General features: G+C 42.1%; 1 protein-coding gene across 1 annotated transcript; it reads right to left on the bottom strand.

The window, feature by feature from the left end:
* Positions 1 to 14,462: 14,462 nt before the first annotated feature.
* ARL5A (ARF like GTPase 5A) lies at positions 14,463 to 44,640 on the bottom strand. Its single transcript, XM_073634159.1, has 6 exons — positions 44,445 to 44,640; positions 27,493 to 27,553; positions 25,381 to 25,528; positions 21,568 to 21,651; positions 18,681 to 18,832; positions 14,463 to 14,650 (listed from the first exon to the last, which is right to left on the bottom strand). The coding sequence occupies exons 1-6, from the start codon at positions 44,488 to 44,490 to the stop codon at positions 14,602 to 14,604; spliced, it is 540 nt and encodes a 179-aa protein (XP_073490260.1). The 5' UTR covers positions 44,491 to 44,640; the 3' UTR covers positions 14,463 to 14,601.
* Between the last annotated feature and the right edge of the window lie 27,449 nt (positions 44,641 to 72,089).

Below are 72,089 nucleotides of genomic sequence, written 5' to 3'. Positions count from 1 at the left end.
TTCCCACACGGATGCCACCGGCTCCATCACAATAGCGAACAGTGCCGCAGACAACGGGCAACCTTGTCTTGTACCCCTCCTGACTGGAAAGGGTTCGCCCCCCAGCTTGAACTGGGCTAATGGGCAGGAGTAAAGCAACTGCACCCATTTCAGAAATTCTGGCCCAAACCCCATAGTCTCAAGCACTGAAAGCATATAAGGCCAGGCCACAGAATCAAAGGCCTTCTCAATGTCAAGCGCCGCCAATATTCTAGAACTGGATGCAATCGAGGGTAGCTGTAAATGTGTGAAAACATTGATATACAGGACCTGCTGGTTAAAGGGAGGGGGTATATATACATTGACAAGGGCAAATACCATAGCGTTAATTTCCAATAACAGAATAATATATCTGCCCAGTGTGTCAGTAATGAGATGTAACACTGTATATGCTAGGGATTTGTTCAAAAGGACTGCCACACCCCTAGCATAACCTGAATAGGTAGCATGGAAGGCCTGCTGAACCCATGATCTGTGTAATGCTAAAATCTTATTACCTACCAAGTGGGTTTCTTGTAAAAATAGAATATGGGGTCTGTGATGATTCAGATATTTGAACATTAGTGCCCTCTTGAACTTATCTTTGAGCCCCCTAACATTCCACGATAACAATTTCAACTCCATAACTCTAGCAAGGGGATACATGACCTGAATACATAAAGTACATATAGCAGGAGGTAGAGAGAGTTGACTTCCTGGAGAAACCTGAAAAAAAAGGTGCTATAATGATGCATAGATTGGTGAACTGAACCAAAACAAATCTGGAGCATGATTAGCGGAACAAAAAAACCCTGTAAACTCCCTACTGACCATGAGTCCCCAACAAATAAACAGGTTAGTTCCAATCCCAGAACAGTCCTTAGTTGATTCTACTCTAAGAAACTATGAACTTCCTACTGACCATATAATAACAACTAGGTCAGTTTAAAGTGGAGTTCCACCCAAAAATGGAACTTCCACTTTTTGGATTCCCCCCCCCCCTCCGGTGTCACATTTGGCACCTTTCAGGGGGGGAGGAGGGAGCAGATACCTGTCTAATACAGGTATTTGCTCCCACTTCCTGGCATAGATCACCGCGGCGCTTGCGGTGACCTATGCTACTTCCAACGCCTACACCGTCCTCCCCCGCTGTATTCTGTGAGACACAGAACACAGCAGGGACCTGAGAGGATGCGCAGCGCGACTCGCGCATGCGCAGTAGGGAACCAGGAAGTGAAGTCAGGAAGTCACTTCCTTATTCCCTTACCGAGGATGGCAGCGGCAGCAGCCGAGAGCCGAAGGACGGATCGGCTTCGGCTGCCGACATTGCGGGCTCCCTGGATAGGTAAGTGCCCATTTATTAAAAGTCAGCAGCTGTAGTATTTGTAGCTGCTGGCTTTTAATATTTTTTTTTCAGCGGACCTCCGCTTTAATATCCCAAACAGTTCCAATTGCTTCAATGGTGTATTCCAGCAGGGGTGAAGAGTTACATTCCAGGCACAAGCTTCAGTTACTACCATGAAAAGTCAGTGGGAGAGGGCAGTGAACTTATCTTGTAGAGTCTCGTGTGAACAGCTCCCTGAACATAGGATCTCCTAGACATGAAAGGATGGACGCTCAACACTTGGGAGGGGAGTAGCATGGAAATCTTTTCAGAGACAAGGTCCCAAGCGGGCAATAAAATATATTTTATTGGGATGACTTCTGGGGAGTGAGCCATGGTTAGGCCTGTCCAAAGAACAGGGCCACAGTTGCAGGCCCCACAGAGGAAGATGATGAGGGATAAGGGAGCACAGACTCCAGGCAAAATATAACTGTATAGAATATAGCCATACCTCCATAGTTTAGGAGAAATTACAAGCTACAGAGTGGCCCTCAAGACTCACGTGATAGAGTAGCATCTTGACCTTAACGCAGCTTATAGCGCCGTCATGCTGAACTTGAAGGTGACTAGGATAGAGCATTCCATATTTAATGTTGCAATCCCATAGTCTGCGGTGAACATCATTGAAGGTTTTACGTTCCTTCTGAATTTCTGGAGAGAAATCGGGGAAATAGCATGATATGAGCGTTACCATATTGTAGATTCTGGTGCTTCCTGGCCTCTGAGAGTATACGGTCCCCATTGCGGTAGTTTAGGAAACGTACCAGGAAGGGACGAGGGGGAGTCCATGGGATAGATCGACTCATTGGAACCCGATGAGCACATTCCGCTACATATGTAGGGGAAATATCAGCCAACCCCAGTAAGTCTTTAAAGAAGGCTTCTGCAAAGTCCGCCGGGTGATCGCCCTCCGAGCCCTCCAGAAGGCCCAACGTTGTTACGTCTCATTCGATTTTGCCACCAGAGATTTTATCATGTTTTGCAGATCAGAGAGCTGGACAGTATGTTGTCCCATTTGATCCTCCACCTCTGAGATCCGGGTTTCAGATTCAGAGAGGTGCCCCCGCATTTTATCCAAATCATTCCGGATAATGTTGCACTCTGCCAGATAATCGATCCGCACCAATAGAGATGTTCTACTGCTTTGAATCGCTCCTAAGATTATGTTCGTGCCACCTGTAGGGGACTGGGGTAGAGGAGGTACAGAGATGTCAGCAGAAGAACTTTCCTCCATATCCACCAATACGCTCTGTAGCCTTTTGAGTAAGGTGGAATCCACACTCGTGGTTGGGGTCGCAACCTTAGTCCTGGGCTGTTGTTTAGCTGTGGATCGCTTCTTTGACGGCATCAGATAGTTCCTTATCTGGCAAGCAAGCTTGGTTGCTTTTGAAAGATGAGGCTCAGCAGGAGGGTCAGGGAAGTGTTGCTGTTATTAAGAGGCAGGATGGCCTCTACCTGCGATGCTGGAGCTGAGACCACGGCCGCGGCTTGTCCCCCCGCACCACAGATTGAGGTGAAAACTTGCTGCTATACTATTGTGGGGCAGCAGTGTTAGGTGCTGTGGGGGTGGCCAGTGGCCAGGTAGAGCAAGGTTTGGGCACAGAGAAGGCAGGGAGGGCAAAAGCAATTGCTAGTGAGTAGTAAGATGGCCGCTACTCACGGGGCAGGTGTTGCGAACTGATCCTCAGACGGCTGCGTGAGCAGAGGAGTGCTTCGATGTAAGCTGCAGGCGGCAGAATAACAAGCTGGGTAGCTCCAGTGGCAGGATTTTATCCGGGTGCAGAGGAGTCAGGGAGACCAGGAGTGAGTGCTAACACTGTAGCAGGGTGGAGAAAGATGGCCGCCACACGTGGCTCTGGGCCCAGGGTCACGGCCGCATGACAAACAGAGGTGAATGCCTGCTGCTATCCTAGCCGGGGGCTGCAATCTGACCTGCTAGGATGATCTGGCGGTTAGATGTGACATGAAGCTGGCATTAAGGAGTCGGGGAGGCCGCAAGCAGTTACTGGGGTGTAGAAAGATAGCCTCTAGTCACTCTGCTGGATCCGTGATTTCACCTCCAGGCCACTGTGCAGGCATGTAACATGAGGGATGAAGGCGGCAGTTAGCAGGCTGGATGGCTCCGGTGACCATGTGAGGAGTAAGCTGGGTGCAGGGGAGTCAGGAAGGCCAGGAGTCAGTGCAGGCACTGGAGCCGGGTGTAGCAAGATGGCCGCTGCTCCATGAGAAGGAACCAGAGCTGCGGACCGTCCCTCGGGCCTCTGCATGGGCTAGCTGGATATTGCAACTTAATTAAAATGGTCTGGATGCCACAGATTCTGTATCTGCTGCATAACTCTCCAGTTTTGGATACATAAGCACTGGTTTAACAAAATCGATAGTTTTTCAGAGAGTTAATTTGGAAAAAAGGCTTGGCTAGAATACACCCATGTGCACTACAACTACCAAAAGGGGGGGGGGGGGCTAGCATTGCCAAATCCGAGGAGTTATTTTTTAGCCGCACAATTGCAGCATATGGGGGGGAAGTAATTTATCAGTAGGAGGCAATGCAGGAAGGGGAGTAATACTGTCAAATAGTAGTTGAGGCAGCCTCTTTTCTTTCTAGGTGCCCCACATTGCAATTAATGGAAAAAAGTTGGCAATCAACTAAAGCCCTACTGAGATATTATGGGTTTACGGAATACTCTCCTCTATGGGATAATAAAAATTTAAAAGAGCTTAATGTAATGGGGAAAATTGAGGAGTGGGAACGATGTGGCATTCATTATTTGGCACAAATGTAAAGAGTAGGGAGGTTGAAATCATTTCAAGAACTAAGGGAGGAATATGCTGTCCCGAACCAGTCCTTTTATAGGTATTTACAGGTTAGACATGCTTCTGAATGCGCAGTTCAAGGGGAGGGCATTGGAGTGGAGTGAGATGCCTCTTCTTCAAAAGGTGGTTAACGCAGAGACCTCCAAGGGGCTGATTTCCGATATTTATGTTCATATAAGTAAAGTAGACATAGGGGGAGATGAAGAACTCCCGAGTAAGAAAAAAATGTGAGGAGGATATAGGGAATATAACAGAGGAGCAGTGGAATCGTATTTCGGAATTAGGGCCAGTGGTGTCATTGTCTCCCTCGCAGATAGAATCCCGTTCATTTTTGTTACATAGAACATATCGTACCCCCTTAAAGATGTTTTTGTTTCTATGGAGATTAGATGCTAAATGCCCAAGGTGTGGAGACACAAAGGGAGATCTGATTGATTATATATATATATATATATATATATATATAGTCTAGAGATGCCCAAACCTACATAGATATTGGAAAGAGGTTATTGATGTCCCAAAAACCAAATTTATGACATCTTTAGACCTAGATGCTAAGATGTGTGTGTTGGGACACATGGAGAGGAATGGATTTACTGGTAACATACAGATTGCAATAATTAGATGTTTATTTCAAGCAAGAAAGCGGATTGCACAGAAGTGGCAAGCGATGGCTCCCCTGACATGTGGAAAATGGGTAAATGTTATAAACAACACGATATAGAAGGAAAAATTGACATATAGTAAGTGGGGATGTTTAAAGAAACATGAGAGAATATGGAAATCCTGGCTAGATGTGAAGGGACGCCAGCCATAGAGCTATATGTGTGGAGTGGGGGGGGGGGGGGGAGTGAAAACTGAAGGACATGAAAGTATGTACAATCTATGGGGAATGAACAATGGGGAAAATAAAGGAAGGCTGTGGGTGGGAGAAGGGTTATTGAGGTTGTTTTTTGGCTATGTGTAAGTATGGAAAAAGTTTTTCAATAAAGAATATTTGATTTAAAAAAAAAAGGATATTTTTCCAGGAGATACACCTTGTATTTTATAATTATTATAGGTTTGTAATTATATATATTTATTGTGGCGCATTTGAATCCTACCTGGTTTCTTATGGTTGTTTTTTTCTTTTTTTGTTGATTTCAGGAATATTACCTAGGTGTCTTTGATTGTCTTGTATTGATGTTATGTCCTTTTATATTTAAATATTGAATAAAAAGAATTGAAGCACATAAGGTCCCAATGTGATAAAGTGCTGGTGCTCTTTAAAAATATAACATGGTGCACTATTCCACTGTGCTTGTGGTGCCCCACATGGATTTGCACTCACCAAATGAAATGACCACCTATCACTAGTATGGTCAATAGCGCTTGTGGGGCATTCACCCTTGTTGCTCGACAACACTTGGATTTTGACCAGCTCTGTTCAATTTACTTAGTATTGACCCTCAAAGGGAAGGATGACAGGAAGAATATCTCAGTGTAAAACCACTCCGGTAAGTTTATTATTTAAAAAAAAAAAAAAAAAACACAACAGAAAAACACTCACTTTTTTATGTGCCTTTTAAACCAAGCACCTGGTGCATGCAACATTTGTTTGTATATGGGGGGTAATGGTCATCACTGCGAAACTGGATCCCAGCCCAGAAATGATGTCAGCATACGTTATGTCATGACGATGTGGGCCTAGCTTCAATGCGTTTCCCCTCTGGTCGTCCTCAGGAAACCCAAACAACTGCTGCCCTAAACAATGTATGTTCCTTGATTCCACCCGATCTTACCTTTGCCAGCTGATAAAATATGCTCTTGCCTGACAGTTTAGTACATTGAGTTTGGTTGCTTGTCTGCCACCAGCACTCTGCAATATTCTGGAATCCTGTAGCACTAGTTGAAGAACACACTTGGCACATAGGCACCTGGAGGATGGCAGTGCAAGGGAGTATGGGGTTTTTACCAATTTCCTGGGTAAAGGTTCACTCTACATGACCTTGTGAGGACAGAAGTAGTAGAGTTGCTTTTGCTGACTTGTTTTTAAAACAAAACTGGAATGTAAAAAATGAATGAAAGGGAAACTGGGATAATAATACCATGAGAAAAAGTGGAGGTCAACAGCAACACTCTCAGATCACTAAAGTGAAGTACATGTTTAAACATGAGGATTAGTCCCTACTATGAGATAGATTTACTAAAGACAAATAGGCTGTTTACTTTGCAAGATAATTCCCCCTAGCTTAGGGAATAAGGTAAAGCTCACATTTTTTTTATTCTCTTTGCACACAATTGGGAACATTCCCTTGCAGAGTGAACAGCCTATTTGCCTGTAGTAAATCAGTCCCTTTATCTCTATGTCAAACTGAATGCCAATCAATCACTAGAAATGAATACAGAGCTCTAAATATCCTTTGCCACAAATCTGAAATACTATTGTAATTATACCAAATAATGCTTCAGGAGCACATTTTTATGTATTAAGTTGGGACACGTACTTTAATGAAAACAGCATTAGAGGGCATACTGTAGATCACTAACCTCGTGTTGGGTAAAATGACCCTTTAAAAGTACTATGATAATCTTGCAGACTTTTATTTTGCAACTTGCATGCAATTTAAAACCTGATAGCACTCCCTCTTGTGGTCAGAGCTAGTACATAGAACTATACATAGCACAGTTAAGCAGAAGAAGAAAAAAAATGTTCTGATGATCATTAATAACTATTAAAAATTATGTTTTGCCATCTTCCCTAGATGCCCTTCCTCCTGGCAGCGGCATTTTTCCCGGAAAAAAACACTTGACACCTGTAAACATGTGTACCACATTTAGATGTGTCAAGCACTTGAGCAAGAATTTATTTAATCGGCCAGAATAATAATTACTAATTATATTTCAGCCACTTCATGTCACGATTGCCCTTTATAACTGATTATTAGCATTATATTTTATTAATTTTGATGTTGAGTTCATATACAGTCGACCCCCAAAATTTGCGTTTTTTTTTTTCCCTTTGTGAATTGTGAAAATCTTCATATTATGGATGTGGTTAAAAAAAAGCCTATAAATGGCTATTTTTTTTTTTTATAGATTAACCACTTGCCGACCACCCGCCACAGGTATACTGCGGGAAGGTGGCTCAGTTGTGCGAATCGCAGTACTAGTACGGCGGTTTGTGCACTAGCTTCTGTGAGCACGTGCTGATTAGCCAGCGTTCCCCGCAGAGAGAGAACAGGGATCTTCTGAAGTAAACAAGGTAGATCTCCATTCTGTTGGGGAATTACACCGAGATCCTGTCTTTCTGCTGTGCAGGAAGACAGATCTGTTGTGTTTTCCCAGGCAGCCCATCTCCCATACAGTTAGTAAACACACCCAAGGAACACAGTTGACCCCTTGATCGCCCCTGATGTGAACCCCTTTCCCGCCATGCCATTAGTACGTCAGTGCATATTTTTATCACTGTAATAATGTCACTGGTCCTCAAAAATGTCAGTTAGGTGTCCGATCTGTCCGCCGCAATGTCGCAGTCCCTCTAAAAATCACTGATCACCACCATTACTAGTAAAAAAAATAATAATAAAAATGGCATAAATCTATCCCCTATTTTTTAGACGCTATAACTTGTGCAAACCTATCAATATACGCTTATTGGGTTTTTTTTTTTACTAAAATTATGTAGCAGAATACATATTGGCCTAAACTGATGAAGGAATTAGTTTTTTTTTTTATTATTATTATTATTATTTTTTTATTGGGTGTGTTTTATAACAGAAAATAAAAAAGTGTTTTTTTTTTTTTTTCAAAATTTGAAGGACTTTTTTGTTTATAGCACAAAAAATAAAAACCACAGAGGTGATCAAATACCACCAAAAGAAAGCTCTATTTGTGGGGGGAAAAAAAAAAGGCATCAATTTTATTTGGGTACAATGTAAAACCTTCCGGGGCTGAAGTGGTTAAACCCTAAATATGCTTCCAAAACACTTTCATTTCATTTCAAAGTCAGCTTAATACATTACCGTTAAAAAAAATTGCGGAGGATATTTGCAGTTTCTGAAATTGCGAACAATAATTAGTTTGATTCTAAGGAAAAATCCGCAAACTCTGAACCGCGACTTTGCGAGGGTCGACTGAAGTTAGTTTTTTTTTTGCATAGAAAAACAAGTTTTAGACCATACAATTTACTTCTGTTTTACACATTGCACTTTCATTTTCATGTTTTTACACTTTACATATGTGCACATCCATAAAGGTTTCCTAATAATACATTCAGTAGGAAGACACATTACCACTGCGTAGTGGAGTGAGCTTTGCACTTTTATATCTTGTATATTCATAGACGAGCAAGCACTACACCTTGTTTTATTTTCTCTGATTGGATCTCTAGGGGTTGAACTTCTACGGGCAGCTGCTAGGGACTGTGCAGTTATAAAGACAGAGAACAGGTGTCTATATTGCTCTTTACTAAAAATGGACCTAAAGTCACAATGCTTACTGTTCTCCAATAGTCTATCGCTGCCACCTTCTTCTGGGTGTCAGTCTTCTGCTATCTTAATTGACAGGATCGCATAAATCCTAAATGCAGGAGTTGCTCATCCTGGCACACAGGGACCGCACCAGCTATGTAAACTGAGCTGCGCATAAGCAGCTCAGTGTACATACCACAGAAGACTGCGAGAAGGCAGGTAGGTTTATCTTATTATTAAATAGCCTGCCCAATCATAGGTTTTGTAATGGACTGGTGTTTTTAGTTCCACTTTAAGTCACTAACCAATCAGAGCACAATATATATTACAAGTGCAGCCAAATATATAAAAAAAAAAAATAAAGTTTACCACTTGAAGACCAGGCCTTTTCTGATACTGTTTGTTTACATGTAAAAATCAGCATTTTTTGCCAGAAAATGACATAGAACCCTTTCAAATGATCGGACCGTTCAGGTCCGCCTGTCAGTTTTGACGGTGGACCTGAACGGGCGCTCCATGTTAGCCTATTTAGCGACGGATGTCAGCGGAGACATGTCTGCTGACATCCGACCCTGTCCGATCCGCAAAAAGCAGACGGATGGCCCAACGTCCAGATCCGTCGCTGGCGGATCGGATCGGGTGAGATCTGATGAAAACGGATATGCTGTCTGTTTTCATCCGATCCCTCCATAGGCAGCAGCGGCGCCTGACAAGCCCCTCCCTGTTCAGTGAGCAGAGAGGGACCTGTCATCCGCCGGCTCAGCGGAGATCAACAGAGAGATCTCCCGCTGAGCGGGCGGGCCCCGTGGAAGCAGAGTCCGCCTCGTGTGAATGAGGGCTTAGAACCCCCTTCCTGTCCAGGCCAATTGTCTTGTCTGGAACACTTTGAATTACATTAAATGACAATTGCATGGTCATGCTACACTGTACCCATATGAATTTTTTTTTTTTTTTTGTTTATTTAGCAAAAAAAGAAAGACAGAAAATTAAAAAAAAAAGTGCTGCCTATTGGTGGCAGCACTGATAGTTGACATTGATGAGGAGGTACTGGTGGGCACTGTTGGGACTGCACTGATAATGTGATGTCCCTTTCACACAAGCTGGTTATCGGCTCTCCTTAAATCGGCTTGTGTTTACATTGTGATTGGACACAAATGATCACGTGGTAAAGGGCCACTGTGATTGGCCCTTAACCCAGATCTGTGACCAGCTGTGTCCCAATGACGAAGTGGTCATGGGAGGACATCATATGACACCATCCTGACACTGGCCGGCCATGCTGTAGCCGTCGTTCATTTTCTTTTTAGGCCCCCCCCCCCCTTTATTTTCACCTGGTGCATCTGCCAGTAACAAACTCCCTGTCCTAGGGTGACAATGCTCCCTCTCTGTACTCTATCAATGGAGGAACGACGTTGTGCATAGGAATGTACAAGGACAGTGAATTGCCAGCAAGTTCAATAGGTATTTTCCTGTAAGTGCAGAAAATGTACTTGGCCTTAAAATAAGAAAACTAATGCAGCCACAACATCTAAGAGACTGGTAAGCGGCGATATTACATTTTACTCTTGGGTATTATTATACTTTAAAGACACACTGGGGTTGATTTACTAAAACTGGAAAGTGCAAAATATGGTGCAGCAGGCCATGGTAGCCAATCAGCTTCCAGGTTTTTTCTTTTTACAAAGCTTAATCGAACAAAATTGAAGTTAGAAGCTCATTGGCTATCATGCACAGCTGCACCAGATTTTGCATTCTCCAGTTTCAGTAAATCAACCTGTCACTGTTCTTTCAAGGCCAAGTGACTGTTTCCCTGACACACCGATAGTAAACTTGGTTTAGCTCCCCCACAATTCGGCAACAGGTGCTTTTGGGTATAAGGAAACAAGTAACCTACCCTAGAACATTGCTTGGGTCTAGCAGCTAAAGTCTCTGGACACCTCTCACACATTCAGCTAAATATACTATTGACATTGGCAACATTCTTGTAGGAAATGGATACATGACTGCAAAAAAAAAAAAGAATGCAAAAATGCATAAAAAATACTGCGTCACTTGGTAGCTAGAGCAGGGATCTCCAAACTATTGCCGTGGGCCACAACTGGCCCACTGGTAGGGTGGTCAGTGGCAGATCTTTAATGTGCAGATTCATTTCTTTCTGGCAGCGTTTTGGCAGAAAAAAAAAACACCTGTAAATGTGTATACCACATTTAGGCACGTCAAGCGACTGGAAGTTAATTAATTTTATTGGCCAGAATAATAATTTATATATTTCAGCCATTTCATATCACAATTGCCCTTTATAACTTATTTTAGCATTATATTTTATTTATGAATTTTGATGTTGAGTTCTTTTTTGCCTAGAAAAACAGGTTTCAGATCATACAATTTACATTGCACTTAATTTTCATGTTTTTGCACATTAATAATTATATAATTATAGATAGATATATAGATATATCTATATATCTATCAAAAAATGTATTCTGGCCACTGAAATGAATTAACGCTCAAGCTATAAATGCGCATTTAACGTGCGTTTACAGGCATCAAGCATTTTTTCCGCCAAAAAGGCCGCTGCTCCTGGACACGCCGGCAGGGTTTTTTTTTTTTTTTTTAATGCCTCTAAAACGCTTATGTGTGTATGGACACATAGGCTGGCATGCAGGGGTATTTAGAGGTAGAAAAAGAGGGAAAGAATTAAAAAAAAAAATATGCTAGATGCCCCTAGGAGCAGCATTAAAGACGTGAAACATGCACGAGGCCTCAGAATCCTCCATGAAAATATATTGGGGACCAAGTCACAGAACAGAAGGAAGCCCTCCCTATCGCAGCCCCAGAGAGCAGTAAAGGAAGTTAAAAGGAAAAATTAAGAAATTATACCCAGATCAAAAAAAAAAAAAATTAGTCAAATATATTTTGAGTGGGTGTAGTCTCTGAAGCAAAAACTTACGTAAAACAACAAAGACACTGAAGACTTTCCACCTCTTATTTTTATTGTCACAAAGTCAACTTTCTCTTTGTAAATTGTTGGGATAAGAGTAGAAAAGTCAAAAAACAACACAGAGGTAAAGCAACATGCAATTCAGCATCTGCCAAGGAATGTCCAAAGGAGAAAAAAAAAAAAAAAAAAGCCCCAAAATGGAACAAAAAGTGCCAAAAATATGTTACATATTAGAACATTCAAGGGGAGCCATCAGTTCTGAAATGCCTTCTTCATCAGTTGGATCAGCATTACGACATATGCTTTATTAGCCAAAAGAGCTTGACTCCTTTTGCCTCTTTTTGTAGAAACAATTGGACAATTAGCTGAAAGTCTGGTCGAACCTGTTCATTTCGATATCTCTTGCAGGTCTCTCTTCTTTTCCAGAATGTAGAATAAATTGGTATCAGTCTGATATGAACATGGCTAAGCATTAGCTTAATATGAGGTTGTCAGCTACCCATTCACAGCAGAGTGACAGCACCTCCTAATAGCCCCCCAGCAAGGTGTTCTCACTCATCCATGCTTGGTGTTTCCAGGTACAGGGGAGCAGGTGACCTGCTACATGTGACCATGCTTGGACCCAAGTGGAACACTGTCTAAGTGGGTTCCCGTTGCAAAATGTTGGCAAGGAAGTGTGGATAGATATTTATACCTTGCTAGGGAGGTGGTAGCTATAAGGAGGAATAGTTATTCTCCCCCAATTGGGTAAGTGACAGCGCATCTTTAACCACTTGCCAATCGCCTATCTGGATACATACATCATGGCTTTGAAGTGGAATATTGGAGCTTTGGCTGCAGCTAGATGCCATAACTGGATCACTTTTAAAAGCGGCAGGAGGGGTGCTCAGGCTTACCTGGCTCATCGGGAAGCCTGGGAACCGATCCGACAGTTGCGGTGGCTGGTCATAGAGATTAGCAGAGGAAAGATGGCTTCCGCTCATCTCTATGACCTAGGAGGATGGAACAACGTCATGACGTCACTTCTGGTTCATAGTCAATGTAAGCCTGTCATTGGACAAATAAAGGAGCCATTATTGCAGAATCTCTGACCATGCTAGCTGCCCCCTTGACTAGCTGACCCTTCAGCCTCAATACTTTATCACTGTCCTGGAACAAGTTGACAGAGTTCTGAATTTGAGTTCTCTCTGCTTCTTTTAGGTCAACAACTCAAAGCACTGAAAGCGGAGACAGGCAGCTGGCATTTGAAAAGGATGTCAGTAATAGAGAACCCTGCGTTTCTATTATGACAGATGTGCTTAAAAAGTAATCTGTACTGTGAAGGTATATAGGCTGCCATTGCGGACGTCTTCCGAAGATGCTAGATGCCTGGCTGTGATACTTAGAAAGCAACGAAGGCATGACATATAAGTCACTGATGCAGAAAAGACTTCTGACTTTCCTAAGCCACATGCTTGTTCTGGGTCAGTGATTACAAAGTACTGAAGGTAGAGATGGTCAAAACAATTTTCATTCTTTAGGAGGAAGACAGCAATAGTAGCCCTTTAAAAATTCTCTCAGTGCAGGCTACACATACTAGAGGCCAAAATTCAAGGTTAAATACGGTCAACTGCTACCACTTGTCCAATGAGAGTTCCCTTACTGGCAAGCAATGCACTCCCATTGTAAATAGGGGGGTTGGCAGGTAGTGAGGCTTAAGTCAGGCATCTAGAAAAGTTAAAACTAGTTTTAAAGAGACACACAAAGAAGACTTATCTGGCTAACAAAGGCAATAACAAGAACCTTGTGAAGTCTGTTTCAGCCAGATCTTTTAGGCCCTATTTACATGTGAGGTGGTTTTACCACCCTCCTGAAAAACGATCCGTGGTGGATAACTTATATAAAGGCAGTTGGTGCGGTGGATGTTATACAGCCTCCTGTATAACTGTCGTAACCACTAAAAGCCTGCAGAACCCACCCACACTAAAAGCAGAGGCACAGGAGGTTTTAGCGTGATCCTGTGCAATTTAAATAGGTTACATTTGCCAGCACTTCTACTTAAAAAATTTGACAGGCTGTATAATTTTCACCACGCTGCACTAACCTGTTAATTTAGGGCTCAGCAGTTGGTAAAACCGCGGCTCAATCGCCTGTTTTTACTGCCCTTCAGCCGCCCATGTAAACGAGGCCCTACTATTAAAAACTTTAATTGGTTGGCAGATTACCTTTAGGATGTTCAGTCCTAATATAGACACTACAGGCCAGACTATCAGCCAAGAGTCACGCTAGACCTTTCTATGATGAGGTAGCACTTCAACCAATTTTTGACAAATAAATTATATTAGAAAAAGTTTCATAACTTGCATTCAGCTGATGGATTAAGAAGACATTTCAAAAGTGACAGGTCCTCTAAAATTAGAACTGTGCAATTTTAACTGTTGTCAAGGCAATTCTTCCATACATTGGTACAATAAAAGGAGCATGCGTACACATAGGAAATACAAAGATATGTACAGGATTCTAGTTAGAGAATGTAAAATATGCATCTCTCCAATTTCTGGGAACTACAAGTCCTAGTATGTTGGACAAGGCACGCTGAGACTTGCAGTTCCCCAACAGAGAGCTGCACATTGCTCGGGTTCAGTCTGGATCCTCTCAGTAGTTTAAAAAAAAAAAAAAAAAATACTGCTCAGCCATTATCGATGTTCTTAGTTCATCTGATCAGTGTGTCCATCTCAGGCCACGTTCACTTGTAAAACCGTCATTGTAAAAAGTTTTAAAAATCTCCTGTCTCCTTTGAAGTTTCGTAGAGGAGGGCTGAAAATTACGGCCAGGCCAAACACAGCTTTCAGAAGTAGTCACAGATTTATTATTGTTTTTGCCTTCGGAGAGATTGCTGTCTGAAACCGGTGGAACACTAGGATTATAAATACTTGTTGGAGGTTTGCAGCAGTTCAGGGATTCATAAATACAGTGTTGTTAGCAGTCTAGTGTCTTTGCAGGTCTCTTTGGGGTCATCTAGATTTCAGTCTTGACATCATCCACTCAAGTCCTTGACAGAGGCTAGACCATGAAGAAGAAAAAAAAAAAAAAAAAACAAACAAAACAAAACAAAAAAAAAGACAAAAAGCAAACATAGTAAATACTCTCTATACATGCTCTATTCTATAGCAGCCAATCAAAATGCAACAGAGGGTGGTCAGCTAAGAGAAGTCAAAATATACCCTTTACACATTTTCTGCTTATTTAGAGCCTATTCCTGTAGGCTAGATGCACGCAAGTAATCGAGCGTGTGAACAAGGCCTAACTGTATACAGTAGGGAAAATAATTATTTGATCCCCTTCAGATTTTGTAAGTTTGCCCACTTACAAAGAAATGAAGGATCCACAATTCTTATCATAGGTGTATTTAAAATGATAGAGACAGAATATCAACCATAAAGCCAGAAAAAAAAAAAACACGATACAAATGTTATAAATTGAGTTGCAGTTCAGTGAGTAAAATAAGTATTTGATCCCAAGCAAAATAGGACTTCGTACTTGTTGGCAAGCACAGAGGTAAGACGTTTTTGTAGTTAGTGACCAGTTTTGCACACATCTCAGGAGGGATTTTGGTCCACTCTTCTTTATAGATCTTCTCTAAATCCTTAAAGTGGAGTTCTACCCAAAAGTGAACTTCCGCTTTAAAAGGACTCCTCACCCCCTTACATGCCACACTTAGGCGGGGGCAGAGCAGAGAGCTGCTCACAGAGCTGTGAGAACCGAGCGATCGGTGGTGTTCGATAGGTCAGTTCTCAGTATTGGAGGCTCCAGGGGACAGATGAAGCATCAGACTGATGCTGCATCCACCCAGGTAAGTAAGTATGAATCTAAAAAGAAAATCCCCCATACATCTCTTTTAAGGTGTGGAGACTGCTTCTTGAGCCACTCCTTTGCTGCCTTGGCGGTATGTTTTGGGTCATTGTCATGTTGGAAGACCCCTCTAAATCCCATCATCAGTGTTCCAGAAGGAAGTTCTCATCCAAGATTCTACAATACATGGACCCGTTCATTGGCCCCTCAATGTGGCAAAGTTGGCCCGTACAACCCCAAAGCATAATGTTTCCACCTCCATGCTTGACTGTAGGGATGGTGTCCTTCGGGTCATAGTCAGCATTTTTCTTCCTCCAAACACGGCGAGTTGAGTTGATGCCTAAGAGCTCAATTTTGGTCCCATCTGACCACAGCATCTTCACCCAATCTTTCTCTGAATCATTTATATGATAATTGGCAAACTTCAGACGGGCCTGTACATGTGTCTTCTTGAGGAGGGGGAAAATGCGGGTGCTGCAGGATTTCAATCCATGGCGGCGTATCGTGTTACCAATGATTTGTTTGGTGACTGTGGTCCCAACTGCCTTGAGATCATTCACAAGACCCTCCCGTGTAGTTCAGGGCTGATCCCTCACTTTTCCCATGATCATCCTTACTCCATGAGGTGAAATCTTGCATGGAGCTCCAGATCGAGGGCGACCAATGGTCATTTTGTATTTCTTCCATTTGCGAATCATTACTCCATCAGTTGTCTCCTTCTCACCAAGCTTCTTGCTGATATGCTTGTAGCCCATTCCAGCCTTGTGCAGGTCTACAATCTCATCCCAAACATCCTTTGACAACTCTTTGGTCTTGCCAATGATAGTAAGGTTTGAATGGAAGAAAGATTCTGTGGACAGGTGTCTTTTATACATATAACGAGTTGTCATTAGGAGCACCTTCTCAAATTGACAGGACTAATCTGTGAACCACATGAGCACATACTGTAGGAGCCAGAATTATTGTTGATTGGTACGAGAATAAATACTTATTTTACTCACTGAACTGCAACTCAAATCTAGAACATTTGTATTGTGTTTTTTTCTGGATTTTTTGTTGATATTCCGCCTCTATCATTTTCAATACACCTATGATAAAAATTATAAACACTTAATTTCTTTGTAAGTGTTCAAACATACAAAATCTGGCAGGATCAAATAATCATTTGCCCCACTATATACAGTGCAAAGAGCATTTTCTTGTTCAATGTTTATATTAGGTTAAACCATCACAGAACGTGGATCACAACATATTAACATGAAATGTACAACATGACCCTCAGAGCATATAATACATTTACAGAAAGGGGACATCAAATGTAATGCAAAAAACAAAAAACAAAAAACAAAAAAAAAAAAACACAATAGTGAACAGGTTAGCCAGCAAACGAAGGTACAATATGAGTCCCTAACCATTAAGCAGGAGAGATCATTGCCAAAAGTACATATTGATAGCCCAATACGAGCATGACTAAATTAGCAACAGTAGCCATGGTACAGCTGCGGTCTGAGGTGAACGTAATAGGCTTGTAGTGATACCATGTCTTACAAAACATAATGCAGTGGTCTCCAAACTGCAGCCCGGGTGCCATATGCAACCCTTTGCTTGATTTTATCTGACCTTTGGGGCACTACATTTCTACCATAGATATCGACAATGGGGCATAATTCCACCCCCCCCCCCCTCCACCTCACCACAATGAAGGGGCACAATTCCTCCCAATGGCACCAACGATAAGCCACAATTTCTCCCACTGACATCAAAGATTGGGCATTATTTTTTCCCCGCTGACATCAGGACCTTTTCTACTTCCAATGGTTACAATCCAGCCCCCCCAAAAGTTTGAATGACAGTAAACTGGCCCTTTGTTTGGAGACCCCTGACATACGGAGAACCGGCTGATGTCCGGCTCTACAAGCAGATTGAAATGCAGTCACTAAGGGCCACAAATATGTCAAGGAAGTAGTAGCAAGCCATCAAAACATCAAAGAAAGTGCAAAACCCATGATTGCCAAAATTCTGCATAATCTTCAATTGTGTCTTGGAGGAGCGCATCTAGGTTTGACATGGACCATAGCCCTAGTTAGTACAAAGTTTTTTATGAGCACAGGCCAAAATGGCTCATATATTTACTCTGATCAGAGTGCAAATATCAACCATGTGCAGGGCAGCTGATGAGCGCTCTCATAGTTCATTTTATAAGCCCTGCAGCTTTGAAACTGACAGCCTGTATGGAGGTATGGGCAGAAAGCCGCAGAACTTGTTTTCAGAAACCTGACATTGCACCCCCGATCCACTGATCATGTACACAATACTTTCCAGGCTCCCACAGGAAAAAATAAATAATAAATGCATTTTTTTTCCTGCAAAAATATATGCATTTATTATTTTTTCTGGAAAGGTGAACTTATTTAAAATGTTACTAAACCCAGGACCCTGCATTCACAATATCTGGTCTCCCACAAAACATGGTGCAATAGTTTTTAGTAAATTTAAAACTGTTAAATACCTTTTCTCGTCAGCAGTTAGAGCAGTCTTGTGAGTTCTAGCAGGGTCTGGTTAAAGCTTTTAGGAGGAGTTTTCATTTTCCCCTGATTGTCCTATAAGGCTGCAGGACCCCTGACCCTCTGTCTGAGCAGTGCTGATTGGCAATGTGCTGATCACATGCACTCTAAGAAAAAAAAAAAACTCTCTAGCAACATACACCAAACTGAGCATGTGCAGCTTGTCCCCCTAATGCTCTGTTCTATCAGGAGATGGATTGGAGTCAGTGGAATAAGAGAAGGAATGGAGAGACAGGATCACACAGACTTTATACAATGCAGAGGATTACCAAGCATGCTTTACTGCATATACAGACTGATTTTACTGTTGTGGGTTTAGTAACACTTTGCAGGTGGTTAGAAATTGTCCAAATTTTGGGAGCGACTTCAGAGACATTTGTGCAGGTTCATGTATAGATGTCTATTGAAAATCGCCCCCAAAGTCACCAAAAAGTAGTGCAGGAACTACTTTTGGGAATTTGTGCAGCGTCGCAAAGTTGGCGTTGCACCGATTCGGACGGTGCTACTGCCGGCAAAGGCCAGCGATTTGGCAAGCAATTTGACATGTCAAATTGCATGCCAAATCGGCCCAATGTGAACGTGGGCTCAAACAAATTGCATGAGCTAACTGTGGTGACCAGTGCAATGAGTTACCTTAGTGTTTTTTCTTTAAGTTTTATCTTATAAAAGAGACTCACCCTTCTCCAGTGAGAGCACAGCATGCCTGTATGTGCCACTGATGATCTTTCAATGACGTCAACTTCAAGTACTGTGAAATCTCTGCTACGCTCATACATTCCTTCACATCTTGCTTGTTTGCAAAGACCAGCAGCCCCGCCTTCTTCAGGTCCTGCAATAGTAAAAGAAAGGCTGAATAGGTCAAATTTTTCAGGGAAACATAGGAATAGGAAAGGGCTGCCTAAAAAGGATAAGTTCACCTTTAGGATGTTACATGTTCCACCCATTTTTAGGGTGAATCATGTAACATGTTCCCAAAGCTCGACCCCCCCCCCCCCCCCCCCCCCATGACAGCAATACGGCGAGAAGTTACCCCTACTAGCTGTCACTTTTTGAAATAAGCGCAGTTGTGCGGGGCTCCGCCCACACAGCTGTGTGTGTGAATGAACTACAAGCCCTTACATCCTTTGCAGCTGTCAGCTTGCAGTTCTCAAATTACCACGTGGAGCGCCGTGGTCGTTCGTTGATTTCTTCCTGTTAGTGCATCTGCTTGCCCATAAGGAATGTACAGGTACACAGATACACTTTTTTTGCACAATTTTTACCTGGAAAAAAATTAAAATAAATAATGTGCATTTATTATTAGTTTTTAGAAAGAAAGTGAACTTATCCTTTAAATGTTTTAGAGGATCTGTAACCATGAAAGGAATAACAGTTACACAAGACTAAGTGGTTTAGGTACTTATTGTGTATTATCTACTTGGGAGGGATGAGAATCTCTATAAAGGTGATCAACTTCAGCGAGTGTCAACACCATAAAAGTACCATGGCAGTGACCAAACCAAAGAAAAAAAGCAAGCTGTACCCACAGGTACTTATATAATCGCCGTCAATTTACGCAGCAATATATATTACATTCACATCAGTCCCTTGCTCTCAGACAGCTTACAATCAAAGTTTTTATGCAGACATATGGCAGATCATGGTCATTATGACAACTTTTGCAGATTGCCGCCTCCAAATTTCTGGTCTGTCCACAGTGCTCAGACTCACTTTAGCAATATTCCACTATCAATGGAGACACAAAACTTTTGCACTCTCTCTCCCCAGAAGACAATGCTTTACTTGTAGTTCCACATGTCATAAAAAAGCAAGTAACAGATTAATCTGCTAATCCTACCATCATTTTACACGTTACAGACATGCATTAACCAGAAACAATACAAAAAGGGTCCAGTCCCACTTTCATGCTATCCAGCAAAAAACCTAACCAAACTGTTTCAACTACTTCGATTATAAGTGGATGTTTTTGTTACAAATAAATGTGGAAGCCATGTTGTCATGTCAAGGCACCTCCAAGAAGTGCAGTCTCCAGCTCCAGGACATACAAATATATAGCAATGCATAAACAGAGAGCAAGCTTTCCTTGAGGCAGCTTTTTCCTTTTTAACCATTTTACTGCCACCAACGTATGTTATGACAAGCTGACTGTTGGCCATCAGGTGAAAGTGACCCAGTGGCTGTGCAGTTGCCTGATCACTTCCACAGATCCTCTGTAGTGTGCTTCCCCCCTCTACCCCTCCCCCAGCCATGTTTCCTGGGCGCCACTGTCCCACCTGCAGGCCCAGGACCCCCATGGCAGATGCCGCCGGGTATTCATTCGCTGATCTTCCCTTGCTGGAATGAACACAAATGCAATGTGCATAACGTCACTTCCAGGTACAGGATGTCACCACATGCCAAGTCCAGGGAAAAAGCTAATGGAGCACTGGTTAATGTCAGTGTAAGGCAGGTATTCATTAGACAGAACTGGTCACTGCAAAACCCCTTTGTAATAAAAACAAAGTTAAAGCATTTGTTACCCCAACACTTCATATTCCGGATATGTGTCTGCTGTACCATGTACTTGTATGGGAAAGTATCCTGTTCTCACTGTATTGCTTCCTTTTTGTGAAATCTCAGGTGTTTCTTGGAGTCCCTCTGCTTTCCTATTAAAAACTGACCACACTAAGCAGGAAAGCACACAGTGGTCAGTTCTGTAGCTATGCTGGAAACTCAGTGTGCCCTCCTCCAATGATCAGACTGGTCCTGACATGCCCCCACTGCACAGCCGTTCACTGGGAAGTTCCGTGTAATGTTGCTCCCCCTCCCCCCCAGTTCTTATGCAACTGAGAACAGAGGGAATGTGAATATATATATATATATATATATATATATATATATATATAAAAAGGTATTTATAATGTTTTTGTTATATCTATTTTTTTTTTTTGCCTTTCATTTCTATTTTAAACTGAATTGGTTGTTTTACAAGGTGATCGTTTACAATCACTTTAAGTGAAAACAAAATGTGAAAAAATGTACGTTACACCCAAGCACTAATGGCAGCAGCTCAGATCCCCTTTTATTCTAAGTAGTGAAACCGGTTTAGTTTTTTTGCTGGCTAGTTTGAAAGTGTGCCAGGGACCTTTCGGATCGTTTTGTATACAGCCCTGCCCATGTGTACCTTTCCCTTTTTCGCTAGTTTTAATCATAATCTGAGTGGCAGCTATTGTTGCATTCTCCAGCAAGTGACACGATCCTCGATAATGAACTTGTATGGTGTGAAACGACCATAGGCTTGGACAAGTCATCTGACTTCCTGTTTTATAGACTATGGAATCACAAATAAAGCAGCATTATGAACAATTACAGCAAGACTTTTGTGACTCCCTTGATATGGAACATTACCAGCATGTTACCAGATTCATCCTGAGAAATAGGACTATCCTAGAAAGAGCTTGTATATTATGTGCTCTGCTTTCCAACTTACATATTTAACAGGTTTTCAAATCCTTCTCTTGAGTGGACTCCAGAAACCATGGGGCAAACAGCACACTACGTACACGTACATGTTATATTACTCACCTCATGGGATAACATTTTATAAAGTTCCTCTCTGGTCACTGAAATGCGCTCTCTATCTGTGCTGTCCACAACAACGATTACAAACTACAAATGGAGAGAGAGCATATGAAAAAAAAAATCAATGAAACCCCAAAATAAACAAAACACGGTGGTAGTTTATTCTTCCTCTGAAATCTTTCACCAATCAGCATATGAGTGTGGTAAGGAATATTAGAGTGTGAGCTCCTTGGGCGACAAGGGCTGTACAGGGAATTAGATGCTTCACCTCTCCCCCTTAGAACCATGTCACACTAGCAAACTGGTCAATAGCAACAACTTACCAGTAAAAGTATGGTATGCCGAGCAGAATATACCCTCCCTTTCATCCACCCATTGCACTGTGTGTCTAGATGGGTGAGCCATCTTAGCCCCTGATGGTTAAGAATGCAAATGATCACTCGCCAGTGGCAGCTCATTCATCCAACCAGTGAGGGAACAATGCATGGAAGTAAGTGACTGACAGTAGTAGTGACTGGGAGTAGTCATCAGTGACAGGATTGTTCGTATGATATGGTCCTTACATTGTAAAAATAATGCAATAAAAAGGAGGAACTGTGCTAGGTCATGACGCATGCAAATGCTGACTAGTTGAAATATTTACCCAAACTAGAACACACTAATAATGGACGTACAGTGCACCCGGAAAGTATTCACAGCGCTTCTCGTTTTCCACATTTTGTTATGTTACAGCCCTATTCCAAAATGGATTAAATTATTTTCCTCAAAATTCTACAAACAATACCCCATAATGACAACGTGAAAGAAGCTTGTTAGAAATCTTTGCAAATTTATATCTATAAAAAAAAAAAAATCCATGTACATAAGTATTCACAGCCTTTAATATTTGGCACAAATTACAGCCTCAAAGGGGTTGTAACCCCTCAAGGTTTTTCACCTTAATGCATTCTATACATTAAGGCAAAAAACATTCTGTAGTGCAGCAGCCCCCCCTTTTACTTACCTGAACCTGATCTTTCCAGCGACGAGAATGAGCCCAGCAGCTCCAGCCGCTGTCTCGGGTCCTCATTGGATAGCTGCTGTCAATCAAATCTGCTGCATTCATCTTTCCTTCAATCCTGACTAGTCTCCCATTTTCTGCCACTGAAAAACATCCCCACAGCATGATGCTGCCACCACCATACTTCATTGTAGGGATGGTATTGGTCAGGTGATGAGTGGTGCCCGATTTCCTCCAGACATGATGCTTGCCATTCAGGCCAAAGAGTTCAATCTGTTTCATCAGACCAGAGAATTTTGTTTCTCATGGTCTGAGAGTCCTTCAGATGCCTTCTGGCAAACTCCAAGCGGGCCGTCATGTTCCTTTTTACTGAGGAGTGGCTTCTGTCTGGCCACTCTACCATACAGGCCTGATTGGTGGAGTGCTGCAAAGATGCTTGTTCTTCTGGAAGGTTCTCCTCTCACCACAGAGAAACATTGGAGCTCTGTCAGAGTGACCATCGGGTTCTTGGTCACCTGCCTGACTTAGTCCCGGTTCACACAGGGGCGACTTGTCAGGCGACCTAGCCGCCTGACAAGTCGCCTCCCGTTCTGTACAATGGAACCGTTCTAATAGGAGCGACGCAAGTCGCTCCGACTTAGAAAAAGGTTCCTGTACTACTTTGGGGGCGACTTGCATAGACTTCCATACAGAAGTCGTTTTGCAAGTCGCCGTGGCAGTTGTGTGCAGGTCGCCTCGGTGAGGCGACCTGCAAGTCGTGCCACCCCTGTGTGAACCGGGGCTAAGGCCCTTCTCCTCCGATCGCTCAGTTTGGCCAGGCGGCCCGCTTTAGGAAGAGTCCTGGTGGTTCCAAACTTCTTCCATTTACGGATGATGGAGAGCACTGTGCACATTGGAACCTTCAATGCTGCAGAAATTTTTCTGTACTCTTCCCCAATTCTGTGCCATGATAGAAACCTGTCTCGGAAGTCTACAGACAATTTCTTGGACTTCATGGCTTGGTTTATGCTCGGATATGCACTGTTAACTGTGGGACCTTATATAGACAGGTGTGTCCCTTTCCAAATCATGTCCAATCAACTGAATTTACCACATGTGGACTCCAATCAAGTTATAGAAACATCTCAAGGATGATCAGTGGAAACAGGATGCACCTGAGCTCAATTTTGAGTGTCATGGCAAAGGCTGTGAATACTTCTGTACTTGTGATTTTTTATGTTTTTTATTTTTAATACATTTGCAAATATTTCAAACAAACTTATTTGACGTTGTCATTGTGGGGTATTGTTTGTAGAATTTTGGGCAAAATAATGAATTTAATCCATTTTGGAATAAGGCTGGAATATAACAAAATGTGGAAAAGGTGAAGCGCTGTGAATACTTTCCAGATGCACTTTGGTTCTCTTCAATGGACGCATAATTTTTTTTATATTTTACACGTGTATTTTTACTAGCAATTCTGCTTTATTGTGTTTTTAGTCCGTTTTAAACTTTTCCTTCAGTGCTGACGAAGGGGGATTGAGTGTCCCCCAAAACACATTCGCTGTCCTTTGCCCTGCTTGTTGTAACCAGTAGAACAATAATGGCTGGACTCCAAAGCGTTTTTCGTGTGGTGCTCTCTTTGACCCCTTACACTTTGATTTCTCAACTCGGGTAAATGTCCTCTCCTGGGGGATTCACATCTTTGTGGTAAGCTGCTGAATACAGGTCAATAGGACTCAAGTAATGGACTTTGTCCACATTTTGATAACTTGTTAAAATCCGTGGCCAGCGCCCCTCTACCACTACCTCTTGGTCTCTTGCCATCTTAGATTCCTCTTATTTTGCAATTTGCACAACCTACAGATGACAAACAATCCAAAGCATGCATTGATGCCAATAAAGCATATATGGGCGATAGCAGAATGGTACCCTAGGCAAGGTATACGCTTTGGTCCACCATCACTTTAATAGACATTGACAAGGATTGCAATAAGCACGGAAAAGCCCTTTCATTTGTATGGTCTATGCATGAATGGCCTGCCACAACAACTATTACTAGTGCATTCTCCCTTGTGCAGTCACAGAAAGGTATACAGATTTGACCAACTGTACCATTCCCCCGATTTTCTGCAAGAGCATAAAAGTTGGAGCTTGCCCTCTGAACATTTACTAGGCCCTAGGCACCTGCCATGGTTGCCTTGTGGATGACCCAGCTTTTCGATTAGGCAACTATACTTCCTAGCATTCATTACTCTAAAGCAGGGGTCACCAAACAAAGGGCCAGATTACGGGCCTTCAAACTTTGGGGGGGGGGGGGGGGAGGCAGACTATGGCCAGTGGAGGAAGAAAATGCCTTGGCATCAGTGGGTGTAATACGCTCCATTGTTGGCGTCAGTGGGAGGAACGGTGTCCCAGCATTGGCGTCAGTGGGAGGAACAGTGCCCCAGCATTAGCATCAGAGGCAGGAAGTATATCCCACTTTTGCCAGTGGATAAAATAATGCCCCAAGGATCAGATAAAAGCAAGTAGAGGGCCATATCTAGCCCCCCAGTCTGCAGTTTGGAGACCACTGCTCTAAGGAATGGCTTATTGTAGGCACATGCACACAGGGAGGATCCAAAAAGAACATAAAGAAACCAATTGCATTTCCTTAAAAAATAATAATGTACTATTATGTAATTCTCTGTTTATGATAAAGCAGCTTTGAGCCTATAGGCCTGCTGTAACAATATTTTACATTTCAGATTGTCAACCAGAGAGACATTCCTATACGGACATCATACCAGCATGCTTTATACACTGAGACGCCAATAAAATCAGAAGAATGTGCTTGCCTCAGTGTTTGTATAATAAGTGTTCCATGAAGATCGGAGAGATTCCTGTCCTCCGATATCCCACATCAGAAAGCGAGTGTTGTTTACTACAATTTCTTCCACATTGCTCCCTATTGTTGGGGACGTGTGCACCACCTCATTCATGGAACTGGAAGACACAAAAAACACTAAAACGTTAGTAAAAATGCCAAAATATTACTGCGTTCTAATCTACACAGGAGGTTTTGAGTGGTTTAATTGGTCTTTAAAAATTCCCTGCAATTAATCTCAGAACAGTGGTGCTGAAAGATCAATACCTACTGTGGTGTACGCTACTCAAGTACACCATGGCAGCAATAAATCACACAAAGTTGCAGCATGGTGTGATTGTGCACAAATGAACACAGTTTGCTGTTTTGCTGTTGTGTAGATTATGTCATAAGGAACCATTTACTCAGCCAGTCAATTACTGATTGTTGCTTGTCTGCTAAAAGTCATAGACAATTTTGGAAGTGCAAATGAGCTACTAAAAGTCTTATACCCAATTTTGTTTTTAAACACTTTTTTTGGACTTCTTCCAGTAATATACCATATTTCCAAGCAGGTTTACAGTCATGAGCTTTTAAAGTGCAAATTAATTCTCTTAATTACTGTTTATTACTGTAATAATAAAAAAAAATAAACATCAAACACAAGGGTGTTGATGGGCATGGACGGAGGAGGAACTCAACAAACAACAAAAAAAAAAAAAAAAAAAGGAGGAGGCATCAGCACAAAGGACACATCCTACTAACCGCAAGCTAAATCCCTTGCGCCATTTTTTTTTTTTTGCCTGCGCTTTTACTTTAATTTAGGGGAAAAAAAATGAAAAAGAAACCACTACATCAAAAGTAAAAGAAACACAAAAAAACAAAAGAAGACCATTATTTGAAATACATATATGTGAATATTTTATCTGCCAAATGATTAGTAATCCTATTGAGCCCCTCTTGTAATTAAAAGTCCACCCATACCTTCACGTGTCTATTGGATGCTAGATGTGACGAATGGTCTTTCTGACCCATAGCAAGATGAAAGGTGGCGAGTCATGGAAACATTTTCCTAATAAAACCAGTATTTGCATACCAAAGCGGTTGTAAACCTGTACATATATCCAATGAAGTGAATGGCCTCAGGTGATACACAGAGATGAAATAAATCCTCCTACATAGGTTGTACCGGTTTATCTGCAGGCTTCTATTCTCTACATCCGTTCAAATTGCAGAATGTATAAAGCTTGTCTGAGCTGTCAGAAAAAAGGGTGTGGAGAGCTGAAGTTACACTCTGCAGAGCTCAGTGAGGAGAACTTAGAGAGCTGATTGGAGGGAAGGAACGCCCACCCCCCTTTTCACTCAGCACACAGGAACAGAGCTGAGGCTGTCAATCAAGTGGAGCTCCCTCCCCTTTCAGGAAAACTTGTCAGAAGTGATTCATGCATATAGCAGAGGAAAGAAGCAACAGACAGAAAGAACACTTAGTGCTCTTAATTGAGCCAAGTACACACTATAGAAGGATATGCTTTGTTCACATTTCATGTCTGAGGTTTACAACCACTTTAATTCCCTGAAACAGGAGAAGTGTTAAGCTTAATTCCCTGTAGTCCATTTTTCCTACCTGCTCTCCATTCAAGAGCTGCAGCCTTTATCCCTCTTCCTCAGAATTCAACACCTCTGGGAATGTCAGATGCCGGTGTCCCAATATGCTCTGTGGTTTTATTTTATGCCTCCTACTTTGTCCTTTAGTGACGGAGGAGCCAGCAGACAGAACCCAGACTCAAGACTGCGGCTTTTCACTTGACAGCAAATAGGAGGCACAGGCTGCTGGAGAGGCAAGTGTAATTCCACATCTAATACTAAACATTGCTTTGGGCAATTTTTTAGGGTGGCAACAAAGTTGCCGACGTATGTTCACACTTCTAAGAAAACAGGGCTGGTGAAAGACAGCCAAATAGTTGTATCAGCACACTGACTGCCTGGACCTGAGATCTGTACAGTCCCTATGCAAACTAACATACAAAAAAAAAAAAAAAAAAAAAAAATGATCACATGAAATCTGGAAAAAACAGCTTGCTGTTCAGTTAAAAAATATACTTACAACTGATATAATATTGTTGTTTTTCCAGCATTATCCAGTCCCACAATAATCACTTTGTGCTCTGAAATACAAAAAAAGAGAAAAGAAAATTCCATTGCTGTTCTAGCATATTCTTTCCCACTAATTAAAAAAACAAACAAAAAAAAAAAAAAAAAACACACACGAACACACACAAAAAATAAAAAATAAAATGCCACAAAAGTGCCGTGAAAAATATAATAAGATCACCTCCCTACATCCGAAGTACCACGTACCTACCAGAGCTCCAGCGGATGATTAGGATGAATAGGGTGGGTGGAATATTGAAGGTATCAGAAAGCTAGGGAGCTATAAGGCGACTTACAGGACAAATACAGGTTTGCTAAAATGCATGCAAATCCATTTATAATTTCATGTAAGCAAAATTAACTCCATAATGTAATTTTAAAACTTGTGTTTAATATCTTTAAAGAGGAAGTAAACCTTCCTGTATACTTTTTACCTATAGGTAAGGCTAGAATAAGTGTTACTAATAGGTTATAAGAAAAAAAGCTGCGCTAAACACTAATGATCTAAAATATCACCACTTGGAAAATCACTATGAACTGTACATTCAGTGGGACTTCCATCCCATTGGATGGGACTTATATATATATATTTGTATTTATTATATTCATTTTTATGTACATTCTGCACATTTCACTTATGATTGCATTTAAATATTCATCTATTAGTGCGACACAAGGAGTTGTTCATATCTATTTTATTAGATGAATATTCTTTAGGTCACACTTTTGATCATTAGTATTTAGTGCAGCTTTTTTTCTTATATTGTATTTAGTGTGTGTGTCTCACATTATAGTTGCGGCTTTTATTCATTATTTATGATTTATTTGGATAGCGCAGTAAAATTACCCTTTTTTCAGTTTACTTATTATAGGTACTGTAAATATCTCCTAAACGTGCGCAGTTTAGCAGATATTTACAGAATACTGCGCCAATGAGGTCATCAGCACATACGCTCTGAAGGAACGGCCGCCCGTGCCGTTTCTTCAGAAGCTTGTGCAGTGACCGGCAGTTCGCGCATGCATGCGCAGGAGTGACATCACGCAGCTCTGGCCAGTCAGAGAGCCAGAGTCCATGGCTCCGGAAGGAAGAGAGGCGAAGATGGATGTGGCCTGCAGCGGGGATGCATACTAGCACATTATGGCTTTACAATTGCAGGCATGGGAAGAAATTTTTTTTTTTTTTAAATCTGAGTTTACTTCCTTTTTAAATCTGAAGCTTTTATTAAGCACTTCATATTCTGGAAAATGTTACCCCCTTCATGGCCATTTTGTGCCATTTATCGCTGCGCTACTTTAACTGCCATCTGCGCGATCACTGTACCCAAATTAAATTTACCGGTATATATTTTTTTTCACACAAATGGAGCTTTCTTTTGGTGGCATTTGACCACCACTAGGTTTCTTATTATATAAACAAAAATTTAGAAAAATAAAAACAATAAGTTTTTACTTTCTGCTATAAAACATTCAATAAAAAATGTGAAGAAATCAAGTTTCTTCATAAGTTTAGGCCAAAATGTATTCTGCTACATCTCTTTTGTAAAAAACAAAAAAACAAATCCCAATAAGTTTATATTGATTGGTTTGCATGAAAGTTATAGGATCTACAAACTATGGTGTAGGTGCTTGACTTTTTATTTATACTTGTAATGTTGGTGATCAGCAACTGACTGCTACTCACATCTCCAGTGGCACTAAGTGCTAATAATATACACTGACACTGTACTAATGACACTGGCTGGGAAGGGGTTAACATCTAGGTGCAATCAAGGGGTTAACTGTGTGCCTAACAATGTGTATATTATGTGCTGTTTTTTTGTTTTTGTTTTTTAACTATAGATCGATTTGTTTTGCATTGAAAAGAAACAAAGATTGTTCCCTCTGTACGGAGCTCTATGTTGTTTGTCAACACAAAGTTCTAGGCTGTGATTCGACACAGCCGATCAGCAGGTCTCAGCCATGAATCATTGCACAGGATCTGATGTCAAATTGCTGTGTCAAATCACAGGGTAGTAGGCAGGTGGGGGCGTGTGTGCGCCCGAAACACGTAAACCGGCAGCGATGTATGGGTAAGTAGCAGTGCCTGTAGGAGCCGCCCCATCGCAGTATATGTATTGCGGTGGGTCGGCAAGTGTTTAAAGGAAACCTTGTGATGATGAAGGTGCTCATTCATGAATGTCCTGTTATAGGGTGGTAATGCAGTCCCTGTCTCCCAAGTGTGCTCCTGTGTTGTCACTCTGTCACATTGCCTTCTGAAGGAGGAGACTAAAAATGGCTGTTTCCACACACATTATGAAAGCATGGCCTACTAATATAACCAACAGGAAAAACTCGCCTTGAGAAATACTATACCGCCATTACCAGTGTGCATATAGGCTGGAAGTCTCAACAAACAGCCTGTAGAAAAGCAGCACTGAGACATACAATGCTCTGAAAAAGTATTCATACCCCTTGACAATTTTCCATATTTTGTCATGTTACAACCAAAAACGTAAATTTAATTTTATTGGAATTTTATGTGATAGACCAACACAAAGTGGCACAAAATTGTAGCTCTGGCTGTATGTTTGTCCTGCTGGAAAAGCATCCCCACAACACGATACTGCCACCACCACCATGTTTCAAGGTGGGGATGGTGTGTTCAGTTTTAGTTTTCCACCACACATAGCGTTTTACTTTTTAGACCAAAAAGTTCAATTTTGGGCTCATCTGACCAGAGCACCTTCTTCCACGTTTGCTGTGTCCCCCACATGGCTTCTCACAGACTGCAAAGGGGACTTCCTTATGGCTTTCTTTCAACAATGTCTTTCTTCTCCCCACTCTTCCATAAAGGTCAGATTTGTGGAGTGCACGACTAATAGTTGTCCTGTGGACAGATTCTCCCGCCTGAGCTGTGGATCTCTGAAGCTCCTCCAGAGTTACCATCTTGGTTGCTTCTCTGATGAATGCTCTCCTTGCCCAACCTGTCAGTTTAGGTGGACGGCCATGTCTTGGTAGGTTTGCAGTTGTGTCATACCCTTTCCATTTTCGGATGATGGAGTGCTCTGTAAGATGTTCAAAGCTTGGGATTTTTTTTTTTTTTCTATAACCTATCCCTGCTTTAAACTTCTCCACAACTTTATCCCTGACCTGTCTGGTGTGTTCCTTGGCCTTCATCGTGTTGTTTGTTCACTAAGGATGAGCTCCGGCGTGTTCGCATGCTGCACGTGCTGATCCCGCCAGGACGTCGGCGCAGCGCTAATCACAGGCAGTGAGACATTTTCCCAATGTGCGGCTGCAGAGCTCGGGAAATGTCTCACTGCCTGCGATTAGCGCTGCGCCATGCCGACTTCCTGGCGGGATCGGCTCGTGCAGCATGCGAACACGCCGGAGCTCATCCTTATTGTTCACTAAGGTTTTCTAACAATCCTCTGAGGGCTTCACAGAACAGCTGTATTTATACTGAGATCAAATTACAAACCGGTGGACTATAGATACTAATTAGGTGACTTCTGAAGATAATTGGTTCCACTAGATTTTAGTTAGGGGTATCAGAGTAAAGGGGGCTGAATACAAATGCACACCACACTTTTATATTTATTTGTAAAAAAATTTGAAAACCATTTATCATTTTCCTTCCACTTCACAATTATGTGCCACTTTGTGTTGGTTTATCACATAAAATCCCAATAAAACACATTTATGTTTTTGGTTGTACATGACAAAACGTGGAAAATTTCAAGGTGTATGAATAATTTTCAAGGCACTGTAGCAAATGATCAAGAAAAGGTGAATAGTATTGAGTAAAATATGTCAGTTGTTAATAATATACAATGGGGTTTATTTACTTAAGGCAAATCCACTTTGCACTACAAGTGCACTTGGAAGTGCAGTCGCTATAGATCTGAGGGGGACATGCAAGGAAAATAAAAAACAGCATTTTTGCTTGTACATGATTGGATGATAAAATCAGCAGAGCTTCCCCTCAGATCTAAAGCTGAGTGATACAGTGAGCGGCTATGGCCGCCGGCTGTATCACAGGAGCGCGCCTGCAAGCACTCAACACCATGCGAGGGAGCTTGTATGAAAGTGTTGAGTCCTTGCGGGGGAGGGGGGTAGCCGAGACAGCCGCAGGGGGACCCCAGAAGACCAGGTTCAAGGCCACTCTGTGCAAAACGAACTGCACAGTGGAGGTAAGTATGACATGTTTGTTATTTAAAAAAAAAAAAAAAAATTATGTTTAGTGATCCTTTAAGGTTTGACTTCATATTATATGGTTTTGGTAAATCTGAAGACAAGAATCTGCAAAAAATCTAATAGTGTGTATGGGGGTCTTTGCTCAGATGGCTGCCTTGATACCTAGACATAAAGTGCAGCAAGGCATGGTATGTCAGTAATGGGAAAAAGATCAGCTATAGGGAACCCACAGACAATACCGCTGACCAGCCTTTTGCTCTCAGTTTGCTTTTTTGGGCACTGCTACCTCAGTACCGGTCCTTTTTAACATTTGAGTATAGGTTCACTTTAAAGTGACAGTAAAGCCCACTTTGTAATTTTTAGCTACAGGTAATAATAAAATGAATATCTCCTAAACATGCACCATATAGGAGATATTCACCCTGGATGCAGCCAGCAACCTCACCGGCGCATGCGCTCTGAAGGGCCGGCATACCGAGCTGGACCTTCAGAGCGAACGAAACCGAGGGCTCCCCATGCACGGGAGTTACATCATCGCACCACCTGCCACTCACAGCCCAGGAGCCTGCGATGCCGGAAGAATGACCGGGGGAAAATGTCCGCCCTCTCAGCGGTGACAGCACGCTGCTGAAGGGCTTTGTTCTAAGATAAGAAATTTCATAATGTGCTAGTATGCCATGCAATGATTTTGCACAGATCCTGTGACAGAGAAGGCTTTTTTACCTTAATGCAAAAAAATGCATTAAGGTAAAAAACCTTCAGGCTTTAGAACCACTTTAAGCAAATGACAAACCGTGTCGAAAAAGGACTGCAGACAGATATTCAGATTTTCCTAGAATTGTGCTGCAATTTGTAGAGAATTTTTTTCTTCAATGTTGTTAACAGGTGATGAGCTAGGAAGTGTTCGATATGCCATCAGCTGTACTTTATGCAATAGATCTTCTTCCACTAAGGAGATAGATTACAACTGAGCAAGCGATGCGCTTTCCAATGCACATAAATACTAAATCATTAATAGGATCTCAGTGGAGTAAGCTGAGCCCTGTAAATCCCATACGGCAGATTAGCAGGGAGCCAATCATCAGGGCATTTTAACAGAAGTGAACCAAGTCCCTACCATGCTATCAAAGTCTGTAAACAACTGACCTTATGAGTAGCACCCTAAAGGAATTAAAAACAGGAGGTACATCAGGAGGACAGTTGAAGATAACTTGGCTAAAATTGTTATGTCATACAGTTTAAATGATGTAACCTCGCATGAAAAAAGTTTCAATTAAAAAAAAAAAAAGATTAAAAAAAAAAAAAAAAATACGTCCCAGGTTTCGGCAGGCACGAGTGATGTCACCAGCCCACTGCAAGAATGCAGGTTTTGTGGGTTGTCAAGAGGCCAGGAGGCAGCAGCAAGGGGCAGTCATGTCATCCACACCTTCCGAAAAGTCAGGATAGAAGTGAGAGGTTTTTATTTTATTTCTTGTCAAATCTTTATTGTTTTTATATATATAAATGTACAGCTTGTTTGTTTGGGGGTTGAGGAGCTGATAGGTAAGTAGACCTTCCCTTTGCATGGAAGGTCTGCTTGAAAGTGGTTGTACATGCAGAAGGTTTTTACACCTAAATACATTCTGCATGCATCTCCCCCCCCCCTTTGAATACATACCTGAGCCCGATCTTGATCCATTGATGTGTATGAGAGCCAAGGCTCTCTCGCTCCTGATTGACTTAAATCAGAACCAGTGGGAAGGGAGCGGGGACAAGGTCAAGTTCCAGTCTGTGTGTTTTATGGACAATCTGAGCAGGGCTCAGAAGCGAGCATGCACAAGTGCCCCCATAGCAGATGGCTTGCTATGGGCACACTCAGCAGAGGGGTGGAACCAGGAGCTCTGAAGGGGGACCGGTGCTGCTCTGTGCAAAATAATTGTAGAACATGTTAAACCCCCCCCCCCAAAAAAAAAAAAAACACGAGCCTTTAGTATTACTTTAAGGATGGACAGCATGTCCACTGAGCTGTGTTTTTCTGCATACCCCCAAACATGTATGGCGAGTCTCCCCCAAAAAAAAAAAAAAAAAAATCCTTACGCCAGTGAGGATCCACAAGATGTTCCCTCAGAGCACAGATCTGTGCTGGAGGTGTCGGGAGGAACCAGGTTCTCTCCTCTGTATCTTCTGGCCTTGTCATCTTTTGCTTCCTTACTGGACCGAGGTTCACCGCATTGTTTAAAAATTTACGGATTGCGAGTTGCCTCGGACCCCCGCGTTCTTCCTCCTACACCACCACAAGGTTCCAAGCAAGATCTATAGGAAATCCATCTTGCCTCTCCTGCTCACAGCAGCGAAGAGCTGCATCCCACTGTGTTGGAAGCAGACACAGGCACTGGCAGTGGCCGTCTGGTTGAAAAAAGCAGTCAAAAAATCAATGCAATGGAGGACTTGGTGGCCACGGAAAGGGGCCTCCGAGAAAAATTTCTCAAGAGGTGGTTCTATTGGCACAAGTTTGTTTATTCTAAGGAGCATGCGGAGTTGGTGACTTAACTGCCCTGGAAGTTGGGACTAATGGAACGGCTCCCCGGATGTGGTTGGAGGGACCTCTTTTTCTTTACTTTTGCTCTCCTTTGCTGCTTGGCCCTTTGGGTCATATCGGCTCTCTACTTTTTGAATGAAATGGAGTAAACCGTCAAAAACTGTGACGGAGACTTCCTAAACCTCGAAGACCACTGTCTGGTCTGCACTTCATATGTTTATACCATTGATGATACTGTGATGTCTGTGCATGTGGTCTTGTACGTGGAGATGATCCATTGTATCTTCACCATTGTTAAAATTTTTATCATCGTATGCCTTATTTAAATAGTGAATTTAATAAAGACTTAAAAAAAAAATTAAAAAGGGAAGAAATCCTAATGCCAGTTCCCTATCCTACTCCCCTCTCTGGAAACCCATATTCTTCTACCTTTCCTCAGTTCCAGAGCTGCAGCCTTCACTAGACTTGTCAGCATTCAACATTTCCAATAGTATCAAATGCCTGCTTTCCCTGGTGTACACATCCAACACTACCAGAAACGTTGAATGCTGAAGAATCTGATGAAGGCCGCAGCTCAGGAACAGAGTAGAGGGTAGGGAAGAGGCAAACAGAAAAGCTCTTCTATTGCAGGGAACTGGCATTAGGATTTTTTTTTCTTTTTTAGGAGACTCACAGAATCACTTTAAAAAATGTGTAGCATCCATGCAAATCCAAAGTCTGATTCCTTGGCACTATTTTAAGATGGGATTTTTGTTTTTTAACCTCCCTGACGGTTTTTCCCGAGTGTGGCTCAGGGTTAAATTTCAGTACCATTAGCGGTAACCCCGAGCCACATTGCTTTGCAGAATCCTGGTGCAAATTACTTACCTTGTCCCCAGGATCCTGCGCCCGATGTCCTGTGTGCCGGGCTCCGTTCCCTGCGAGTGTCGTGACGCACGGGGGCGGAGCCTGGCGGCAAATTCAAAAAATAGAAATTTCACAATACATACAGTACACTGTAATCTTACAGATTACATTACTGTATGAAATCATTTCACATCCCTTTTGTCCCTAGGGCTTTGTTCAATGCCCTGCATGCAGTATTATATATACTGTTCTTTCTGCCTGGAAACTTGAGATTGTCCATAGCAACTAAAAGTGTCCCTTTAGGTCAAAAGTGGTTTTAGACCAGCTAGAAAACAGCGATAGTAAATTAGAACACTTGCAGAATTGAGCGATATTGAATCGTGGGGAAATTCATTTTTTTATTATTATATTATTTTTTATAATTATAGTTATTTATTATATTATAATTTATGATTTTGTGTTTAGAACTTTATCATACCCGGAGTGTCGACTAGACTCTTGTTTGGACAGATTTAAGTGTGTTATTGCTAAGAATTACAGGCCTACAATACAAAACAATGAACCGCTTTGAGACGCAAAAATCTGACATAATCATACTGCCAGGTCAAAGTCTATACCGCCTGTAGCTGGATGGGGCTACTGAGTGGTACTTGTGTTTACGCCTCTATGCCTATGGTCTTCTGAGTTCTTCTGTATGCAGCAGCCCCCTGCAAATACTTATCCAAACCCCCTCTCGATCCAGTGATGTCCATGAGAGCCTTGCCTCTCCAGGGACTCACACTACATATTGGCTTTTGGTAGAAGCAGGAGCCATTGGCTTCCACTGCTGTCAATCACAGCCAGAGAGCTAATCAGGAGACGGAGGGGGTGGGCCATCCATGGCTGTGTGTGTTGACAGGCAGGGGGAGGGAGAGGGGGGGAGAGCTACAGATGAACAGATGACAGAGGCACATAAACTGACCACGGTGTCAGGGCTCAGCAGTCATGATAAACGTGGTCAGTCTACAGAGGGAGGGGAAGAACCAAATAGGATCAGCCAGGTATTTCAGGTGATACAAGGGGCCAAATTACTCAGCACAAGCACTGTGCTGTTATTCATACTTTAACCATTTAAGGACTGGAAGGATTTGCCCCCCTAATGACCAGGCCATTTTTTGCGATACGGAACTGAGTTGCTTTAACTGACAGTTGTGCGACATTGTGCCCAAACAAAATTAATGTCCTTTTTTTTCCCCCACAAAAAGAGCTTTCTTTTGGTGATATTTGATCACCTCTGCAGTTTTTATTTTTTTTGCGCTATAAACAAAAAATCAGCAACAATTTTTTTTGGTAAAAAACAAAATCTCAATAAGCATATATCGATTGGTTTGCGCAAAAGTTATAGTTAGAAAACTACAAAATAGGGGATATATTTATGGCATTTTTATTATTTTTTTTTTTTTACTAGTAATGTCGGCGATCTGCGATTTTTAGCAGGCCTGTGACATTGCAGCGGACAGATAGGACACTTTTTTGGGACCAGAGCTAAAAATAGCCATTGATTACTGTATAAATGTCACTGGCAGGGAAGGGGTTAAAAGACTAGGGGCAATCAAGGGGTTAAGTGTTCCCTAGGGATGGGGGAGAGACAGAGAGACAGAGATTTATAATGTTTTTGTTATAACTATTTTTTTTTTGAGAGAGACAGAGACAGCAGACCTTTCTCTCTACTTCCCTGTCAGAATGGGGATCTGTGTTTACATTGACAGATCCCCGTTCTGGCTCTCTGAGGAGCGATCGTGGGTCGCCGGTGGACATTGCGGCCACACGCATCGGCTTCGGCGTCGTGCCCCCTGTAGGCCTTAAATCCGTACAGCTACTACGATTCGCGCTGGGGAGCCAACGTGCCGCCGTGCAACGACGGCGGCTGGTCGGCAAGTAGTTAAAAAGGAACAGGAGAATATAAATATATATACACACATACACACACACATCAAAATAAAAAGGGGTGTGTGTATATATATATATATATTTTTTTTTTTAGGGTGACAAACGCTTTATACTTTGACAGGGCGCACTAAAACGCTGGGGAGTCACACAGCAAGCTAGATGGCCAAATGTGCAAGGGACCTAAGAATTCTTCATAACGGAGGAAAAATAGAAAGTCGAGCTCTGACAGCAACAACCTGGCCTCAGGAAAATGCCAGACACAAAGATATAAAAAGCTGGTCATTCAAACCACCATTGCCAAGCAAAAACCAAATATTAGCTTTGGGTGAGGCTGAACCTCAACGCCAGAAAAACAGCAGCTATAATCGGAGTAGCAGACAGAAGGGACACAATCAGATCTGCGTTCTTTTTTGGGATTTGTCTTCATTGGTGTCCATCACAGCTGTAGCTCTTTTTTGGCAGGGAGCTGAATGAAAAGGTAATAATGTAAGACTATTTATTTTTCATAGGCAGGTCTATATCTACACAAATTAAAATTGTGGTGCCTAGAGAGTGAAGCTAAAAAAAAAAAAAAAAAAAGTTTTTAAAGCAAACAAAATGCTATAAAGCAAATAAGAAAATGATCCCTTGCAGTGGGGCTTGTTTTGTGTAGAGGAGAAACAGTTTTACTCACCTGATCCTCCACTTCCCGACAGGCAGCACTTCTCCGCGATCTGGCGGTGGATTGTCTCTCTGTGTCCTCACATCCAGAGCAGGGCAATGGACTCTGCTCTGTTCTAGATGATGCGAGGACCCTGAATGGGGGGTGGGTACCGGTCTCGATGCGTAGAGGAATGGTTTTGGTCTCCCAGACCACTTGCTATTCAGGCTCTCAGCCTAGGTGACAGCACCCTTGACAGGATTTTCCTAGTATCTCCAGCTTGCACGCACCAGAGATGCTCTCAAGTCCTAGACTCACTGGCCTCCTCAGCGTCCCAGACTCTCGCACTTGACCTGCCTTTCCCAGTCCTTGGGCATAGAATCCCTCGCACACGGGCTGGAGTCTCTAACAGGGTCCTGTCTTCATACAGCTCAAACTCCCACCACCTACTGCTCTCGTCGGCTCATCGTTATAAGGGCTGTGTACACAACACCCAGACACAGGGTTGGAGATTCTGTCCCGCCCCGTCCCTTAGACCCCTTTCACACCGAAGGCGTTTTGCAGGTGCTATAGCGTTAAAAATAGCGCCTACAATCTGCCCTCAAACAGCTGCAGCATTGTCTCCAGTGTGCCCAAGGGCTGCAGTGAAAAGGGCAGGGGAATCTGTGTCCCTTTCTCTATCTCAAAAGGGGAGATGTCAGGGGTCTATTTAGACCCCTGATATCTCACCAAAGCCCCCCTCCCAACAATGTTTAAACCCCCCCCCAAAAAAAAGCCTGTGTGCTGGGTGATGATCCCAGTCATTCTAAACTCACAATGTTACCTGCAGACACCCATAGCACCCGCACCTATCAGCTGATCTGCTGTGTGTGACATGCCATGCACTCAGGAGGCAGCATCTTACAATTCCTGCTAGTCTGATAGCAACCTGATTTTTTTCTTCAGCACTTTTTATCTTTTTGTTTTTATTGTTATTTTTTTTTTTTTTTTAATTTTTAGTTTGCACTTTGCGATTGCACTCAAAGGTGTGGACTGGAAGCATTGAGATGAAGTCCACTCATCTGTGCTCTGCCTTATTGAGCTCCTTGCTGGCCATCGTTGTTGCGTTTTCTGCAAGCAGCAAAGCGACAGACTAGTATCTCCCTTTTGGATGACCAGTGCTGTTTTGCCATTCTACACTTTGAAACCTTCATCCTTGGCACCTATCGTGTGTTCCTTGGCGTTCCTGTTGCCGGAAGTTTATCCTGCCTGTTTCAACACTCTGGATTTCCTCTCCCAGCCTGATGGGGCTCATTGCCTGATTGACTCCATGTCGCTGACAGGGGAGTCCACCTCTTTCGGTAAGAGTACCCATCTCTTTAATTTATTGGATGTTTAATATCATTGATGCCAGCTCAGCCCTACGGATCTACACTACACTCACCAGTTCCTTTGGGTCTCCAACCATCCATCTCCGTCCTGCTTCCAATGTACGGACATGAGTTAACACTTGATTCACTCACCATTCTTTTATTTTGGACTTATTTTTTTACATTTTTTTATCACATTGTTCAATCAATACCCTATACATGATCTTATGTATGTTTCAGTTTTCTTATAGTTATATTATCGTTTAGCGCTGCATTTTTTAAATTTCATCCTTAGTTGTTTGTCACAACGTATGCTGCTGCTTACTCACTTTTGTCCTTTATAGAGTGCAGTGGTTTTTTTTACTTTTTGTTTTAGCGCTATAAATAGGCATGCGAGTCGTGTTTTTGCTGGCTAGACTGTCCTGACTATAGTAAAGAAATAAAAATATGTACAGAGACACCATACATTTCCCTGTGCTGTCAATCAACGCCCTTCCATTAGTAATAAGAGAACACAATCTCATCCTTGAGTCAAACGTAGCACCCAGCAAAGCCAGCTCAGTCTCTTCACTCCCCCTCCTGTATGATGTCAGCACTCGGATCCACGCTGACTGTACTTCTTAGAAGAAAAGTGTGACTGTACACCAGATTAAAGGTCAGGTGAGATGCAAAGCAGCTCATACATGAACATCCAATGCACCAAGAAACAGATCAACTCACGGGGCACGTTTTCAATGCAGAGAATGTGACATTTGAAAACATTCACTTGTGGTGAATCATTCACTGTATATTAAAACACGCTGACCAAGAAGGTACAAGATTTAAGTAGAACAAAAAGCTACAAGGAGGCCAAATTATTTGCTTAGCGTATATAGGAAAAATTAACCCGTTAACCAGTTTGTATTTTTTTACTATAGAACTAATATCGTAAAGGCCAAATATAATGGTCTTGGGTTATTCATTTTTCATTGATAACTTTTGGACAATTGTTTATATTTACTATCTACATACAATTCTTGTTACAAATAAACAATAAGGTTTGAGCCTCTAGGTACTGAGTGCAGGCAGCTCATGTAAGTATATGGGGGACACAGCCAATCGCCATCATTTTCACAGGTATTTTACAGGTCAGGGCCCCTCACCCGCACTCCTTTAAATTAGGAGCGGTGACTATTCATGCAGCCTCTGAATCCCTATCCTCTTACATGGGCTGCCTGCACTCGGTACCTAGAGGCTCAAGCCACACAAAAAGCTCAGACACGGTGTACGGGCCTTGATTTTGATGGACCTGGAATTAAATTTTGTGGATTTAAACTGAAGGTTTAGTTTGGTTCTAACCACTCGAATACCAGGCACTTCTACCCCCCTTCTTGCCCAGGCCAATTTTCAGCTTACAGCACTGTCACAATTTGAATGACAAATGCGCAGTCATATAAAACTGTACCAATATGAAAATTTTATCATTTTGTTTCACACAAATAGGGCTTTCTTTTGGTGGTATTTAATATTTAATCACCACTGGGTTTTAAATTTTTTGCTAAATGTGTTTTTCATTTCTGTTATAAAATTTTGCAGATAAATAATATTTTTTCATACATTTAGGCCAATGTCCATGGTATTTAGTAAGAGGCATGGCAAGTTTTTTGAAGTCGTAATTTTTTGTCCCAATTTTTTGTAAAATTAAGAAATTAAAAAAAAATAAAAATATAATATAATATAATAAATATATATATATATATATATATATATATATATATATATATATATATATATATATATTCACAATTTTATTTATTTATTTATTTTACACACACACTGTGATCAGAGCAATACAGTGTTACCATAGTAACACTATATTACTGTGGGAAAATTAATGACGATTTTTTTTTTTAAACATTATAATTGTTTATAGTTATACCAATGAATTTCACTGATATGAGCAACCATTTTTACTGAATTAAACTGATTCATTCAGTGTGTTTTGTTGTGATTAGCCACAGCTAATCACATGGTACAGATGGGCTGTGATTAGCCCTGTTTGTACCATGAGATCACTGTGACTAAACACAGCCAACAACACAATTGTATACAAAGGATGGCATGAAAGGAAGCCATCCGTTGTTTACAATTGTCATGTCAGCTGCTATGATTGGTCACAGTGATCACATAGTACCGGCCCATGGGCCGGTACAATGATCAGTCATCAGCTGTGTCCGATGGACACAGCCGGTGACAGATCATGCTACAGCACAGCTCTGTGCCACCTGGATCGATGAAAGTCCCACTCAGCTGTCATTTTGCTATAGGCCAGGTGGGAACTGGTTAGAGAGTAACTCCACTTTAACTAAGAAAAAAAAAAAAAAAAAAAAAAACAACATTCCTCTCAGGGTGATATATGTACATTGCAAGGAATTTAAACTTTGATGCAGATTCCTAAATTTTGTTATTCTGAAGAAATAGCTGTTTGCATCCATATGGAAATTGAATCTAAATCGGAGTGACTTTATAATAATTATCAACCAGCTGCTGCACTTGCAGGGCTCTAATAAATAAAGTGGCATGTCCCCTTAAACATGATATCCCTTTGGGAATCTCTCACCAAAAATGACATTTATCTTGCAGGGGATGCCCAAAATCTGACTTGTATCTTGGTGCGGACTTCTGGAACAATCAGTGAGCCAATCACACAAGCAGGAAATTACATTTCATGGGGGCATTCTGTACATCTGTGTACAGAACACCTCCAGGTAGCCATATTGCATTTTCAGAAAATTACAGTGGCTGCGGACTGAAAATGAAAGGTCATTTTTAATAACATTCAATTACAATATGACTTGTGTCGCAATTGTATGAGATAGTCTTTTTATTTTTGTATTTGCTATTTATTCTCCACAAAAGTGGAGCTACCCTTTACCTAGGGAAATGGATTCCCAGCACACTATGTGTAAGCCAAAGAACCTGCTGCCAGCAAGTCTGTGATTGAAACTTCATCCTACATCATATAAGGGATGAGTCTCTCTGGCTCCAAGTAATTCTCTTGTATACAAATATGTACTCTGGCTTATTTCACTTGTTTTATTCCACTAATGTCACCTGCTCAGTCCTTCTTATATCACCTGTTCTATTTGTCCTATGGCCACTGTTTTATTCTACTCTTGTCACCTGTTGTATTCAATGTTCACCACCCTATTTTATTCCATTAATGTCACCTACACCCTTCTTCTTATGCTGTTTTACTTAATTTACACCACCTGTTTAATTCCATAGACATGACCTGCATTATTTCATAAATGTCATCTGCTTTACTCTACTAATGTCACCGGCTTTTATCCAATTTACACCACCTGTTTTATTCCAAGAATTTCATCTGTTTTACTATACCAATGCCATCTGTTTTATTCCAAAAACATCATCAGTTTTATTCCACTAATGTCACCAGCTCTTTTCCGCTAACGTCACCTGTTTTATTCCACGAATGCACTCTCACACCTGAGCGTAGCGTTTCCAGGCAGAAAGTCAAGCGATTTTGTACAGGTCAAAAGGTCACCAATGTAAAAAAGCAGAAAAATGCCCCCCAAAAAATTGCAGAACTTGTTTGAGCTTCTGGCTTCAGGCGTTTTGGAGTGGAGATGTGAACCATCTCCATAGAGAATAATTTTTTTTTTTCCCCTCCAGCGTTTTGTAGCTTCAGGCTTCAAGCTACAAAATGCTCAGGTGTGAATGGGACCTAAGATCCCTTTCACACTGGGGCGCTTTGCAGGTGCTACAGCGCTAAAAATAGCGCCTGCAAAGCGCCCTGAAAGGGCCGCTGCTGTGTCTCCAATGTGAAAGACCCACGGGCTTTCACACTGGAGTGGTGCGCTGGCAGGAGGGAAAAAAAAGTCCTGTTAGCAGCATCTTTGGAGCGGTGAAGGAGCGGTGCATACACCGCTCCTGCCCATTGAAATCAATGGGGCAGCGCGGCTATACCGCCGGCATAGCGCTGCTGCAGCAGCGCTTTGCTGTGGTTTTAGCCCTATCTTAGCTGCTAACAGAAGGGGGGGTTAAAATCACCCCCGCTAGCGGGCGAATACTGCCACTAAAATGGTGCTAAAAATAGCGCCGTTTTACCACCGGCGCCCCAGTGTGAAAGGGGTTTTAGGGTTTGAGCATACTAATGTCACCTGTTTTATTACACAAACCTCACCAGGTTTTATTCAATTTACACCACCGGTTTTATACCACTACAGTCACCTGCTTTATTATAATAACATCACCAGGTTTTATTTACTTGACATCACCTGTTTTATTCCACTAATGTCACTTGTTATGTCACTTGTTTTACTCCCCACACCCCGTTTTAGTCCACTGTCACCGTTTTATTCCTCCAATGTCACCCGCTTTACTATACTAACGTCACCAGGTTTTATTTCACAAAATGTCACCTGTTTTATTCCACCAATAATGTCACCGGGTTTTATGCAATTTACGCCACCTGTTTTATTCCACTAATTTACATTGTAGTGTGGTTTGGTGACAAGTTTACACAGGCACCACATCCCTGGATCGATATTTACATACAAGGATTGTTTTTAGGGGGTTTTAACGTTGTCACAAAATAGGCCATGTAAAAGACAAAGTTGCTCTGGATTTTAAATAGTGTCTAAACTTTTAATGATGTATCAATAAAATGAAAAAAATGAAAAAAATGGAAAAAAAAAAAAAAAAAAAAAAAAAAAAAAAAGGGGTTTAAAATATAATATATTTTCTTGTCTATTTTACCATTAAAATCCCCCGAAAATATCCCTTGTATGTAAATGTTTTATGCCACCGCCCATTTTACTGCACCAACCTCGCCAGGCCTATTAAATTTGCACCACCTGTTTTATTCCAATAATGTCACCTGTTTATTCTTCTGTCCCGTTTTCTTTATTTTCCACTTCCTGTTATGTTCTATGTATGTCATCTGTTTTAGTCCATTTCCACATAATATATATATAATTTTTTTTTTTTTTTTATACAACATATAACACAGATACATCAAACATTAATGTTAAACGTTATTTGAACATGAATGTCCGGCTAACACTGGGGTGTCTCCATGGTGACGCGGGGTGCGTTGTCGTGAACAGATGGTACCATAGAGCGGCGCCCGGGTCGTGTACGTTCATCTGTGATGGGACGTGATAATAAATGGGCGGTCTTGGTGTTAGTACGCCCCACAACGCACATGAACGCACCGCATAACAGCGCTTAGGTGTGACCAGGCTCTTCTTGTGGTAGGAGAACCTCCTCCATCACTGTGAGGAGCACTGCCACCGCCCCGGGGGAGGGGGACTGACACCTCTCCATGGGAAGTCCCTAGCTAGGCCTCCAGCTATCAGGCCATGCTGGGAGTTGTAGTCCCCCAGCAGCAGGCGTTGTCATGTGACTCTCCCGCAGGCAGGAGGGGGTGTGGGGCCTCTTACCCTGGTTGCTGAAAAGCCTCCATATCTTAGTGAATAGGATTCCCATGCTAGAAGGCGTCTCCGTCCGCTTCACTGCTCCGCTCCTCCCCGGGCATCACACGGCTCTCCTCATCTCCGCCATGTCTACCGATTACACCCCACTCTGACACTCAGCCCAGACGCACTGCTAGTGACGACAATAAAGATCCCTGCTCGCCCTATTGACCTCCACCTAGCGAAGCATACCTGTTCTAATATTGTCCCCGATAATGCAGACATTTTCCGTTAGTCAAATCCATAAGCTTTAATCATTTTCTGTTCTTCGACAAAATGGCCGCGCCCGCTAATTATGTACCGTGCTTGTGGAGACAATTTTTACACGAATAAATGATGAGTGGCTGATATCACTGAGACTGTTTGCGCATACAATAGTGCATTGTGGTCTGCGCTTCCCAGGTCTGGTTAGACTTCGGCTGCCATTTTGCCTGAGTCAAAATGAATGTGTTGGAGATTATTGTGTACCTGCATTCGGGCCCTCATAAAATGACGTTTAATTAAAGGGATACACGTTTACATTTTATTTCCAACATAATCTGCATTTAACCCTTTTGCTGCCAGAGCAGTTTTTGCCGGGTTTTTTTGCACACATGCTTAAAAAAAGCTTTTCTGGCCTGATGATTATGTAAAACCCCCAAACGTTATATATTTTTTGAAAGCAGATACCCCTAGAGCAGTGATGGCGAACCTTGGCAGTCCAGATGTTTTGAAACTACATTTCCCATGATGCTCCTGAACTCTGCAGTGTAGTTGAGCATCATGGGAAATGTAGTTCCAAAACATCTGGGGCGCCAAGGTTCGGCATCACTGCCCTAGAAGATAATATAACGCTAGTTCCAGTTTTTTGTGTCGCACAATATTAGCATAAAAGTTTATGAAATGCAGAATGTCAATAAAAAATATTCATAAAGGTAATTTTAGGGCGCGGAAATACAACATATTAGCCAGTTTTGCGTAAAATATAAAAGATGAGGTTACGACGAGTACATAGATACCAAACACGTCAAGCCTTAAAACTGCGTGCGCCTGTGAAATGGCAACAAACTTTGGTACACTATATTTTCCATTTCCGCTTTAAAAGCTCCTACAGGTCATCGGTTTAGAGCGGTGCTCTCCAAACTGCGGCCCGGGGGCCAGATGTGGCCCTTTGCTTGCCTTTATCCTACTGATACGATACACTATTCACGAGACACTACCCACTGATGCAAGACACCTTTTCTCCCACTGACACCAATGATGGGGCACTATTCCTCCAAGGATACTAACAATGGGGCATTATTCCTTCACCTTTTACCAAATGTGGTGATGTTTACTCCCACTGATGCCAGTAAAATTTCCACTCCCGCTGGCCACAGTCTGGCCCCCTCAAGTCGGAAGGACAATAAACTGGCCTTTTGTTATTATTTGAAACCTCTAGGATTTTTAAGGCAATTTGAAATAATAATTGGAAAAAAATTATTCTATATATAAAAAAGATTTATTTTATCATATAAATAGATAAAGAATTATATAGAAAGATTCAACATGTTGCATAATTTGTATAAAAATTTTAAAAGCATTGCATAATGTATTAGACTTGGTTGAAAGTGGTATTTCCCAACTGCTTGCTGAACTACCACTGGTAGAAAACGGATGGTGATACGCAGAGGGGTATCCAACGCGTTTCAAATAATAGATGCATAAGCAGAATCTTCATCAGGGATTTATACCACTTCTGAAATACAAAATATTCTAATTTTAGAATTCATATGAATTCCACATACAGTACATATTTTCAACAACTACAATCTTATTGCATGAACATGTTGCTGCCACACCTGTAGTATATGGGGTTGCTGGGGATTGCAGCTGGCGCCATTTCTCTCCTCCACAAGATAATAGGATGAGTAAAAACGGTGGAGCCGCGCCAATATAGGTGGCAGGAGGTCCAATTTTTTGGCTGCTGTACTGGGATACCTTGATCACACAAGTGAATGGCTTCTTGCAGTAGTTTTTCTTTCCATGCTAAGGTTTTGTATTGTTTGCTCTCCAGAGGGAGGCTTTTTGCCCTAATTGATTGAGCAATCTTTTGGGCTGATGTACACATATCGCCCATTGGATTCATTAATCTTCTTCTTTTTCTCTTTGGTCCTCTAGTTTAAATATCCTCCGATGTCCCCCCTGCTTTGAGTGTCATACTTTTTGCATTATATCCAGCAGTCCTGTACAAGGTGAAGGGCAACTTATGCAGATATTTGGCTCTCCTCCATGATATAAGGAATGCCTTTGCCAAATGTTATACAAATATGTATCTAGAATGTAAGTGTTCATGCAATAAGATTGTAGTTGTTAAAAATATGTACTGTATGTGGAATTCATATGAATTCCAAAATGAGAATATTTTGTATTTCAGAAGTGGTATAAATCCCTGATGAAGATTATGCTTATGCATCTATTATTCGAAACGCGTTGGATATCCCTCTACTTATCACCATCCGTTTTCTACCTGTGGTAGTTCAGCAAGTAGTTGGGAAATACCACTTCCAACCAAACCTAATACATAAAATTTTTATACAAATTATGAAACATGTTGAATCGTTCTATATAATTCTTTATCTATTTATATGTTAAAATAAATCTTTTTTATATATAGAATAATTTATTACAATGATTATTTCAAATTGCGTCATGAGTCGTCCATTTTCACTGGCCTTTTGTTTAGAACAGTGGTTCTTAACTCCTGTCCTCAGGGCCCACTAACAGGCCAGGTTTTAGGTATTACCTTGCAGAGATGCAGACTAGAATACTGCAATCACTGAGCAGCAAATGATATCACCTGTGATGTAATTCCAAAATGGGGGTCCCCCTGTGGGAGTTGGGACTTTTAAGGAAACCAGATATCATAGAGAAACAATGGATTAAAAATTAAATATCTTTTATTAGTAAGCCAACGATAAAAAGGTCAGTGCATACGAATATTGCACCTGACTCGTTGATAACAACAATGATATACAACAAAAAAAGGGGGTATCAAAATGCAAAATCATAACAATTATAATCACTTAAAAAATACACATGTCCATCTACAAACACAATTTTGATTTCCTCTTGAAGAAGAGAGAAAAGGTCCGACGCGTTTCAGGAATTAATCCTTTCTTCAGGGGCTTATTATAAGTGAAAATATTTGTACATCTATAAGAAAAAACGATTCATCAGGATTGAACAATGTGTGGGCAGGAAATAAGAGGAGCATCGTTGAGATGAAGGAAGACAAAATGGCCACAGAAAAAAAAAAAAAAAAGTTGAAAATACGAACCTTATACAGAACCTGGATGTGTTTGCTGGTGAATATTCAATGGACGAAATGAAAGGACGACCCAGGAAGAAGAGAATTTGTTTGTTTGGAAGACTCCACTGTAGTGGGGCACAATGAGGTAATGTTTTGATGAAGTAAGTTGTATATAAACTATGGTGGGCGATGTGACACTCAAACGTGCCCCAGCATAAGGGTTTTGAAATTTAGATGTGATAGACCTGTATAATCAGAAAAAAGAAAAATTTTTTATATAAAAAAAGGGGATGAACAGGGGGTATCATATATGAACTTTCCTAAAAAGAAAGGAAAATTCATTTGTTTAGCATGAACATGTATGTTTAGTCTAATCATTAAAGAGTAGATCTTATGACATACAAATATATATAAATTTATGTGTTTGGTCTGAAAAGGACAAATATAAAAAGAGTCCAAATTGTGATTTAAAGCGAATAAAGGAAAAATTCACTTTTATATGGAACACACTTATGAAGCCACACAGTGTTTCTATAGTATAAAATATTCCTTAATTGTTGTCTAACAGACATCCTAAAGATTTACAGCCTGTTATTATATTGTGTGCAGATATTAACAAGCAGGATATCAGTTGCCAAAGGGTTATCATGCCATATATTCTTTAAAGTACATACCCATCAGTGATGTCAAGAAAGTATTAGAGTTCCAGTCTTTTCATCACACCAGCAAGCAGTCTGCGTTGTAACTGTGCTGATGTCTAGTTTATATATGGATGAAAGAAGTTCACTGCATAAGTGTAACACAGCTGATTTGAATCAGCATATGAGTTCCGAACCCAGCTGATTTCTATCAGCCTCGGAGCTCTGTCAATCATGTGACGCATGATAATTTCAATTAAGTTGAAATTAACTAATAAGAATTATAATGTATGTGTGCAATGACATCCTTAGATGAAAAAAAAAAAACAAAACATGTGGTTTTTGTTTTTTTTTTGTTTGCTTTTTTTGTTTTGTTTTTTTTCATCTAAGGATGTCATTGCACACATACATTATAATTCTTATTAGTTAATTTCAACTTAATTCCGATTTCGAATGTATACATTACAGTTTTTTACACACAGGCAAATATTCTGTGATCTGGATCCATGCGGCGGTGTCACCACACAGGCGCACTTCCATTCTTTGTGCCCTTCTTGGTCAATGCAATAGCTTTTGTTTGGCATTGGCTTGTTGTTGACGCCGACTTTCTCTATTGCGCACGCGCGCATAGCGGACCCCATTGCGCATGCGCGATGAGCACATTTGCCAAGCACGATGCGCGCGCAACCATTATCATACAGGGATCGTTGCCTTAGTAGCAACGCTCTCCTTCTGTTGTGACGCACTGCGTCACATGATTGACAGAGCTCCGAGGCTGATAGAAATCAGCTGGGTTTGGAACTCATATGCTGATTCAAATCAGCTGTGTTACACTTATGCAGTGAACTTCTTTCATCCATATATAAACTAGACAGCAGCACAGTCACAACGCAGACTGCTTGTTGGTGTGATGAAAAGACTGGAACTCTAATGCCCCGTACACACGGTTGGATTTTCCGACGGAAAATGTGTGATAGGACCTTGTTGTCGGAAATTCCAACCGTGTGTAGGCTCCATCACACATTTTCCATCAGATTTTCCGACACACAAAGTTTGAGAGCAGGCTATAAAATTTTCCGACAACAAAATCCGTTGTCAGAAATTCCGATCGTGTGTACACAAATCCGACGCACAAAGTGCCACGCATGCTCAGAATAAATAAAGCGATGAAAGCTATTGGCTACTGCCCCGTTTTATAGTCCCAACGTATGTGTTTTACGTCACCGCGTTCAGAATGATCGGATTTTCCGACAACTTTGTGTGACCGTGTGTATGCAAGACAAGTTTGAGCCAACATCCATCGGAAAAAATCCTAGGATTTTGTTGTCGGAATGTCCGATCAATGTCGTGCCGTGTGTACGCGGCATTATACTTTCTTGACATCACTGATGGGTATGTACTTTAAAAAATATATGGCATGATAACCCTTTGGCAGCTGATATCCTGCTTGTTATTATCTGCACACAATATAATAACAGGCTGTAAATCTTTAGGATGTCTGTAAGACAATTAAGGAATATTTTATACTATAGAAACACTGTATGGCTTCATAAGTGTGTTCCATATAAAAGTGAATTTTTCCTTTATTCGCTTTAAATCACAATTTGGACTCTTTGATTAACTATATTTGTCCTTTTCAGACCAAACACATAAATTTATATATATTTGTATGTCATAAGATCTACTCTTTAATGATTAGACTAAATATACATGTTCATGCTAAACAAATGAATTTTCCTTTCTTTTTAGGAAAGTTCATATATGATACCCCCTGTTCATCCCCTTTTTTTATATAAAAAATTTTTCTTTTTTCTGATTATACAGGTCTATCATATCTAGATTTCAATACCCTTATGCTGGGGCACGTTTGAGTGTCACATCGCCCACCATAGTTTATATACAACTTACTTCATCAAAACATTACCTCATTGTGCCCCACTACAGTGGAGTCTTCCAAACAAACAAATTCTCTTCTTCCTGGGTCGTCCGTTCATTTCGTCCATTGAATATTCACCAGCAAACACGTCCAGGTTCTGTATAAGGTTCGTATTTTCAACCTTTTTTTTTTTTTTTTTTCTGTGGCCATTTTGTCTTCCTTCATCTCAACGATGCTCCTCTTATTTCCTGCCCACACATTGTTCAATCCTGATGAATCGTTTTTTCTTATAGATGTACACATATTTTCACTTATAATAAGCCCCTGAAGAAAGGAATAATTCCTGAAATGCGTCGGGCCTTTTCTCCCTTCTTCAAGAGGAAATCAAAATTGTGTTTGTAGATGGACATGTGTATTTTTTAAGTGATTATAATTGTTATGATTTTGTATTTTGTTACCCCCTTTTTTTGTTGTATATCATTGTTGTTATCAACGAGTCAGGTGCAATATTCGTATGCACTGACTTTTTTATCGTTGGCTTACTCATAAAAGATATTTAATTTTTAATCCATTGTTTCTCTATGATATCTGGTTGCCTTAAAAGTCCCAACTCCCACAGGGGGGACCCCCATTTTGTATATTCATATTAAGGATGTTGGCAATCAATTTTGTTCACTTTTGGTGAAACAATCAATTTTGTGATGTATTTCAGTTATCTTGCAAACCTGGCCTGTTGGTGGGTCCTGAGGACAGGAGTTGAGAACCACTGGTTTAGAAAGTTTGGAGACTCCTGGTTTAGAGCTAACATTTAAAGAGGAAGTAAACTTCCTCTGCAGACATTTACCCATACCTCCCAACTTTTTAAGATGGGAATGAGGGACACCTATCAGCAAATGTATGCAGGCATAGGACACACCCCCTGCCACACCCCCTTAAAAGGAGAATTGTACAAAAAAACAAGATTGGTTAAACCAACAAGTGCTTTTTTACCACTACTTTTCCTTTATATTGGCTTTTGGAATTAACAAATGCAGCAATTTAGAAATCAGATGAAAGGTTTAGCGCTGGAAATGGAAAAGAGGGAAAGAGAGGGGGGAGGGGAAGAGAAAAGGGGAGGGGAGGTGAAAACCATAGGGGGGAAAAAAGGGGGGGGGGGGGGAGGGGAGAGGGGAGGGGAAAGGAGGGTTTAGGACCAAAAGGGGTTGAAGGGGAAGGGGGAATGACATTAAAACCAATCCAATCAGAGAATTAACCCACCCAATAGATAGAGTATAGGTAGTATAGCTCCCGGGGATCAAAGGCAGGACTCAACAAGCAGCGATTATCCAAGGGTATAGGCAGGTAACTTGCTTGTGAAAAACGGTAGTCAGTGATCAAACGTAGCCAGCTAACAGGTCCCCTATAGCCAAGAGGCTAAAGAAAAATGGTGCAGTGAGTACATGTAAACAAATGGACAATTGGTCCACAACATGAGCAATATATCAAATAGCGTGACAATAACAAAGGTGCCAAGCCAGTGGCTCCCTGTCATGAGAAAACAGGTACCGCTGGCAGATCTAAGCAGCAACCCGAGTGGTCACACACTATGATACCGTGGCTAAACGGATCCTGCTTTACCTTGCTATACCTGTAGTACAGCCTGTCTCCGGGTGGCAGCCATCTGAAAGAAGGCCACCCTAAGCACCTTTTTAAAGAGCCTCCAAACCAGTTTACCTCCCCCCCCCTTTTTTTTCCCTTCCCCCTCCCCTTTCCTCTTCCCCTTTCCCCTCCTTTCCCCTCCCTCTTTCCCAAATCTTAGCAGGTCCTACTCCCTACTTGTTTACACCCTCACCTCCAATGGACCACCCCTGCATCATTAAAATACATGTAAACTTATTTGCATATGGATAGTGCATAACAGCACTGAAATGATTATCTATAAATCGCAGCTATGGAATTACTATAAATACTTTTTTTGCATATTATTCACCTCAGCCACATGATCTATATCCTTTGCCACCTCAACTCACAGTGCAAATTGTGTTCAGAGATATTTTCTATAGCCTGACACTGCAGTGTGCTCATGTCCTTTGACGCACAGAGCCAATTGGTGCTCTGATGGCTATGTGGTTCCTCAGCTAGCTGCCCCATGTGAAACTCCTGCATGTCATGTGGGGAAGTGCTGTTATCTTGATTGGCAGTGGAGCACTTCATCCTTTCTCCCCTGTAATACAGCCCATGTGACACTCAAGAATGTGCAGGGCCGGTGCAAGGATTTTTGTCTACTTAGGCGAAGGTGCATTTTGGCAGCACATCACAGCCGCTTGTATCACTTCCACATAGAGTTCCCACCTGTCCAGGATTCACCCGGACAGTTCGGGATTGGAATCATGCGTCCGGGTTTCAGACTGCCTTAAACCCGGACACATTATTCAGACTGGACTATGGCTTCCCAGCACGTTTGCTGGCTGCAGTTGGCTAAGCTGAGAGTGACTGTTACACTCTTTTTTACACTGCCCAAAGCCAGCACTAACAAAACTAACAATCCCCCCCCCGACACACACACTGACAGTAGAGGAGAGAGGGCTCAATCTGCACCTCTTTCTCCCATCCCTACCCCCCTGTCTGCCCACACTCCAATCCCTGGCACTGTGCCTCAGCAAAGGATAGTGGGGGCCAGAAATTGGAAGTCTAACAGCCTCAGATACATCTGAACCATCCATCCCTATCTGTGATTGAACTCCCCCCCACCTTCTCTCTCCTGCCTCTGAGTGAGTACGCTAAAGGTAAATCAGGGTTCTCAGAGCACCCCTTACATCAGAGTTCCCCTTTACACCAGAGGCCACAGTGTTCCTGCTTACAGCAGAGTCCTCTCCGTACATCAGTGTGCTCAGTGTTCCCCCTTAAATCAGGGTTTTCAGAGCATTACTTAGAATCCCCAGAGTTCTCCCTTACATCAGAGTCTGCAGAGTCCCCCCTTACAGTGAAAGGGAACTCTGTGAGTTCAGATGCAAAAGGGGAACTCTGTGTATTCAGATGTAAAAGGGGAACTTTGTGGACTCAGATGTAAAGGGGGAACTTTGTTATTAACATCATATAATTAGAAATGTTATTTAATAGCAAATATATGTATAGTTTATACTATTAAACAAAAAAAATTGCTGTGCACCAGTCTGACATGGCCAGAGTCTGACATGATGCAGTACATGCGACCTGTGCAAAAAAGAGATATGCGTCTTTTCATATAAGCATAATCGCATTGCATAGGTTCATCGTTTATAGGACAAGGTAATGTAAAGGTGTAGTGGACAGTGGACCTTTTGTAGTATAAAGTATGTTTGTTTTTTTTTTTATATGCAACTTTAGTGCCTTAGATATAAAGAGAGTTTGTTTAATATTTGTATGTTAGCCTAACATTAAAAAAAAATTACATTCTTTGAATCTAAGTGGCCGCCTGCAGCTGTAATGTTAGGCTAACATACATGAAACAAATGCTTTTTCTAAGGCACTAAAGTTGCATATAAACCCCGCTCCACTCTCAAGCCCGACCACCAGCTATCTGCATTGTAAGCCAAGTCACATTTCTTAAATAGATAAGGGGCAGTGCCACCCAGTGATGTCACATGGTGGCACCACCCCCTTGTGATGTCACCGACCAGTGCATGCTGGGGGGGTGTCCCTGAATGGCAGTTTGGAAATGTGGTCACCCTAGCAACAACAGTCTTATCTAACTTCCCCATGCTCTTGAACCCCAGCAATGTCTTATCAGAACCGCTGGGCGATCTTGCACCCCTAGACACACCAAAGTGGGGTGTAGATGGGTTCACCCCTGTCCGACCAACTTCCTCAGAGCAGCAGGGAGCGCACGCAGGTACCGGTCCATTACCCCATGCTCCACGATCTGAGGGCCTGTCAAGGGTTCCAAGTGCCAGGTGGACCAGGTCGAACAATTAAGAACGGGGTGGCTGGTTACTGGAGTAGGTACACTGATGCACGCGCTGGTCCCGGACTGCCATAGTGACACCCAAGCGTGCGAGTATCTCTGTCTTCAGAGTTTCATAGTCCTGGGCCTTATCCGGTTGCAGATCAAAATAGGCCTTTTGAGGTTCTCCTGTCAGAAATGGGGCCAACAGACCCGCCCACTGTTCTTTTGGCCATCCTTCGCGGACAGCAATTCTCTCAAAAGTCACAAGGTATGCCTCAACAGCATCAGCAGGTGTCATTTTCTGTAGGTGGTAGGAGGCACGTACCATCTTTGGTTCCACTGGCACAGGAGGTGTAGACCCCTTCATCTCCTGCTGGGCCGTCTGCTGTGCTGCAGCGGCCTCTGCAACTTGGCGGTGCATCTCCTGCTGGGCCACCTGTTGTGCTGCAGTGGCCTCTGCGACTTGGCGGTTGGTTTTCCGCTGAACTGCATTGACCTGTAGCAAGGCCTTTATGATTTCCTCCATCTGTAGAAATCGCCCGCTGAATCCACCACGTGTGGGAGATTAGCCCGTGGGGATCACCTTTTCTTAAAATAAAGGTCAGCGTGCAGGCAGTTTCTTTAAAATCTGACGGGTTGCCATCTTTATTTACAAGTGGTTTGTAAAGTCATAAAAATAAACAAAAACAGAAAAGCAAATCCTTGCCGTCCGGCGCTAAACTAAACAGTAGACTGCTCTCTATATGGTGCGGGGGTGGTCCCTGTCACCCACAAAACATTAGGTAAAGCAAACCTTCTTTTTCAATCCAAACAAATAGAGCTCCTCTCTCTCAGATTCCCTTCTGAGTCTCAGGCCAGAGCCCTGCTGTGCTCTCTTCCTGGTCATTTAAAGTCCACCTGAGCATGAACTCAAGTGGGCCACAACACCCGGACCGGAACCAAGCCTGCCACAGAGGCTGTAAAAAATCCGGGCCGATTTCAGTCTCTTATAATAGAAAGAATACTAGGTGAAATATACCAATTATCGATGACCTCACCGCGCATACCGTCACACCAGATATAGAGATGTGACATGTGTACTCTCAGCATATACTATATATCCACTGTCCTATATGTCTCTATATAATATATCCACAGTATATACCCAGATATAGAGGTGTGACATGTGTACTCTCTGTATATACTATATATCCACTGTCCTATATATCTCTATATACTATATCCCCCGTATATACCCAGATATAGAGATGTGACATGTGTACTCTCCGTATATACTATATATCCACTGTCCTATATATATCTCTCTATATACTATATCACCCGTTAATATCCAGATATAGAGGTGTGACATGTGTACTCTCTGTATATACTATATATCCACTGTCCTATATATCTCTATATACTATATCCACCGTATATATACCCAGATATAGAGGTGTGTATGGGTGTAATATTCCTTCTGGGGGGAGTATTGGTGTAATATTCCTGCTGGGCGGGGTATGGGTGTAAAATTCCTGCTGGGGGGAGTATCGGTGTAATATTCCTGCTGGGGGGATGTCTGTGCAGGAAGTTCTTGACGTACGATGGACACGGCGAGGACTTAGGCTCTGTTCACATCTAGGTATTCCGGATTCCCGAATCGCTGCAAAACGCGTAACACGCTTGCAATCCCTTTACTTTCAATATCACCTCAATGGAGGTGTGATTTTGCCGTGATTTACATCTGACAAATTGCAACAAAATTGCAGGGCTGTTTGTGGGAAACAGGCGTCCCACGATTTTGTTTGTGTGATTTGTCAGGTGACAATATTGTTCCGTGTTTTGCAGCAAATCGGGAATTGCAGTAATTCCAATCGCAATCTGGAACGCCTAGGTGTGATCGCAGCCTAAGCGTCTTCTATCAGTAGTGTGGGAGGAAACCGGAGAACCCGGAGGAAACCCACGCAAGCAGAGGGAGAACATGTAAACTCTAAGAGAATAGGGGATTGGCGCTGTTCACTGATAAAATAATAAGTTATTAACAAATTCTCACCATAAAGGAAAACTGTACTACAGATCTGTGTGAGTGAATTAATAAACAGTAAAGCACAATATGCTGCAATATGTATAGAAAATTATCCACATTAAAACTACCAATAAATGTGCAAGCTGCTCAAGGTGAAAAAATCTATAAAAAATAAAAAATATCTACAAACAATAAATTAATGCTCAATCAAGTGTACAGAAAAACACAAATTCCAAAAATAATAAATATTAAACCGTGTAAGTGAATTATGCCCTGAGAAACACTCAGTGTTAACCACTCCCGAGTGGTATGCTCCTAATGATGTGAAATGACCAGCTGGATAGTGATCAATTGAAAGTGAAACAGACAAAAAAGAAAAAAAATTTTCCATATATATATATGTGCATTAAAAATATAGTGATCAAAAGTTAATTAATAAAAGTGGAAGAAAAAAAAAAAGTTTTTTTGAAAAAATTAATTGATTAATAAAATCTAGCATAATAGTCCATAAAGTGTCCGTGCATACAAAAATTCCAAAAGTGCCTGAAAAAATACTGCGTATATTAAAAACTGTCCAATGTGTAAAACAGTTCTAGTGCAGAAATCTAATATGTCTTCAAATGGTTCCGAGTACGTCCGTTCAGATAAATATGTACCGTCCTGCGTGGAGCCCCCTCTAGTGTCCCCACTCACCGGAACGCCCAACCCCTGCAGGGGTAATAGGCATGTAGACGTAAATCCGATGGTCCAAGCGGTCGGTGTCCCCTTCACCCCCTTCTCTCCACTTGTGTCACCAGAGTGCTCTCAATGGCATCCACCAGGACATAAAACCATGTACAGGGAGAAGAGAAGAGCCTCATAGTGTGAATCCAAAGATAACTTTATTTGGCTTAAGCTTACATAAAACTAAAAATAAAAAAGGAAAACTGAAATCTGACAGCTCTCTGCCTGCTGGCTCCACGCCAGAAGCCGCTGACAGTGCAGTGATCGCGGCGTGCGTTCCACGGCCGACTACAGAAACCGGAAGTTAATACCATAAACAAAAGGAAGAAAGATGTATGCGTACCAAGTGTCCACGACTTACGCGTTTCGTCATCAAGACGTCATCTGAGGCGCGGCCATCTTGGCACGCCATACGTCTATAAATACTGCACGGAGGCGCCACAGAAACCAATCAGGAAACGATATATGATGAGCGCGTCCGCACATCATACAGAACATGTTGACCGCTGTGGGGAGAAGTGGAAGGCACACCCATCACAGCAGTCTAACACCCCCTGGTGGAAATAAATAATATAGAATCCAGGTTAAATGGGGAGAGCGCCTCCGTGTGTAACAGTGATCATTACAAGCTTATCAACAAGCATATCTGTACTTCCAAAAAAAAAAAATTAACAATAGGAAATAAAATAAAAACATATTAAAACATATGTTGGAATAATAACGAAAACATGTGAAAAATGAATTAAAAATGACAAAAAGGGAGGGAATATCAGTAACAACAGTGGATTGTCATATACAAAAATCTTTTATGAAGACGATTATAATAGACATAAATATTGCAACTGACTTCATATGAAAAATATAAAATTAAAAATTATTTGTAAAAATAGATAAAAAATTTTTTTAGTAATAAAAAAAGCCAGCAGCACATTATAGTAATTCAGATATAAAGCATAGGACAAGGTATATTAGATATACACCTCCAGTATACAGATACTAAGGACGAGGCCCCTAGAATGAAATTTAGGGGCATGAAAACACCAACAGAACCAACCATACCAAAAAATGGTATGTTTAAACAGGGGCGAGCTAATTTGGCATAAAAAAGTCAGTAAATTACAACATAAAATGAAGATCGAGTGGAATTAAAATTGAAACCTAGCCAACTAGGTGAAGCTAGAAGGAGGAAATGCGTGTGCCCTAGGCCCATTAGCTAAATCCTACGTATGTTAAATACGAGGGTAAAAAGTTCCAAAACCAGGGGAATTGATGATAAACGCTTCATGATTATATCAATATTCTACTGTACACTACTGACAAGAAGGGAAGAATAACAATGTAAATTTGGATAAAATCCCTATGTGCATATAAGTATTAAAAATTGGATAAAAAACAGTTTAGATCGATGTCCACGTTAAGTCCTCTAGGAGACTGTCCAGACGGTATATCCATCTAGTTTCGTTTTGGGATATCAGTACTTTCTTACTCCCCCCCTCCAGTTATCTTTGATCGTGTCTATACCGTAAAACACCAAACATGATGGGTCTCTGTGATGAAACTCGTCAAAGTGTCTGGAAAGATTATGCTTGGGAAACCCCTTTCTTATATTATTAATGTGGGGGAGAACATGCAAACTCCATGCAGATAGTGTCCTGGTCAGAATCTGAAACAAGGACCCCAGTGCTGCAAGGCTAACCCCTAAGCCTCTGTGCTGCCCATATGCGGCCTCTGTTCTCTAAGGCCCACCCCCACCGAGCGGAGTAAATCAGTTCTGTCCACTTAAAGCGCCTCCAGAAGAAATCCAAACTTATCCTAAACTACAATTTATATATATAACACTCCAACACACACCCAATGAATAACACACACCTCCACAACATATACAAACTTATCCTAATCTACAATATATAACACTCCTATAGCAAAACACGCCCAAATAACAATAAAGAGGGGTACAGTGGTCCCCAAATTAGCAACACAATGGAGCTAAATATTCCATTCACACTTAGATCTCATTCACATGGAGGGTATGAATCCGTACCCCATGGGAGAGCCATGTTTACCGGAATGGGAATGCACAGGTGTTCCCAGCATCCCTTGTAGGCAGTCCCATTGCTGTCAACTGGGCTGCAGTGGCTGTACCCAATGTGACATCTGTGTGGGTGTCGGTGCACGGCCCCGAACGCACCCAGGGTGCATCCGCGCAACTGCCCCCCGCATGGATGTCCTTTTTGGGGTTAATGCAGCCCCCATACAGGGTACAGATTCATACACCCCGTGTGAGTGAGACCTTGGACTTCTCCATAAAGGACCTCACTGGCGGGAAGAGTTCTCATTTCTCCAGCAGAAAAAGCCTAAAGAAAGCCAGAAAGACTCCTCCCGCCTCTGAAGACAAAAAGAGTTCCAACATCTCCTCATAGCCGGTCCACCACACACCTCAAAAACATACCAGCCTTCAAACTCCCCTTATAGCCGGTCCAACACATGCCTCAAAAACATACCGGCCTCCAACCTCCCCTCATAACCGGTCCAACACACGCCTCAAAAACATACCGGCCTCCAACCTCCTCTTATAGCCGGTCCAACACACGCCTCAAAAACATACTGGCCTCCAACCTCCTCTTATAGCCGGTCCAACACACGCCTCAAAAGCCTACGGCCTCCAAACTTCACAACATAATTAATTACTTAATGTAGCTTGACAATACATCAAACATAATCACCTGTAAAAAAAAGTGCCTGAGGCCCGGGGGGAACCGAATCAAGTCTTCCAAAAACTGCCTCATATCCAAGAGTTGCCAAATGTACACATTTAGCTTTAAGTTTAATCAAAAATATCCCATTCTAAAGGGAAAGGTAGAACAAGGGGGAGGGGGGAGTATGGAAGAGGGAGAGAGGGAGGAAAGAGGGGGGAAGGGAGGTTGGAGGAAAGAAGGGGGTGAGGGTTGGGGAAAACCCCACACCCCATCATTTCCCCCAACCTCCCCCCTCTTCTTTCCTCCCTCTCTCCCTTTTCCATGCTCCCCCTCCCCTTTGTTCTACTTTTTCCTTTAGAATGTGATATTTTTGATTAACCTTAAAGCTTCTGCTGAAGCTGCAGAAAGGGAAATAGAAGGCTGATGGGAAGACCCTCTGGTTACTGAAGTGGCAGCCGCCACCAGTGTAGGAACCTGTATTGGTACAGCCATACCTGGTCCATGGGAAAGTTTCTCAGACTTTTTGTTGCGTCTTCTTCTATGAACAGCCAATTGTCTTGTTTGTCCAACTATATTGATAGCTGGTGATTCAGAGGCTGCAGAAAATAAAAATAATGGGCTGATGGGAAGACCCTCCGGTTACTTGAGTGGCAGCCACCACCAGTGTTGGTACAGCCGTACCTAGTCCCTGGGAGGGTTCCTCAGACTTTTTGTTGAGTTTTCTTCTAGGAGAAAGCCAATTGTCTTCTTTGTCCAACTACTTTGATAGTTGGTGATTCAGAAGCTGCAGAAAGGGAAGTAGAGGGCTAATGGGAAGACCCTCCGGTTACTGAAGTGGCAGCTGCCATCAGTGTAGGGACCTGTGCTGGTACAGCCATACCTGGTCCCTGAGAGGGTTCCTTAGACTTTTTGATGAGTCTTCTTCTAGGAACAGCCAATTGTCTTGTTTGTCCAACTGCATTGATAGTTGGTGATTCAGAAGATCAAAAAATGAACATTACATTCTGGAGGGGTCTCATAAACATCACATTCTGGAGGAGACTCATTGTGAACATCACATTCTGGAGAAGTTTCATTGTGAAAGTAACAACGTAATAATTTTGTAGGGTGCTCCATTTTCTTCTAATGTTGTCATTGGTTCCAATGTGTACCATGACAGCTGGGTCCTCCCCAGCCCCATCCAACAATCCATCCAACTGATCTGCAATGTCCCGAACTCGTGCGACCGGGAAACAATATACTGTTCATCGATCGTGGTCATTCTGACAGATTGCCCTCTCTGTCCCTCTAATAACAGAATCCCCTACAACCAGGATCTGTCTATCCTTTTCTTTAAGTCTGCCCTCATCTTCATGAGAGGAGATATTCAAATGGCTGCCCTGGTATTTTGATGGGTTCTCAACATGAACATCACATTGTGCTGCAGTCTCAACATGAATGTGACATTCAGGTGGTGTCTCAATGTGAATGTCACATGCTGGTGGAGTCTCCGTGTGAACATCACATGCTGGTGGAGTATCCATGTGAACGTCACATGCTGGTGGAGTCTCTGTGTGAACTACACATGCTGGTGGAGTCTCCATGTGAACTACACATGCTGGTGGAGTTTCCGTGTGAATGTCACATGTTGGTGGTGTCTCCGTGTGAATGTCACATGCTGGTGGAATCTCCATGTGAACATCCCATGCTGGTGAAGTCCCTGTGTGAACGTCACATGCTGATGGTGTCTCCGTGTGAAGGCACATGCTGGTGGAGACTTGTTGTGAACGTCACATGCTGGTGGAGTCTCAATGTAGCTTTCATATTCTGTCTCGCTCACTGGGGTAGTCCTGCCTTGTGAGCTGTGTCTGCAGTAAATACCATGTACATCTGCAATAAAAAAGAAGAATCGGATTTAGCACCTTCACCTACATCAAACACCCGGTCTCTTTTATTGTAATCCCTTGAATTGTTGCGGTGGATTGATATAGAAGAAGCCAGGACCGGGAATTGCTGCATTGCAGATTACTCTGCCGCACCCCAAAGTGAAGAAATAGGGGTGACCCCTCATCATTGTTCGTGGCAATCCCTATACATGTGTACATATGGGGGGTGCCCCCTCATCAATGGTCGTGGCAATCCCTATACATGTGTACATATGGGGGGTGACCCCTGATCAATGGGAAAGAAGGATCCAATGAAAGTGTTTCAGTTATCTTGTATTTATCAATAGTTTTCAAAGAATTTTAGGACAGAAGGGGATTTTAATGGTGCCAAAACACACAAAAAAATATTTTGTTATAAAAACATCTTTATTGGAGTCCAAAGTTTTAAAAGAAATGGGGACAATGAATATTGTCCTCATTTCATAAAAACAATTCAGAGCACATGTACAATACACACATAAAGTAGCTACTGTACCCAGTGTGATGCTTGTTGCTCGACATGTTTCACTTTTCAGCTTCTTCAGGAGCTTATAAAGCAATGAAACATGAAACATGTCGAGCAACAAGCATCACGCTGGTTACAGTAGCTACTTTATGTGTATATTGTACATGTGCACTGAATTGTTTTTATGAAATGTGGACAACATTCATTGCCCCCCCCCCCCGTTTCTTTTAAAACTTTGGAGTCCAATAAAGATATTTTTATAACAAAATATATTTGTGTGTTTTGGCACCATTAACCACTTTAAGACTGGGCCTCTTTTTTAGATGTGGTGTTTATAAGTTAAAAACAGTTTTTTTTTGCTAGAAAATTACTTAGAACCCCAGAACACCCAAACATTATATATATATTTTTTCTAACATCCTAGAGAACAAAATGGCGGTCGTTGCAATACTTTTTGTCACTCCGTATTTGTGCAGTGGTCTTACAAGCGCACTTTTTTTAAAAAAAAACAACTTTTTTTAATTAAAAAATAAGACAACAGTAAAGTTAGCCCAATTTTTTTTTTATATTGTAAAAGATAATGTTACGCAGAGTAAATTGATACCCAACATTTCACGCTTCAAAATTGCACCCGCTCGTGGAATGGCAACAATAAATTTTTACCCTTAAAAATCTCCATAGGCGACATTTAAAAAATTATACCGGTTGCATGTTTTGTGTTACAGAGAAGGTCTATGGCTAGAATTATTGTTCTCACTCTACCGATCACAGCGATACCTCACATGTGTGGTTTGAACACTGTTTTCATATGCGGGTGCTACACACGTATGCGTTCGCTTCTGCACGTGAGCTTGGCAGGACGGGGCACGTTTAAAAAAAAGTTTCTTATTTATTTTACCTTTTACTTTTTTTTTTACACTGTTTTAAAAAAAAAAGTGTCACTTTTATTCCTATTACAAGGAATGTAAACATCCCTTGTAATAGAAAAAAAGCATGACAGGACCTCTTAAATGTGAGATCTGGGGTCAAAAAGACCTCAGATCTCATATTTACACTAAAATGCAATAAAAAATAAATAAATAAATACATTTTTGTCATTTAAAAAAATTAAAAAAATACATTGGACCGCCGGCCGAACACGGGGATATTAGGGTTATGGCAGCTAGCTGCTGCCATAACAAAGATATCCGTCCCCAAAGTAGGGACGTACATCGGCGGTCGGTGGTTGGCAAGTGGTTACAGAAGACCCTGTTCCTTTAAAGCCTGTTATAGAGTACAGTGCTGTGTATGAAATAGCTGGCTGATCCTACCAGTTTCTACCCTCCCCTCTCTGTGCTGACTCCCATGTATCAGGGCTCCAGAGTCCTGACACCAAAGTCCTGACAGAGGCTTCTTACCACGTAATCATCGCGTGAACCAAGAAGTGCTGGTAAACACCATTCCTTGGTTCGCACTGACAGGGAGAGCCAGTCGGCAGCTCTCCCTGTCTGAGGGGGGTCTGTGCTGATAATCAGCACATTGATTATCAGAGCAGCCCCATGATGATGTGCCAATCAGTGCCCAACAGCTGCCAGCAGTGCCCCCTCAAAGTCTCTCAGTGCCCACCACAGTGCCAATCAGAGCCCACCACAGTGCCAATCAGTGCCCATCACAGTGCCAAGCAGTGCCCAGCAGTAACACCTGTCAGTACATCATCATCAGTGCTGCCCATCAATGCCATCTATTAGTGTCCATCAGTGCCATCTGTCACAGCCCCTCAGCGTCGCCTGTCAGTGCCCATCAGTGCCACCTTTTAGTGCCCATCAGTGCCGCCTATCAGTGCTGCATATCGGTGCCCATTAGTGCTGCATATCAGTGCCTCCTTATCAGTTCCAACTAATCAATGCCCATCAATGCCGCCTCATCAGTGCCTCCTCATCAGCGCCCGTCAGTGAAGGAGAAAACAAAATTTTATGACAAACTAAGAAAAAATTTCTTTTTTCAAAAATGTGGGTCTTTTTTCGTTTGTTTAGCAAAAGATAAACACCCCAGAGGTGATCAAATACCATCAAAAGAAAGCTCTATTTGTGGGAAGAAAATGATAAAAATGTAGTTTGGGTACAGTGTTGTATGACCGCACAGTTGTCATTCAAAGTGCTACAGCGCTGAAAGCTGAAAATTGTCCTGGGCAGGAAGTGGGGGAACTGCCTGGTATTGAAAGGGTGAATCTTCAACTGCCATAATGCTGCACATGTGATCCGTTATGACACCAGCCATTGGATGGTTTGACAGTTTGGTTGAGAGCACAACCAATGTGACAGTTAGCATGCCGGAAATAGAAATATTTTTTGAAACTGTTAAATCAATGGGTTTACTTCTGCTTTAATACAGGTAGAAACTGTTTTTTTAAATTACACACAGGCACTAAGATGCAGCTTTTTATCTGACAGAGGAGATGATATAAAGATCGGATTGTGGCTTAACAACCACTTCAATATCCCCTTCTGTTCTAAAATTCTTTGAAAACAAATAATCTTGGGATGAAGGTGCCTTTGATCCATGAGTGTAGGTGACTTATCCAGAGTACTTTTTGTATCTATAACTATCCATAAGACTTACCAATCTCGGTGTCTGTATCCCGGTGATGTCCATTGGCTTTACAGCCAAAACCAAAACATCCAACAACGGCTCTGAAACAGCCGCGCACAAACGCTCGGGTTCTCTTAATTTTGGGGCGCTTTTTGATTGGGGTATCTGCAGGTTGGTCACTGATACCTCCTAACATAGCTGCCCTACCTTTGCTGGGTTTCTCTTTGGTGTTTTTCAGAGAAAGAAGCTGATTATATTTAAATCGGTTCATTATCAAGAATAAAGAAACACGCTTAAAATGTACAAGAATGTCGTCCCGTGCACGAGCGGCCTGCACGCCCCCTGCAGGGCGCGCGTGGCGCGCTCAGTGATCAGCGAGTCTATGAGACTCGCGTGATCACAGATCGGAGTAAGGGGTCTGTCCTGACCCCTTACCACATGATCAGCTGTCAGCCAATGACAGCTGATCATGTGATGTAAACGGAGCCGGTAATCGGCTATTTTTTCTCCTTGCGCTGACAGCGTGAGGAGGAAAAAAAAAGCAGATCACTGGCAGCCGTGAGAGGGACATCAGTTCCGCTCACGGCGATCATCTGTGCCCCCTGCCAGTGACACCTAGCAATAGGCAGCAGTGCCGCCTACCAGTGCCCACCAGTGCCATCCATCAGTGCCCACAGTGCCATCCATCAGTGCCCACAGTGCCACCCATCAGTACCCACAGTGCCACCCATCAGCGCCCACAGTGCCACCCATCAGCGCTCACAATCAGTGCCACAACAACAGTGCTGCCCATAAGTGCCACCTATCAGTGCCCATCAGTGTCACCTACCAGTGCCCATAAGTGCCACCCATCAGTGCCCCCCATCAGTGCCGCCCATCAGTGCCCCCCATCAGTGCCTAGTAAATTCCTCCATCAGTGCCCATCAGTGCCACCTATCCGTACCACCCATCAGTGCCACCCATCAGCGCCCATCAGTGGCCATCAGTGCTGCCTTATCTGTGCCTATCAGTGCCGCCTTATTTGTGCCTATCAGTGCCGCCTTATTTGTGCCTATCAGTGCCGCCTTAACTGTGCCTGTCAGTGCCGCCTTAACTGTGCCTATTTGTGCCCATCAGTGCAGCCTATCAGTGCCCACCAGTGCTGCCTCATCAGCGCATATCAATGAAGGAGAAAAATTACCTGTTTGCAAAATTTTATAATAAACTATGAAACATGATTTTTTTTTTTCAAAATTTTCCATCTTTTTTTGTTTGTTTAGCAAAAAATAAAAATCCCAGCTGTGATTAAATACCACCGAAAGAAAGCTCTATTTGTGGGAAAAAAAATTATAAAAATTTCATTTGAGTACAGTGTTGTATGACTGCGCAATTGTCATTCAAAGTGTGACAGCGCTGAAAGCTGAAAATTGGTCTGGGCAGGAGGGGGGATTTAAGTGCCCAGTAAGCAAGTGGTTAAAGGAGCCACGTCCTTATTTGTGAGCTCTGTGAATTCAGCCTGTAGGATCAGTATACGGATCTCATAGGGATATGGCTCCTGGAAGAACATGTTTTTCTTGAAGTGACGGTTATTGTGAATGAGATTTAACCCTTACAGTCCCATGGCTGAAATAAAGATCCCTATTCTTATGATAACATTGTGAATGGAGCCTTATAAATCCTCCCTGCACATCAAATCTTTTCATTTCTTTTATTTTATCATTATTAGGCACCAATTATCTTTCCATTTTTAACCCTTTCACTGCCAAATCAAATGTTTTTCCTTTTATTTATGAATCCTTTACAAAACCAATTCTCCTCCCCCCTTTTTGTTTTTAACCCTTAACCATATTTTTTTTTTCATTTTAACCCCTTCTTTGGACCCTTTCTTTGCAAAACAAAGATTTTTTTAAGGTTTATTTTTTTTAACCCTTTCAGCGCCAAACCAATATAATTTTTTTTAACCCTCCTCCTCCCCATTTTTAACCCTTTCACAGCCAAAACCAATATTTTTTTTTCACATTTCTTGCCCATATGTTAAAGTATAACTAAAGGAAAACCTGTTTGTTGTTAGTGTTGGATGGAGTGGAGAGGGATTAGAACCCCTGTCAGGTTTTTATTGTTGTCTGCGCCCCCTTTAGGGAGATTCATTCTCTTCAATTGCCAAATTTTTTTTCTTTCAGTTTTTAACCCTTTCATTACCAAACTTTATTGTTCATTTGTTTCAACCCTTTAACTATCAGGCCCCTTTCCCCACTAGTGGCCGAGAAAGGGTTAAAAACCACCGCAAAGCACCTCTGCGGAGGCGCTTTGCCGGCGGTATAGCCGCGCTTCCCCATTGATTTCAATGGGCAGGAGCGGTGAAGGAGCATTGTACACACCGCTCTGAAGATGCTGCTAGCAGGACTTTTTTTCCCGTCCTGCTAGCACACCGCTCCAGTGTGAAAGCCCTCGGGGCTTTCACATTGCAGAGACAGCAGCGGCTGTTTTGGATAGGTTTGTAGGTGCTATTTTTAGCACAATAGCGCCTGCAAACCACCCCAGTGTGAAAGGGGTCTAAAACCAAGTAACCCCTCCTCCTCCCCTCCCCCTATACACACACATTTTAACCCTTTCACTGCCAAATAATTTTTTCCCCATTTCTCCCCATATGTTAAATTATAAAAAAAGGAAAATGTTTTTATTGATAGTGTTATGGGGGGTCTCACTGTTGCTATAGAGATAAAGGGTCTCTCTGTGTAATTGGTGTCTCCATAGAGGGCCGTACAAGCCCAGAGGACCCCCGCCACCAACAAACCTGTCCAGGGGATTGGCAGGAAACCTGCAGGTATCGGCAACGGAGAAGAGGAGTCTGCAGAGCCAATCCAACAGGCAGGCCATGTGATAATGATCAGTACAGGAGACATTGCAGCTGTGCTCCGTCATCTATTTCCATCCTGTATATTGTACAGTCACACCAGTCCCTGCCCCCAAGGAGCTTATAATTTAATCTCCCTAACTCACATTCATACACATACTAGGGCCAATGTACCTCCCAGCATGTCTTTGTAGTGTGGAAGGAAACACACGCAGGTGCAGGGAGAACATGCAAACTCCAGGCAGGTGGCGCTGTGGTTGGGAATTGAAGCAACGACCCTGGTGCTGCCAGGCAGAAGAGCTAACCCCGGAGTTCCACCCACTTTTTGAAGTCCTTGGCATCCCAAGCCGCTGTGCGCGCTGAAAACGATTTGGCATATCTTTTTTTTTTAAACTCACTGTTCTAATGAAGATTGAAAACTTAATTTCCTCCTCTGGGCCAAGCATTTCATTTCCTGGTCTGCAATGCCTTCTGGGAGATGTTTGATGGGGGCAATTTGATGGGGCAGTTTTGATGGGGCAATTTTGATGGGGGCAGTATAATGGGAGCAGTATAATGGGAGCAATTTTGATGGGGCAATATTGATGGTGGCAGTATGATGGGGCAATTCTAATGGGGCAGTTTTGATGGTGGCAGTATGATGGGGCAATTTGGGGGCAATTTGATGGGGCAATTTTGATGGGGTCAATTATGATGGGGCAATTTTGATGGGGGCAAATTTGATGGGGCAGTTTTGATTGGGGCAGTTTTTATGGGGCAATTTTGATGGGGTCAATATTGATGGTGGCAGTATGATGGGCCGTTTTTATGGGGGCAATATTGATGGGGCAGTGTGATGGGGGCAGTTTTGATGGGGCAATTTTGATGGGGCAGTTTTGATGGGGGCATATTGATGGTGGCAATTTTGATGGGGGCAGTATGATGGGGCAATTTTGATGGGGGCAGTATAATGGGAGCAGTATAATGGGAGCAATTTTGATGGGGCAATATTGATGGTGGCAGTATGATGGGGCAATTTTAATGGGGCCGTTTTGATGGGGAAATTTTGATGGGGGCAGTTTTGATGGGGCAGTTTTAAAGGGGGAATTTTGATGGGGCAGTTTTGATGGGGGCAATATTGATGGTGGCAGTATGATGGGGCAATTTTGATGGGGGTAGTTTGACAGAGGCAATTTGATGGGGGCAGTTTTGATGGGGCAATTTTGATGGTGGCAGTATGATGGGGCCATTTTGGGGCAGTTTTGATGGGGCAATATTGATGGGGGCAATATTGATGGGGCAATATTGATGGGGCAATATGATGGGGCAGTTTTGATGGGGAAATTCTTATTGTGGCAGTATGATGGGGCAGTTTTGATGGGGCAATTTTGATGGTGGCAGTATGATGGGGCAGTTTTGATGGGGGCAGTTTGACAGGGACAGTTTTGATAGGGAAATTTTGATGGTGGCAGTATGATGGGGCAATTTTGATGGAGGGAATATTGATGGGGGCAATATTGATGGGGCAGTATGATGGGGCAGTTTTAATGGGGCAATTTTTATGGTGGCAGTATGATGGGGCACTTTTGATGGGGCAATTTTGATGGTGGCAGTATGATGGGGCAATTTTGATGGGGGCAATTTTGATGTTGGCAGTATGATGGGGCAGTTTTAATGGGAGAAATTTTGATTGGGGTAGTTTTGATGGGGCAATTTTGATGGTGGCCGTATAATAGGGCAATTTGATGGGGCAATGTTGATGGGGGCAATTTTGATGGGGGCAGTATGATGAGGCAATTTTGATGAGGGTAATTTGATGGGGCAGTTTTGATGGGGGCAGTATGATGGGGCAATTTTGATGGTGGCAGTATGATGGGGCAATTTTGATGGTGGCAGTATGATGGGGCAGTTTGGGTGGGGGCAATTTTGATGGTGGCAGTATGATGGGGCAATTTTAATGGTGGCAGTATGATGGGGCAAATTTGATGGGGGAAATTTTGATTGTGGCAGTATGATGGGGCAATTTTGATGGGGGCAATTTGATGGGGCAGTTTTGATGGGGGGGATTTTGATGGGGGCAGTATGATGGGGCAATTTTGATGGTGGCAGTATGATGGGGCAATTTGATGGGGGCAATTTGATGGGGCAATTTTGATGAGGGCAATTTTGATGGTGGCAGTATGATGGGGCAGTTTTGATGGGGGCAATTTTGATGGTGGCAGTATGATGGGGCAATATGGGGCAGCTCCTGCAAAAGGTAATTATTTTTTTAAAAGATGTTAATTGTAAATGATATCCCTTGTATCTGTGCATATATATATATATATATATATATATATATATATACACACATAACAAGAGATTATATATCAAAAATCTGCACAGAAACAAGGGATATCATTTACAATTAGCATCTTTTAAGTTTTAAGTAATTACCTTTTGCAGGAGCTTTTTATATTTCTAGATTTATAAACTTTCTGGTTTCTGGAAGGGAAGGAGAGGTTTCCATAGCTAAGGGGCAGCAACTTCCCCTGACATTATTGTTGCTATGGAAACCCGACCTACAACCTACAGTATTACACTGCTCGTGCTGCTCTGAGTATGTGCGAGATCTGGAGGTGCATGCTGGGTAACCAGCATGCATGGAATACAGGAAGAGATACAGTCTGGCTTCGGATGCCCACACATGAGATGGCCGCGGCCTGCTGGGACTTACAAAAATAAGAAATCAATGGTGCAAAAATACAAAATGGACCTTATTTTACAGCATACCTTTACTAGAATATATTAAGCATGAGGATTATAGGGGGATTTTTATCTAAAAAGTAAAATTTCGGCCGGAACACCGCTTTAATTCCTCTAACCTGTGATGGGACTGCAGCTTCTTGCTGTATGTTTCTGTACAATGTAACAGCTCCTATGCTGCACTGCATGTGGATTAAGCTGGACTCATAGGAAGATCTTAGTCTGCCAAAGACAAGCAGTTACTCATTGGGCCATTTTATATTTAAATGTCATTTTATTAAAAAGCCAAAAGAGAGAAATGAGAGTGAAAGGAGAATAGTTTGTATAGAGGGGGAAGATGGTAGGAGGAATGGCGGTGCTGAGGGAACTACTTGGAGGATATTAATGGATAGAAATCTGCTGATGGAGCTGGTGCCGGTCGGGCACTGGAATGTGGAAGCATATAGATTGTGGGAGGAGCTTCTAAAGGGGATTTATTAATAAAAGCGTGTTGTACGATGACCTTGTCATTTCCTTATTGGGTGATTGGTGGAGATCCATTGAGGGGAGAATATATCGGATGAAGAAATGCTGATTTGGTGGTTTTTGGTGATAGAATAAGGTGTGATTGGCCCACAATTACTAGCAGGGAAGCACTTTTTATATTGCATTTTAAGGATAAAAGCACGGGGGATGGGATGACGTTTGATAAATACAATAACACAGAATTTTGTGGATGAACATTTTCAAGGACTGTTTTTTTTTGGGGGTGGTGGGGTTCACAAATCTGGATATTGATTTCATAATGTAATGCACGACGTTGTATCCCGTATTTTATCTTCATATGTCTTTCACAAATGTGAATATTTAGGATTTATTGTATGGTGGTGAATGATATGGAAATGACACAACTAGATATTGTTGGTAATATAGATCAGGAGTTAGTAGTGAGGAGGATAAGCGCTGACTTTCTTTTTCTTTTTTATTCATATATTTATGCCGTCTATTTTACAACTCAGATTTATAAACAAGTAAAGAAAACTGGTTGCTATGACAACAGTGTTGTTTACCTTTCTAGCTGATATCTCATGTAGAGGGCCCTTATGTTTCCTTTTAAATCTTAACAACCTTGTTGCCATAGCAACCAGTTTGTTTACAAATCTGAGCTGTAAAACAGACAGCAGGAGGATGTGTTTTTTTTACAGCTCAGGTTTGTAAACAAGTAAACAAAATGGTTGCTATGACAACTAGGTTGTTTACCTTTTCAGCTGACACAGAGGTTGAAGAGTGAAGGAATTAGAGTGTTTACTATGTTTACTATGAGGGTAGTGTGTGTGTGTGTGTGTGTGTGTGTGTGTGTGTGGGGGGGGGGGGGGGGTCTTGTAAAGCCCCTGGATTGTTTATTATGGGAGAATACAAAAGCTGAATCTACTCGTTGCCTGGCTGTCAGTCTGATCCATTGCTTTCTGTCCGTTCTCCATCACTGATTGGGAAGAAGTTCTAAATGAACATGCAGCGATGCAGAAAGCATGGAATCCAGAGCCAGCCAGGAGTATAGCATTTTCAGAAGGCGATCAGCAATGGCAACCTACATATTTCTCTCAGTGTGAGCTCCCTTGTAACCATTTGGGGGAAACCTAGTGGTCCCCAAAAACATTCATCTCTGGAAAGAGACTCTGCAATCCAAGATGGCCACTGTATGTACAGTAGATGCTCCTCCCCTTATTTATTGCTATACGAGAGATTCTGCTCACTTCTTGCCCATCTCCACTATGGGGACCCCAGACAGTGATAAAGATCTAAACCACTCCCACTCTACTATTGTGACCAATCAGATTCTGGGATTACACCATGGAAACAGAAATACATTTATTTTTTATTATCCATTATGATTGTATCCTTTCTATTGAAATCCACTTCCCCAAATGTGACATATTGATTGAATGGGTTGTCATCTATCGATCGATTATTCCTATTGAAGCAGATCAATTAGAAAATAAATTGATCATTTATCAAAGTGATTAT

The sequence above is a fragment of the Aquarana catesbeiana genome, linkage group LG06 (genome assembly GCF_042186555.1).
Source record: "Aquarana catesbeiana isolate 2022-GZ linkage group LG06, ASM4218655v1, whole genome shotgun sequence".
In the NCBI taxonomy this organism is placed as follows: Eukaryota; Metazoa; Chordata; class Amphibia; order Anura; family Ranidae; genus Aquarana; species Aquarana catesbeiana.
This window is presented reverse-complemented; position numbering and strand designations above follow the sequence as displayed.

Coding starts and splice junctions, on each gene's coding strand:
- ARL5A (XM_073634159.1), bottom strand. CDS start 44,490: ATGGGAATCCTATTCACTAAGATATGGAGGCTTTTCAGCAACCAGG. Junction 27,554..44,444: donor GAGGCTTTTCAGCAACCAGG/GTAAGAGGCCCC, acceptor TTTGTATTTCAG/AGCACAAAGTGATTATTGTG. Junction 18,833..21,567: donor ATAAAATGTTATCCCATGAG/GTGAGTAATATA, acceptor TTACTATTGCAG/GACCTGAAGAAGGCGGGGCT.